The sequence below is a fragment of the Phascolarctos cinereus genome, unplaced genomic scaffold (assembly GCF_003287225.1).
Source record: "Phascolarctos cinereus isolate Bilbo 61053 unplaced genomic scaffold, phaCin_HiC Scaffold_2;HRSCAF=192, whole genome shotgun sequence".
Classification (NCBI taxonomy): domain Eukaryota; kingdom Metazoa; phylum Chordata; class Mammalia; order Diprotodontia; family Phascolarctidae; genus Phascolarctos; species Phascolarctos cinereus.
The window spans coordinates 12,379,561-12,451,649 of NW_027555625.1; the positions used below are offsets into that span (position 1 = coordinate 12,379,561).

The 72,089-nt window shown below is 38.2% G+C and overlaps 2 pseudogenes; one reads left to right on the plus strand and one right to left on the minus strand.

The window, feature by feature from the left end:
• Nucleotides 1-10,747: 10,747 nt before the first annotated feature.
• Nucleotides 10,748-12,589, plus strand: LOC110222659 (small ribosomal subunit protein uS10 pseudogene; annotated as a pseudogene).
• A 13,269-nt stretch (nucleotides 12,590-25,858) lies between these two features.
• On the minus strand, nucleotides 25,859-39,650 carry LOC110222658 (serine/threonine-protein phosphatase alpha-2 isoform pseudogene; annotated as a pseudogene).
• Nucleotides 39,651-72,089: the final 32,439 nt, after the last annotated feature.

Genomic DNA, 72,089 nt, shown 5'->3' on the forward strand with positions numbered 1-72,089 from the left:
ATGTTTGCATAACTTCCATTGTATCCAGGTATGTGAGCTGTGCACAATTACTTCGGCATTGCTCTCTCTCAGAAAGGACTATAGAGCCTGGGCATATCATTCTGCTCTAACACTCAGCTTCATTCCATTTTATTAAAACAGAATGACCAGTGCATAATTCATTGCTGGAATTATCCCTATTTCAAAAATTGAAATCCTTTGGTTAGCAAACAGCCATGTAGAAAGCTCATCAATATTAATGAAATGTTCTGAAATGTTTCATTTATTGTCCATGAATAGTCACAAGGGCTAGTAAAGGCATTTAATTGAAAATCAGCCTTAAAATCTTATGTAATAAATGCAAACTCTGCTGAAACTTTTCATACAACACTATGGACCCATCTTCCAGTATCCTTTTTCATCAGTGAAATACAACATGGTCATGAAGGCAAAAAATTAGTATAGTAGGAAACAAAAAATAAGAGAAGGAATGCAAAGCTCAATACATTGGAGGCATGAGGTCTACTTTGCCCATATATTAATCCACATTGGGCAAGTATTGGTTTCAGGATTGTAAATGCTCACAGAATTTCAAAATCCTAGAACTCTGAGAGACCTAGGTGTCATCTAACCTAACTCACACTTGAAGAGCAAGCCACTCTGAAATATGCCCAATATGTGGTCTCTTTGCCTGAAAATATCCAATAACGGAAAACCATACATGTCAAAGCAGTGAATTCTAATTTTGAATAACCATAACTATGTTTTTTTTTCCTCCCCTGACATAACCTCCAAACATCCTTCCTTACAACTTCCATTCTTCTTATTTCTGTTCTTTGGGGTCAAGCATAATAAGTGTAAGCTTTCTTACAGGTTATAGTTCTCTAAATATTTGAAGGCAGTTGTTATGACCATTGAACCATCTCTTCTCTAGACTAAACATTACCTCTTCCTTCAACCTACATTTAATCAATAAGCATTTATTAAGCACCTACTATGCCAGGCACTGAGCTAAGCCTGGAGGATACAAATAAAGATGACAGTCACTGTTTTCGAGAAGCTCACAATCTAATGAGATTAGGACTTTTACCATCCATTTCTTAGGCCAAACTCTCTTAATCTTTTATAGAGCTGAGTTAGAAGGCTCTGCAAAGGTATAAGGTTTTTTGTTTTGTTTTGTTTTGTTTTGTTTTTGGCTAGGCAGTGGGGTTAAGTGACTTGCCCAGGTCACACAGCTAGTAAGTGTTATGTGTCTGAGACCAGATTTGAACTCAGGTCCTCTTAAATCCAGGGCTGGTGCTCTATCCACTGCACCCTCTAGCTGCTCCAAAGGTATAAGGTTTGATGAGCAATAGCAATGTTATCCAAAAACATGAGTATCTGGAAGACTGTTCCATTTAGAGGGAATTACTCTTTACCTCAATGGATCTTTCTGATTTATGCCTCATTTGATTTTGGTGTGGCAAGTATGCAGAGGAAACACCTGATTGGAGGACAAGCTTTTAAGATTGTGCTTTACTCTACAAATTTTCCATGCTTACCAAATCATGAGCTTTCTCTATTATCAAGCTATAAGTAGAGTAGAATTGTGAAAAGTGCATTCTCTAATAATTTCAGTTACTCACTAAAGGCTTGTTGATTGAGGAACTTTTCTTTTTGTTGATCTTTCAGTCTTTTATATGATGGTAAAGATGCAATCTACTGTGGAATAACACTTGTGGAAAATGCTTGTTTCATTCCAATACCTTGCTATAAGAATGCTGTTGCTGTAAGAACCCTTCAAGATCTTACATATATGGGAATGCAGGCATATCAGTTGATGCTTTCTCAGTCATTTTTTAGATCACAATACTAAAGTTGGATTTTTCCAGGCCCTTATAATATTTCTGTACTTCAGATACATTAAAATTGATCTCTTAGTGTCTTCACAAGTGTGTACATCTATCATAGACATTCTCTGTGTGTATGTAATTCAGTCTAGCCATTTCCTCCATTCTTATTTTCTTCAGCGTCATTCCAACTTCTACAAGTACATCTTAGACTAGGATGTTAGAATGCAAGTTCGGTGTCTTCTTGACCTTTGAAGGTGAAAAGTGTTTATCATAGGTAAATAGATGGCATACTAGATAGAATGCTGGGTTCAGAGTCAGGAAGACTTGAACTCAAACCTAGCCTCAGACACTTCTTAGCTGTGTGACCTTAGCAAAGTCATTTAACTGTTGTTTATCCAAGCTTTCCTAATTATAAAATGAGTGATTATTATTGCATTTATCTCCCATGTTGACAGTGATAATCCAGTAGCTAATACTTAATGAATATTCAGCACAGTGCCTGGAGCATAGTATATGCTACAGAAATACTTGCTCTTATTATTAGGAAGAAGGGAATAAACATCATCACCACCACCCCACCACCACCATTGAAGATCTTTTCCATCCTTCATCTGTTTTTGGATTTATCCCAGTTTCCTACTCAAATGGTCTCAGGATGATTTTTTTTAAAATTTTGATCTGTTGCCAAGGACTTTTAAAAACTAATGTCACCCTTGACTGCTTTTTGCTGTTTTATTATTTATTTATTTTTAATTGGTGTCGTTGTCCCTTCTTATATTCCTTGTTCTCTCCTGTCCTGTTTCCTTCTTCACAGTCTCCTTATCAACATCTTTGATGCTCATTTCCAAACCTTCTACCCCAGGTCTTTGCTCTCCTGATTGCTAGCTCCTCCTGAATATTTTTTTTCAGGTATCTCCAGCTATGATTCACCTTCTTTTCTTCTCCACACTTCCCCATTACACCCTCCCAGATTTGTAACATAAAACAAGATCAAAACAACCTTTTCTATTCTTGCTGGAAAGGATGTTTCAATATGTACCCCTGTAGATAATTCATGATCATTATAACTTTCTGGACCAAAGTCCTTCTTCTTGGTCACTACTTCTCTGTGCATGTTTTCTTCCATAAGAGTTTAGAATCTTTGGGAATTGAAATTATGCATCCTTTTGTATTTTTACCCCAAAGCTTAGAATAGTAAAAGAAGCATAAAACTCCACTAAGGAGAAGAATTCCTTTAAAAAATAGAATAGGTCAAATGGAAAAGGAGGTATAGAAATCACTGGAGAAAAGCATTCCTTAAAAATAGAACTGACCAAATAGAAAAGGAAGCACAAAAGCTCACTGAAGAAAATAATTTATTAAAAAATAGAATAGAAGAAGTGGAGACTAATGACTCCATGAGGCATTAAGAAAAAAAAATATAACAAAAGAAAAAAAAAGAAAAAAAGAAAATGTGAAATATCGCATTAGAAAAATAACTGATCTGGAAAATAGATTGAGGAGAGATAATTTAATAATTATTGAACTACCTTAAATCCATGATGAATAAAAAGAACTTAAACTGTATTTTCAAGAAATTATCAAGAAAAACTTCTTTAATATCCTAGAACCAGAGAGTAAAGTAGAAACTGAAAAAGTCCACTTATCACCTTCTGAAAGAGATCCCTAGATGAAAACTCCAAGAAATGTTATAGCTAAAAATCAGGGCTCCCAGGTCAAAGAGAAAATATTTTAATGAGTCAGAAAAAAAAATTCAAATATCATGGAGCCACAAGATAACACAAGATTTAGCAGCTTCTATGTTAAAGAAGAGGAACACTTGGGATATGATATTCCAAAAGGCAACAAAAGTAGGATTACAAGCAAGAATCACCTACCCAGGGAATATATTGAGTAAAATCCCTCAAAGGAAAAAAAATACACTCTTAATGAAATTGAGGACTTTTAAACTTTCCTTATGAAAAGACCAGAGTTGAATAAAAATTTTAAAGATTTCATTCAAACACAAGACTCAAGAGAAGCATAAAAAGGAAAACAACAAAGAGAAATCATAAGGTACCTAATCAGGTTAAACTGTTTACTTCCTACATGCAAAGATGATATTTGTAACTCCTAAAATCTTTTCTTAACAAAGGCAGTTAGGAGTATACATAGACAGTGAGCATGGATGCGAGTTGACTATGATAGGATAATATCCAAAAATAAAATAAAGTGGCGAGAAAAAGGTATACACTGGGAGAAAGGGAAAGGGAGAAATAGACTGGACGGAATTATTTCACATAAAAAAGGCATAAAAGAGCGTTTACAGTGGAGGGGAAGATAGGGATGTAGAGGCAAATGCTTGAACTTTACTCTCATTGGAAGTGGCTCAAAAAGGGGATAACAGAAACACTCAATTAGGCATAGAAATCTATCTTACCCTACAAGGAAATAGGAGGGGAGAGGGGAAAGAAAAAGGGGAAGTGGCTGATAAAAGGGAGGCAGATTGGGGGAGATGCTAGTCAGAAGAAAACACTTTGGAGGAGGGACAGCATAAAAGGAGAGAGAAGGCCAAATAGGGGGAAAAAAGCAAGATGGAAGGAAATATGCAGTTAGTAATCACAACTGTGAATATGAATGGAATGAACTCACACATGTGAGACAAATAATTTGTCCTGCTGTCTCAAAGGGAATCATGGCATGAGGAAGGTGATGCCATTACTTGCAAGTAGATTGGAATTAAGTGAGGAAGAGTTTTGCAAAATCATCAGCGTCATTTTCTCCTCCAGATCCATCTGGGTCCAGAGGCAAGATATAAATTGGGACAACTGGAGATGGCCTGATACATTGGGAGACCTTGGCCTTTTTATGATAAGGTCTTTCCAAGGTCTCAGTTTGACTGAGGCAATGTCTATTCAGTGATTAAAGCTAGGTAAGAAATGAGACAAAGAATGGTCTCTTTTACCTACTCAAAAAAAAAAATCAATCTGGTGAGAAAGAACCTCTGGGTTGGTGGCTAAAACAGAAACAAATGCTATTTACATTCACTCTGAGCCATCCAGGCCCAAACAATGGGCTAAGTGAGGCTTGTGCTGGGCCTATTGTTGGCCAATCAATGAGAGCCAGAGTGAATTGGGTTTAAGTCCTCGTTCTTAAGAAAGAAATTTAGCCCATAAACCCCAAGATGTCTAGAGGTTTCAGATATCAAAATTTACATTACTTTGGGCAAAGCACCCGTAGGTAAGGGTATGATTCCGTATGTGGGCAGAACAAGGGGAAGGGGGAAAGAGAAGGAAAGGACTCATTCATAAAACAAAAGCAGATAACAGAGTGGATTAAAAAAACCAGAATCCTATGATATGTTTTTTTATAAGAAACATGCATAGAGAGACATACATAGTAAAGAGCTAGAAAATAATCTATTAAGCTTTGGCTGAGGTAAAACAAAAAAATAGGTGTAACAATCATGTTTTCAGGTAAAGCAAAAACAAAAATAGATCTAAGTAAACAGGATAAGCAGGGAAATTACATTTTTCTAAAAATACTATAGAAAATGAAATAATAGCAATACTGAGTATATTTGCTGAAACAGTATAGCATCCAAATTCTTAAAGGAAAAGTTAGATGAATGGCAGGAGGAAATGGACAGTAAAATCATATTTGTGGAAGACCTCAACTTTCTTCTTTCAGAACTACATAAATTTAATAAAAAATAAACAAGGAATAAATTGAGGAAATAATAGAATTGTGAAAAAGGTAGCTATGATTGTGAAAAATGATTTCTCTTGGTAATCTGTGTCTTGGAGACTTACACCTCGCAGCCCCTTGGCCTTCTGTCCAAAGTTCTTCAGATGGACATTACTGATAATGAGATAGCATTGAATCTTCTTATTCTGGTCAAACTCCAACACAGACCTGAATTGATTTTATCCTACTCAGTTTTGGGTGGATTCAGATTCCCAAGACTGGGGGTAGTATTTCCTCTGTCTGGATGGTGGTGATACTCAAGAACTCATTTTAATATAGCTCACCTCCCAGTATATTTTGACCAATCAGAGTTGATTGGCACCCCTTGGGAACACCTACTCTTTGAAGGACATATAACCCTGTACCCCCAAATCCCAAATCAAGCCATTTCTGAACTGCCTCCCTTAGGGGCCCAGTTTTGGGCTGAACTCCCATGCAATAAATGTCAAACTAACTTGAGAGAAATTAAACTATAGACCCCCCCCCCCCAATTTCATTGTCTCTTAAAACAGACTCTGTAATTTTTTGGTGTTCCACATAGTAGATCTCTGGAAAAAAAAAATGAATGGTGATAGAAAGGAATATACCTTTTTCTCAGTGACACATTACACCTACAAAAAAAATTGGTCACATATTGTGACATGAAAAGCTCAAAACCAAATGTAGAAAAGCAGAAATATTAAATGCATCCTTCTTAGATCACGATACAATAAAAATTATATTCAATAAAGGGCCACAGAAAGATAGATTAAAAATTAATTCAAAACTAAGCAATCTAATCCTAAATAATTAGTGGGTCAAAGAACAAATCATATTCATAATAAACAATTTCATTAAAGAGAATTTCCCAATGAGACAACATGCCAAAATTTATGAGATGCAGCCAAAGCCATACTTATGGAAAAATTTATATCTCTAAATGCTTATGTCAACAAAATAGAGAAAGAACAGATCAATGAATTGGGAATGCAACTAAAAGAAAACTAGCAAAAGAACAAATTAAAAATATCCAGGTAAACATCAAATTGGAAATCCTGAAAATCAAAGTACAGTTTAATAAAATTGAAAGCAAGAACACACGTAAACTAATAAATATAACTAAAAGCTGCTTTTGTGAAAAAAAACAATAAAATAGATAAAACATTGGTTAATGTGATCTAAAAAAAAAAGAAAGCCAAGTTAACCAGTATAAAAAATAAAAAGAATGAATTTACCTCCAATGAGGATGAAATGATAGCAAGTATTAACAGGTATTTGGCCCAATTACCTGCTGATATATCTGACGATCTAAATGAAATAGTTGAGTAGTTAAAAAATATAAATTATCCAGATTAACAGAAGAGGAAATAGAATACTCACATAATTCCATCTTAGAAAAAGACATTGGACAGGCCATCAATGAAATCCACAAGAAAACCTCCTGGGCCCGGTTGGATTCACAAGTGAATTCTACCAAACATTTAAAGAATAATTAATTATAATATTGTGTAAACTTTTTGGAAAAATAGTCGAAGTCCTATCAAATTCTTTTTATGGCATAAATACAGTGCTTGTGCCTAATTCAGGAAGAGCAAAAAGAAAGAAAACTATAGACCAATTTTCCTAATGAATAAAGATACAAAATTTTTTAAAAATAAAGCATTAGCAAGGGGATTACAGGAACATATCACAAAGGTCATACACTATGATCAAGTAAGATTTATACCGGGAATGCTGGGCTGGTTCAACATTAGGAAAATTATCAGCATAATTGGTGATATCAAGAAAAAAAACAAATCATATGATTATCTCAATAGACGCAGAAAAAGCTTTTGAAAAAAATACAATATCCATTCTCATTAAAAACACTAGAAAGCATAGGAATAAATGGAGTTTTCCTTAAAATGATAAGTAACATCTATCTAAAACCATTAGCAAGCATTATTTGTAATGGGGATAAGTTAGAAGCCTTCACAATAACATCAAGGATGAAGCAAGGATGCCATTATTATTCAATATTGTACTAGAAATGCTAACTATTGCAAGAAGACAAGAAAAAGAAATTGAAGAAATTAGAATGGGCAATGAGGAAACAAAAGTATCACTCTTTGCAAATGATATAATGCTATGCTTAAGGAATCCTAGACAATCAACTAAAACTAGTAGATGTAATTTTAGCAACTTTAGAAAAGTTGCAGAATATGAAATAAACATACATAAACCAACAGCATTTCTAAATATTACCCACAAAGTCCAGAAACAAGATACAGAAAGAGAAATTCCATTTAAAATAACTGTAGACACTACAAAATACTCAGGAGTCTAACTGCCAAGACAAACCCAGGAACTATATGTACATAATTACAAAATATTTTTTCACAAATAAAGTCAGATATGAACAATTGGAAAAATATTACTTGCTTATGGGTATATTGAGCTAATATAATAAAAATAGAAATTATACCTAAATTAATTTACTTAGTGCCATATCCATCAAACCACCAAAAATTATTTTATAGAACCAGAAATAAAATAAGAAAATTCATCTGGAAGAACAAAATGTCAAGAAGATCAAGAGAATTAATGAAAAGAAAAATATAAAAAAGGTGGCCTAGCCAGACTAGGTCTCAAACTGTATTGCAAAAGATTAATCATTAGAACAATCTGGGACTGGCTATGAAATAGAGTGGTGGATCAATGGAGTAGAATAGGTACACAATACACAGTAGTAAATGACCATAGTAATCTAGTGTATGAAAAAAAGCAATGACCCAGCAATACCACTACTAGGTCTGTTTCCCAAGATGATTAAGGAAAAAGGAAAAGAACTTATATGTTCTAAAATATTTATGGCAGCTCTCTTTGTAGTGGCAAAGAACTGAAAATTTTAGGCATGTCTATCGATTGTGGAATGACTGAACAAGTTGTGATACGTGATTGTGATGGATTACTAATGTGCTGTAAGAAATGATAAGCTTGATGATCTTAGAAAAAATGGATAAACTTGCATAAAATAAAGAGAACATTGTATATAGTGATAACAATATTAAGAACAACTTTTAGTAAGTAAGTCATTTTGACTAATAAAAATACCCCAATGAGCTACAAAGGACATATGATGGAAGATGCTATCTACATCCAGAGGAGAAACTGATAAATGAAAGTATGCATAGAATGGTATACACACACACACACACACACACACACACACACACACACACACACACTTACCTAACTGTAGCCATCTCTGAAGTGGGAGAGAGAAGAAAAAAAATGAAAATACTTACATGATAACTTTATTACATATTTTAAAAATGTAGCAAGTTGTACACAATTTTGCAATCATTTATGATCTTTTTTTCTATTCCACTGTTATGGAAATGACTTTTTATTTCTTAAGTTCAGAATAAAATAAATAAAATTTAAAAAAATCAAAAGATGCAAGCAAAGTTAAAAAAAAGAAAAAAAAACAATGATCCATGCTTTTGGGATAAGAACTATTCGACAAAAGCTCTGGGAAAACTGGAAAATAAATACATCAGAAACTTGGTATAGGTCAAAGACTCACTCCTTATAGAAAGATAAAGTCAAAATGTACATATGATTTAGACGTAAAGGATAAGACCATAAAAAAGTTAGCAGAGTATAAAATAGTTTACCTGTGAGATCTATAGATAAGGGAGAATTCATGACCAAACAAGAGAGAGAGAATGTTATGAGATATAAAATGGCGGGTTTTGATTACATCATATTAAAAAAGTTTTTGCACAATCAAAACCAATGCAGTCAAAATTAGAAGAAAAGCAGAAATCTAAGGGAAAATTTTTTTATAGCAAATGTCTCTGATGAAGCCCTCATTTTTCAAATATATAGAAAACTGAGTAAAATTTATAAAAAAAAATGTCATTCCTCAATTGATAAATGGTCAAAGGAAATGAACAGGCAGTTTTCAAATGAAGACATCAAAGCATCTACAGTCACATAAAAAACACTCTAAATCACTATTGATTAGAGAAATGAAAATTAAAGCAACTTTGAGGTACCACCTCACAGTTATCAGGTTGATTAATATGACAGAAAAGGAAAATGATAAATATTGGAGTAGGAGGTAGGAAATTGGGAAACTAATGTACTCTAAGTGGAATTGTGAACTGATCCAACCATTGTATAGAACAATTTGGAAATAAAAATGCGTGTATCCTGTGACCCAACAATATCACTTCTAGGTCTGTATCCTGAAGAAATTAAAGAAAACGGAAAAGACTTATGTGTATAAAAAATATTTATAGCAACTCTTTTTGTGATGGCAAGGGACTGGAAATTGAAGGGATTCCCTTTAATTGGGGAGTGGTTGAACGAGTTGTGGTATATGATTGTAATGGAATACTACTTTGCTATAAGAAATGATAAGCAGGTTACTTTTGGAAAAACCTGGAAAATTTTACATGAGCTAATGCAGAGTCAAGTCAGTAGAATGAGGAGAACATTGTACACAGTAACAGCGATATTGTATAGTGATCAAGTGTGAATGGCTTAGCTGTTCTCAGTGATATGATGATTCAAGCTAATTCCAAACGACTCATCATGGAAAATGTTATACACCTCTCAAGAAAGTACAGATGGAATCTCAATGAGGATCAAGGCCTATTATTTTTCACTTTTTTCATGGAGGGAGGGAAAGAATTTGGAACTCAAAATTTTAAAAAAGTCAAAAATTATTTTTAAATGTAATTGGAAAAATAAAACATTGTTTAAAAAATTCATGAGTGAGAGTATGAAAATAAGTGGTGATTATGTTTTCTAATTGCCTTCATAACTATATGGTATAATGATGGATTGGGTAAAAAAAAATTCCCCGAATAGGATGAAGGCACATTCTCCCCACTGCGCACACTCAATCCCTAATAAAAGTGGGCTCAAACTGCAAGGAGGTGGTTACACAAAACACTCTCCCACCCAATATGCAATACATTTTTCTTCTGTAGACACAGAAGATTTCTGGTGAAAATGGTCGAAAACGATGCATAACGATACGCAAACATGAGCTAGGTAATGAGAATGACTAAAAGATACTTCCGTGCTTGGCAATCCTTTTCTCTCTCTAACAAGTTCCTACCCCTCTTTGGAAGGTATTACAGCTGGAGCGTGCAGTCGCTGCCTCTCCTTCTCCTGACCCCGCCGCTGTTCCCTCTCACCTAGGAAGAAGTCGGTCAGGAAGTCGCTTCACTGCCATGACGTTCAAAGACACCGGCAAGACCCTTGTGGAGCCCGAAGTGGCCATTCACCGGGTCCGGATCAACTTTGCCAGCCGCAATGTGAAATCCCTCGAGAAAGTGTGTGCTGACCTAATTAGAAGAGCCAAAGAAAAGAACTTGAAAGTGAAGGAACCTGTTCAAATGCCCACTAAGACTCTTCGAGTCACAACGAGAAAACTTGCGGTGAAGGTTCAAAGACGTAGGATCAATTCCAGATGAGAATGCACAAACGCCTTATTGATTTGTGCAGTCCTTCTGATTGTTAAACAGTCACTTCCATCAGCATTGAACCAGGTATTGAACTTGAAGTTGAAGTCACCATTGCAGATGCCTCGCCAATCATCTCTTTTGATAAATTGATTGAAAAACAAACAAACAAAGAAACAAACCAAGTTCCTACCAAGTTTCCTTCTGGGTGGGGCACAGCCAATGGATGTCATCCCATGTTGGAAAGAAATGACGTCTCCCTTTTGCCTGGTTGATTCAGTGTTTCCCGGGGTCAAGCATGTAGCTCCTTAGGGCCAAATCATCTCTGCACTCAGCCATGGTAGCTATTGGTAGACTACTACAGACCAGGTAGTACCTGGCCTGGCAATAGGAAGATAAGTTCTAATCTGGCCTCTGATACTTACTATCTTTGAAACCTGGGCAAGTCACTTAACTGTGTTTGCCTCAGTTTCCTTATCTGTAAAATGAGTGGGAAAAGGATGTGGAAAATCACTCTAGTGTCTGTCAGAACTCCAGATGGGATCATGAAGAGTCAGACTGAACAATACCAAACTACAGACTTGGTTACTGTATCCATAACGGCTATTCTAATTTTTGAACCTCAAAAGATTGTAGCCTGATACAGACCAGCTGATGTTGCCTCTACCCATCTGAAAGCTCACACAGTTTACAATTTGCAATAGACACTCAGTCATGCATGTCTAAAAGAAGATGCACTAAGCCTCCAGGCATTTGATGAAAGTCAAGCAAAGACTGTTGTGCGTGGTAGATAGTAGGTGCTTAATAAATGTTTGTTGGCTGACTGACTGGTATGTGTAAGGCAAACCTGTGCATGATCTAAGAACAAGGCTCTCATTGGTCAATTCCCCATTATACTCCACCCACTCATGCCTTAACTTTTCTTACATTATTAACCCATTTTAATGGGTTAGTTATTTCATTTTCATTCTTTATCCTGGCTTTGTATTTAATTTTAGTCTTTGCTCTAACAAGTCATTGATCTGACTGTACAGAGACAGCCAGTTCAGAAATGACTTCCCAGTCACTAATGAGTCATTTCCTGCCGTTTAAAATATAATTACTTTTTTTATGATGTTATTCAGCACTTGTCATGTCCAGTGCTTTCAGATACTTTTTTTTCCCCCAGTGAAAGCACTCATGATGTATAGCATGAGGTTTCTGGGTAACCTATACACATTTGTCTTCTCTAATTCCTAATTCCCAAACTGTACTTTCCAACTTTTTTTGGTCATTCTTAACAAATTCCTCTTTGCATTTAAGTGATTGACTATCGGTACATGGTTTTCATTGCTTCATCCCACTCAAACAAAATCCTGCTACTTATTGTCTATAGACTTCGAGGACACTTCCTTTTACTCCTCTCCTAAATGAGTTCTGGAACTTTATCTCCTCTAGTCTTTATCTGCTCTTCAACTCCTCATTCTAGGGTATTTCCACATGTATATTGATACTAACTTCATTGTTAAGCCAAAACAAGAAAACACAGGTGCTCCACCAGCCAGCTCCACACCATCCATCTGTGGGACCATTGATTACAGTAAACGGCGAAGTTTTGAATACGGTGGATAAGTTCACTTACCTTGGTAGCGTACTTTCCATGGATGCACACGTTGATAATGAGGTTGATTCATGCATTCCCAGAGCTAGCTCAGTTTTGGGAGGCTCCATAGGAAAGTATGGGAGAGAAGAGGTATTAGACTGACTACCAAACTGAAGGTCTATAGAGCTGTTTTGCTGACCTCATTTTTGTATGCCTGTGAAACCTGGACAGTATACCAGCCCCATTCCAGGAAACTGAATCCCTTCCATTTGAATTGCTTTAGGAAGATTCTGAAGATCACCTGGCAGGATAAAATACCAGACACTGAAATCCTTTCTCGAACCAAACTGCCAAGCATTCGAACTGTATTGCAGAGGGTGCAACTGTGATGGCCTGGGCACATTGTTTAAATATAAAATGTACACTTGCCAAAAAAACTATTTTATGGATAATTCATACAGGGCAAGTGTTTGCATGATGGTCAGAAGAAGTGATATGAGAACGCTCTCAAGATCTCTCTTAAGAGATTTGGAACTGATTGGGTAACATGGGAGACACTGGCACAGGACTGCTCAGCATGGTGTGTCCAGATCAGAAAAGGTGCTGTGCTCTATGAGCAAAGCAGAATTGAAGCAGTTCTAAAGACAAGCAAGATGTGCAAATTTAGAGAATCCACCCCAAACATTCATGTGGAGTATTTGTGCCTGACCTGCGGTAGAACCTTCTGAGCTTGTATTGGTCTGATCAGCCATAGTTGGATACACTGAAACGTGACCCTAGCAGAGTGATGCCATTTTAGTCCTCTTGGAGAATGAAGGATAATGACCAACCTTCAATACCTTAATTGTTCAGTTCCTCAACCTCCTCACTTTCTGTGACTTCCTTTTCTACCCCACCTCACCACATACAAACATGGTCACGTTCGTCATCTCGTCATTACTCACAATAACTTCCTTAGTTTTATTCAGGTCCCAGATAAAATCCCACTTTCTACAGGAAGTCTTTCCCAAACTCTCTTGATTCTAGTGCCTTTCTTTCATTGTTTATTTTCCATTTATCCTATACATAGTTTATTTTTCTATATCTGCTTGCCTGTTGGCTTCACCATTAGACCGCAAGCTTCTGTCGTTTGCTTTTCTTTTTACCCCTAATCATAAGCCAGTGCCTGGTACATAGTAGGCACTTAGAAAATGCTTGTTTCATTCCATCACTTAAAACAGAACCTAGCAAGCGCAGAGGCAAAGGATGGAGGCTCATTTCACAAAGACACATAGAACGTCAACAAAGACATCCTGGGGAAATGTTTTTAAACAGCTCACATGTAATCCAGAACACACTCAAGTTTAATATGTAGCATGACCACTTTCTCCATCACATTCTTAAGTCTGATGTTGACATGGAAGTTTGGTTAAATGAGGCAAATAAGCTAGGTGGTATACATTTATATTGTTTGTTTCCTTAAACTAGCAGAATACATGTAATATATGAGAGCCAGAAGATAATTATGACTCACAGATAAGCAAATTGAAGAACTCATATCTTCTTAGAATAAAACATTATAGTGTCCATATGTTTTAACCATAGCATGAGAAAGGAATTTTCTTAATTGGATAGGTTGTAAATATAATAAGATAGGGGAATGTCAAGGTGTCAACTGAAAGTATAGATACAGGATGTCTGTGTTTCTTCTATTACTAACATAGCATAACATAGTATATGTTCATAAAATACTAAGTTAAGAAAAGTCCCATTATTTAAGATAGTGTCTGGGTCAAGACACCTTGTCCTTAAACAGAAGAATGCTCCTGGTCAGCTTCAGTTGCTGACACCGAAGGGGCATTTTGAGTTCACTCAGGGAGTAAATAAAGCATGTCTGTTATGCCAGAGCACACGAAGCAAGTCTATTAGGCAAGGGTGCTTCTTCTGGTTGATTAGTTCAGGCTTTGGCCCTTATTGGGGCTCAAATGATCTTAAATAATTATCATTAGAAAATTAGTAAAAACAATAATTGAAGCCCTTGTTAATAGTATTTGCTAACTTTTGGAGTGCAAATGATTTTTAATGGAAAATTTAGCAATTGGCTCTTGCAAGCCTGTACCAGCTGCCTTAATGACAACCCTAGGGGAAGTCCTGAGGGCTCCTCTCTTACAACATTGTCTCTTACTGTTGAGGTCTAGGGGTGCTGGGAACCCCAAAATTCAAGGGCAAGAAATGTAAGTTCTGCCTCAAATGAATTCATTCCATGTCTTCTTTCAGCCAAAGACAAGGTTTATTAGAATGCCAGATTTTAAGACTCTAAGCCTTTGTGATACCAATACAACCAGGCCGGACTCTTAAGGAGTCTGAGTGATTTAATGGGGGCAAGGTGGACACTTATATACAGGAAAACTATGGGAAGATCTGGATGATGTAAAAGTGGCCAAGTAGTCTGGGGTGACTGGGAGGTAACAGAGAAAGACCCAGAAGGGCTGGGTGCCCCAGGTGAATGCCAGAGACCTGGGCCACATGGAAGGGGTCTAGATGGAATCAAGGAGTGATGATCTAGGGTGGGGCCAAGTGCAAACTATGAGGGCCACAATGAAAGGACAGTTGAAAGGACTAACTAGGAGGGGCCAGGTGCCCCAAGCAAATGCCAGAGACCTGGGCCATGTGGGAAAGTCCGGGACATTTTGGGGATCCATCATTTGTACCCCATCATCACAAGATACCATCATTTCACTTGAATGAATCAAACCAAGAGAGAGAAGCCAAAGAAAATTGCTGAAGGTGACCAAAGCTTTTTGAAGACATCCTCAGTTCTAGCTACAAAGTCAGCTGGGAAAAAGAAAAGAAGACTTCTTCTAACCATGGGGTTAGTAGAACAGAAACAATTATAGCATATCTGGGTATGCCCCATGAACTCTTCAGAGCATATCTACTCAATTTTATCTCAGATCTTCTGAAGGAACTTCTCTAGCCTTCTTCACAAGGGCAGGTACCACCAGATGAGTTAAGTGCATTTGCTGGTTCCTGTTACATATGGATAATCCCCTTCCCTCCAAAGAAGTTTTATGTTCCTAAGTTTGAGTGACATAGGTTCTTTTAACCTTAAAAAATAAATTGAATTAAAGAGCAATTTGTATATATTTTTTTTCCATTTCAAAAACACTTGTCACTTCTTCTCTGGACTAGCTCTATATCAGTATAAAATTTTAATATTAACTTTGAGTCAACTTTATTATCCCTTTTATGCAACCTAACTTTTCTTTTTCTTCTCTGTCTCTGTGCTTTTCTGTCTGTCTGCCTCTCTCTCTCTCCTTAAAAAATGAATAATGAATGTAAGTTAATAATGCTCTCTGGGATAGAATGATTCTGTTATTTTACTTTCTTGGTTGAAACTTTTCTTTCTTTCTTTCCTTTTCTCCCCCAAACAGTCGCATTTCTTTTAGTGAAATGAACAGACTGTTATGCTCATTAGGAGCTCTTAATTAATTTGCTTTTCTTCAGGTGAAGTCCTTGAGCACTGATTTAGGACGTGGTATTAATGACAAAGGCCTCACTGAATCATTGGGAAGGTTATTTATTCAATGCTTAGCATAATAAAAGAATGAAAGACAATCTGAGGCACTGGGCTGGGTGGATTGCTTAAGCCACTTACTTCATTATTATTATTTTTTTAAATCAGGTGTAGAGGTGACTTTTTCTCTTTTTATGGGATGGAGGTAGGGAGGAAGTTCAAATTAAGCAGTCACCCAGAAATCCTAGTCTCTGGAATGTACTCAGTATAACACAGGGTAGATAAAACAACCTTTGCTTCCACTGGGGTAAAATTCTGGTCAGTTTTGTTTTTGTTTTTGAGCTAACTTTTATAAATGCTCATGGATTAAATACAACATTAAGCAAAGGGTAAGAGAGTGTTTTTTTTTTTTTATATCCAGGTGACCTCCAAAATTTACTAGTACAAGTCTCATACCATAAAAGAGAATATGGAGAAAAAATAAATAAATATGTAGATCATAATTGGAGGTCATTCCTGTTTATAAGATAATTGTGATCCTAAAGTGACAATTTCTAAAGACTAGAAACCCAAGGAATGAGAGTGGGACAGGGAGGAGTATATTGGGAAAAGCATGTTACATAAAACTAAAAATTCTGAATTGGCCTTGCAGTTGAATTGGTATAGTAAGCTCCCAGGTTAGGAAATCTCTACCAGTGCTAGCTGACACCTCAGAAACAGAATTGTGCATAGCATTTTGAGGTTAAATTTCTTGCTTGGGGTCACACAACCAGTACATTTCAGAAGTAATTCTTGAAACTGGATCAACCTAGCTTTGAAGTCAGCTTTCTGTTTAGTAAGCCACAAATACTTTTTTAAAGACAAAATATATTAATGTATTTATAAACGGTAGGCCTATTTTGTAACACCAATATTTTCTCACTTATGCTTCATAGTTAAGAATCATGGGTACTTATGTCTCTAAAAATATGAGGTTGCAAGCTACCCAACAGGCAAAGGAAAAATGCCTAGGATCACAGGAGCAGAGGTGGAAGGGACTTCTAAAAAGGTCATACAACCAAACCCTCTCATTTTACAAATGATGAACTGAGGCCAAGAGAGACTAATTGACTTATCAAAGCTCACACAGGTAGAAATTGGAAGAGCTGGGATTTGAACCTTTGTCTTCTGCTTTCCAATATCAAGGTTCTTTATGCATGAATGCACTGCAGCGCAATGATGAAATTCACACGAGACCCTTGAAGAAGGACATTAATAAGCCAGAGAAGGTCCAGAGAGCAGCCATAATGGTAAAAAGCTTACAATCCAGTTTTTAAAGCTAGGAATATGAGAGGTTTATGCAAGAAAGGTACATTTCCTCCACTTAGGGGAGGCAGCTAGGTGGTTCAGTGGATGGAGTGCTGGGTCTCAAGTCAGAAAGACCTGAGTTTAGATTTGGCCTCTGACACTTACTAGTTGTATGCCCCCAGGCAAGTCATTTAACCTGTTTGCCTTAATCCATTGGAGAAGGAAATGGTAAACTACTCCAATATCTTTAGAAGAAAACCCCACGGACAGTATGGTCCAGGGGTTCTTGAGCACAAGTGAACAACAAAAACAAAGCAAGAGAAGGGAAAACTCAGGGTCACATAGGAGCTATGTTCAAATGGTTGAAGAGCTGTCATTTAGAAGAGGAGTCAGATTTGCTCTATTTGGCACTAAAGGGAAGAAACAAAGGAATGATAAAAGTTAGAAAGAAGAAAATGTAGCCTTGATAAAGAAAATGTAGCCTTGAAAATGAAAAGTTCCAGGAATGAGAGAGGTCCCAAAGTGAAATGGATTACTTCTTAAAGGGCTTCAGGAAGATGCAAATGATCTCTTGCTGGATAGGCTATTCTGGGGAGTCCTTTCTGGCCCTGGGTTGTTCTAGATGGATTCTGAGGCCTCTTTTAACTAAAACTCTCAGATCTTTTGAAACAGCACACCCAAAAAATCTCAATGTAATGTTGTATATATGCCTGGCAAAGGATATAAACTGATTATATTAAAGGAACATGGGATACCTGATGGACAACCTAGTAGCATCTAATCAGTGTCCAGAAAGGTCTACAGCACATTGGTAGGCCCTAGTAGAGGAGAACTAATGAGAGGAGACAGACAAGAGTTGCCTAAGAGAATGCACAGGATTATAAATTTAGAACTAGAACAGGCAGTAGAAGTCATTTAGACCAATCCCATTCATTTTCTGTCAAGTGATTAGAATATGAGTTTTTCAGGGAGCACATGAATCCCTGGAAACTTAGATCTACTGAAATAGTGAAGGATATAATTCAAGGACAAAATTGTAACAGTTCCTAATATCATTATTATCCATTAATAGAGCATACATCATTGTAGCCATGCCATAACTATTAAAGCTATCCAAAAAACAGATTAGATCTCCTCAGGGGGTAGTGAGTTCCCCTTCATTGAAAGTGTTCAAGTAAAATCTGGATGACCCCTTTCCAAGTAGACTGCAGAAAGGATTTTTAATCAGCTATCATTCTTTGTTGACTGAGTTCCTTCCAACTTTAAGAGAATGTAATTTTGAGGTATACCTAGCCCTTTCTTTCTCCCATATGGATGTTAATGATAACTTTATTCACCTTTCTAATCTAGATCTTTCTTATTTCGTTGTTGGCCTTCTACCTATTATGTAACATTGCTTTTTTTCTTGCCCTTTGAAGGTTTTATGATTGCATTGGATTAGATTCAGGATTAGACTAGGTCAGGTTGGCTAAGAGAGGGACCGAGATGGTTAATCTTCTGGACAAGTCCATTCACTTCTCTTAAACTCAACTTTACAATGTATGAAATGAGAGTTACATTAGATCAGATTTTGTTGTTCAGTAGTTCAGTCATGTCCAATTATTTATGACTTTGTGGACCATACTGTCCTTAGAGTTTTCTTGGCAAAGACACTGGAGTGGTTTTCTATTTCCTTCTCCTTTGGATTAAAGCAAATAGAGGTGAAGTGACTTACCCAGGTAATAAGCTAGTAAGTGAGCTCAGGTTTTCCTGACTCCAGGCCCGGTGCTCTATCCACTGAGCCACATAGTTGCCTCCTTGATAACATCCAAAGACCCTTATATTTCTAAAATTCCCTTTTTTATTGTATTTGTGCCACAAAATCAGTGCTTTGAGTGGCTGAGAATACGGTATAATAAATATCATGTTTTGCATTTTCTTCTTTTCACTTGTCCAACTCCAGGATTCCATTTCTATCTTTAGCTGCCAACCATCCTACTCCTTGTCACTACATACTAAGAATGTTCTGTTAGAGGAGAAATAACCAATGGGCAATCACAGCTCCTAGGATGTTGATCATCACTGTCCATTTTTTTTCTGGGATTTATACTACTTAATAGTGATGCCAAATTATGACATGGTACTAGAATAGCTTGCTTTTTACTGCAAAACTGGTATAATCTATCCAGAACTTTATTTAAAGACTTTAGTTTATGTAAAATGAATGTGTCCTAGTTTATTATTGAGCTCTGTGTATGCAGAATATTTATGAATATGCATAGAATAGTAGATTATAACTTATGCAGTTTATATGTGATTTTGATGAAGAATATATGTATACATCTAGAATTCATAGTTGAATATTGCCTGGTATTCTGTGTCTGGAGAAGGAAGAGGAGGAAAAAGGCACTTAGATTCAGGTTGATATTAGGGGATTATAGAAATGACCCTGCACAGTTGGCTTCTTTTTGTGCTTCCATTCTACTGTAAGATCCATGTCAAATGTGTCCTTCATAATTAATTTTGCATTTTCTTAATGGAGACTGAGCCTGGGTCCCTAACAGAGAAATGTAAAGAAATGAGAAATGTTCATTTAATAATAGCCAATGACTAATGAATTTACTGGATGAAGCTCTTGGAGGGCAGAAACTCTCATTTTTTCTTTGTGCTCTGGGTGCCTGGCAACTACTATGTCCTTAATACATGCTTTCCTCTCCACCCCTTTTCATAAATTTATTGAATACAGAGCCTTTTATATAACATCTGGTGATACTTAACACTGGGAGCTTAAATAAGAACCTAATGCATAGTTTTGTTAATTAATTTTCCTCTGCTATATTAGACCTATGAATGGACCATAACTAAATTTGTTTAGGTGTGTGAAAGTAAACCCCAATATATATCTAAGCTCTAATTTGTGCTCTAGGGCCATGATGGAGCCACAGTGTCAGTGATAGGGTTACTCCCTCCAGTGGCACAGATCGCAATCTTTGTTTCTCTTTTCATCCCTTATTTCTCTTTCTCTTGCTTTCTCATCATATCTCCACACTGGATCTATCTGGTGTGCAGAAGGCCTTCCTCTAAATACTAAGACCTCTCATAAATGTACCATGATGACCACCATGTAGAAAATTGGAAAAAAAAATGTGTGTGTGTGTGTGTGTGTGTGTGCGTGTGTGTGTGTGTGCATGTGTATTTCAAACCAGGACTCTTGCTTCTAATTTTCTAAGTGCTCAGTAAAACTAAATTTCTTCCATCTCTTTCATTTTTCTTTCTAGGTAAAGTATGACACAATTTGCCAGGGTTCCCATTGGAATCATTTCCTCCAAAACTGCTCTGCTATAGACTCACTAACATTTCTCACTGTCCCTGCATGATGGAGATTAGACCACTGAATTATTCTTTCATCAAAAAGCTCATCACTTTTCTTTTGGCTATCTGCATGGAAAACACTGGGCTGTCACCTTTGAAATGTAAGGAATTTTGCTTTCAATGAGTTTTTTTTAAACTATGGTGGAACACTTTTTTTTTATGAAATCATAAGAACATGAGCTAGAATTTCCTTCTGCAGGTCTGGAACAAGGGGCCTTTAATAACCACAGTTTTTTATCCTTCTTAGAATGACACAGGTGGTGATGCTGAGATGTCAAACTTTTTATTTGAAGGACACTCTGACCGACAAAATGAATCACAGATCAAATATATCTCTCTTATCTTGCCTATGGTTTTTAGTTTCTGGTTTTGCTAAGGATACTTTGAGAATGTGTGGATAGCTCCTTATGAATCTGAATGATTTGTTCTCATCCAAACTTGACAAAAACCAGGAAGAAAGGACATGTTGAGCACAGGTCACTTCCCAGGGCACAGAAATGCTCACAACTGCCTTCAGTCACCCCATTTTTACTTAGCCTGCATATTTGGTATTGCATCTGGAGAGGCTCCATTTCTTCTTACTTTTTCCAGGCATTGTCTCATTGAGTGATGGCACAGAGCCCAGCAGCACTCTAAACTATGTCAATGCTGCTTTGATTTCTAGGAAAGAAATTTTGCAATTACAAGAGTGGGGGAGTCCACTGGGAATGGAAATGATGGTTTCTTTTCATGGGTCATTACTTTTCCTGACCGTTTACTTCAGACATATCCAATGTTCCAATTCAGTGAAGATGAATTTCAAAGAAACCTCATGAAAATGTCAGAAAAATCTAAGCATGACACTAGGTTTGGTATTTGGACATCAGAAATAGGAAGCCAGGAAGATAATGAGGGTTTTGTATGTCTTAGAAAACATTTTTTACAAACTATTTTTATTAATGTTTTTTTAAATATTCATCCTGAATACTTTCCTCTCCCTCCATTTCCTTCTATTCAGTGAGAATTTTCTTATAATAAAGGTTTTCAAAATCCTTTAAAAAACTGTTGAGGAAAACCAACCAACATACTGCCCACATCTGATAATATGTGCAATATTCCACAGTCATTTTCTTCTGCTATTTCACAGAAAGGAAGAAGGTGAATTTCCTTATCTCTTCTCTGGGACCACAGCCTCAAGTTTAGTTATGGTGGTCTTTCCATTTACAGTATTATTGTCAGTTTGTATATTGTCCCCCTTGTCTTAGAATCTAGATCCCGAAAATATAAACCTGCTTAATCTTATTCTTGATTTTTCTCTTAATAGGAGAGAACTTAATGGAGGATTAGAGATGAAATCAAATTTAGAGATCATAAAGTTCAACCCCTCATTTCCATAACAAAGTCAATCCAACAAGTATTTTTTTTTATTAAAAACGATATTTTATCTTTTGCTTTTATGTTGCTTACATCTCCCAGTGCGTACTTCCTCTCTCCCCTTTCCAACAAACAATTCTTATAAAATTATTTAAAAAGAAAGGAAAATTCTGTTTAATGACACTGACCAATATATCAGTAATCAGCTTCTACTGGTGGGAATACAGCCTTCCCCCAAGTAGGTATATGCATTACTATTTGATGATGAAAGAGTGAAGATAAGTAAGGGGTACAAGAAACTTTTCCTGTATGAGATGACACCTGGGCAGATCCTTATAGAAAATTAGCATTCTAGGAAGTAGAATTAGCAAGAAATATGTTACAGGCAATGATTTTTTGGGGGACAACATCTAGAAGGGTATAGGGGCAGGAAATGCAGTGCAGTGTTTGGGTAGCATCAAGTCAGCGAGTGTGGCTGGAACATGCAGTATATAAAGGGGAATAATAATCAATTGGACTTAGAAAACCAAATGGTTCTGGTTATGAAGGGCTCTAAATGCCCAACTAAAGAATTTATAATTTATTTTCTAGGCAATAGGAAACCATGGAAAAGTTTGCTCATGGAAGTGACATAGACAGACTTTTGCTTTAGGTTTTATGAAGAAACTGAGAGCCAGAATGTCTGAGAGACTTGCTCTAGTATACATTGCTGGTTAGTCGTCCAGCTTGGATTGTAAACCAAAGTCTCTTTGCTGCCCTTCAGCAAAACAGAAGTTAATTTTTTAAAACTTTCTTTAGCCCAGAAATGTGCATGGTAAGCATGCTTTTGTCTTGTGAATGATTTTCAGGTCATGGTTTGAAATAAACTGAACTTGGGAGAAAGTCACAGAATGAAGCCTCTACTTGGGAGCTATTGGCATAAAGAGTTCTCAAAATAGGTGGGCAGGACACACAGGCAGAGGTATGTGGGAGGAATCCTATTTCTATTCCCTTTAAGAAGAGTGGTTGCTAACTTCTGACTGAGGGGCACAGCGGCAGTCATATGTCAGGCTGTCTTCACTGCTTGGGGGCGTGCTGTCCTCCTGGAGTGTCTGCATGAGAGGCACCAGTGTGCCAGGCAAACCTTGTTCAACCCACCTACCACTACCCAGTTCTGCTGACTCATGTGAAAACAAGTGATATAGTCACAAAAAACCTGGGATATGTTTCTAGGGACTCTGACTTCCTGAGTGTGGAACTGGAGGACTTTTTTTTTTTTTTGCCAGAGGTTATGTTCCCTTTTTGAAGAGGAAAATCATGATTTTGAAAAAGAAAGGAAAATAAAGGGAGCAGAGAACCAAAGGAAAAGATAACATCCAGGGAGACTGGGATTCTGGGCCCATGGTTCAAAGCAATAACAATTAGTATTTGTATAATTCTTTTAAATATTATCTCTTTTCATCCTCACAGCAAGCCTGTATGGCAGGTACTCCTGGTATCATTGCCGAGGTTCTGAGGAGTTATGTGATTTTCCCATTGTTACACAGAAGAAGAAGGATTCAAACATAGTTCTTTCTGACTATCCACAATTCTAAATATGACACTATTCAACTTCTTAGATATCGATGATACCAGATGTACTCCATAAGGACTCAGAAGAAGGAATATGGCAGGGCACTTCCCAGCATGACCAAGAAGTTTGCAAACATCTGTGATAGAATTTAAAAAAATGATTGTATATAGTTATAAAACTGAATGGTGTAGAGAAAAACAGAAGTAATGTAAAAGTAGAAAGAGCAAAATGGATATGATTAGATAGAAAATAACATCCATGATAGGTGAGAAGATGAGACAACATGGATGCTGTAAATGAGCTCAGATTTCTAGAACCTACATGTTCTTCCCAATTTACCTTGGCCCAGGCCCTTCCCTCAATCTTGAACACTTACTTGCCTCTCAACGTCCCACCAGCACTTTAAAGCTTAGATCAAATATTGACTCCTACAGGAAAGCTTCTTTAATGGGCTAGCCAGATGTGATTTCCCTCTCCTCTCACACAGAGTTATTAGGTAACATTCTTATGATGTTAATTACATTTGGAGATACTGATGTACTTTTCTTGTGATAATAATGGCTAATGTTTATATAGCATTTTAAGGTTTGAAAAGTACTTTACATATATTATCATTTCATTTTTAATGTTACAACTACTCTGGAGAGTAGGTGCTATTATTATCCCTATTTTACTGATGAGGAAACAGGCTGAGATTAAGTGACTTGGCTAGGGTAATAAAACTGGAGGCTAAGGTAAGTTTTGAACGCTAGTCTTCCTGATTTCAAATTCAGTGCCCAAGATAAAGTATGTATTAAATATTTGAGGTTGTATTTGAACTCAGGTCTTCCTAACTCCAGATCCAGTGTTCTACCTACTGCACCACCTGAGTGACCAACTTTTTATTAAACAGCCAGCCTAGACTTCAAGAAGACCTGGGTCCAAGACCTGTATTGAATATATTCTGCCTCCATGACTCTGATCAAGTTTCTTCACTGCCCAGTGCTCTGAGAAATTCTCTTGACTATAATTTGCAGAGAAGATACTACCTTAGCTTAATTTAACGTCTTTCCTCACCAGAGAGTTCCCTGTGCCAGTGAAATTTGAGATTCAGTTCCTATTCCTATGCCCCTTTGCATGGAGCCCAGAGAGCATTAGCAATTTTGAATTCCACATCACAATCTTGACTCATAATGAACTTGTGATCCACTGAAACCCCCAGACCTTTTTCAGAAAATTAGATTTCAATGTTGTATATCCCTATTTTATTTTTTGGGGTTCATTTATTCAATATGCATTCACTAAATAACAACTATAGGCCAGATACTAAATATACAAAGATAAAAGTGAAAGTCTTCATTCTCAAATAAATTAGATTCTAATGAGGGTAAAAATAAACACAGAAAAGTGAATGCAACATATGGACTTAGCAGATATAAAGTCATTTTTACAGAGGCATGGCACTAGCAACTTAACCTAATCAGGACCTCCCTGTAGTTGGCAATGCTTGAGTCCAAGTTTGAAGGAAGGTAGGGATTCTGTGAAGTGAAGGTGAGAAAAGACAATGTTCTGGAAGTGACAACCAGACTACACAAACTCATAGAGACAGAAGGTGGAACGCCTTGTACGTGGAGTAGCAAGCAGTTCAGCTCTGTGGGAAGACATATATGAAGGAGAGAGATGTGCAAGCAGCTTGGCGAGGTAACTCAGAGTAAGATGGCAAAATGCTTGTTTTTTCCTCAAGCTTTGACATTGATTCAACAAACACCAGATGAGGGCACAGAGCCTGGAGTTCCTCGAAGCCCTGTGCCTGAGAGTCAGGGCAGCTGAGCCAAAGCAGGGCTCAAGCTTTCTTCCCTGCTCTAAGAAGCCCTTCCCATTCCTTTCTCTCTTCCCCTCGCTCAGAATCCAGCTCAGAGTGGAGAGAGATGGCAGGCTGGGGGTGGGGGTGGGGAAGAACAGGCCAGGCCTAGAGAGGATTAGACTCTGTTTGATTTTGTTTTGTAAAAGAAAATTACACTGGGGTTTGGATGCCCTCCTGGGTGTCTGAGACCCTAAGAGGAGCCAGGATTTCTGCACAATCAGTCATCCCTAGGGAAGCCCAGGGAGAACTATTTGTTGGCTTTGATGGGGTTGCAAGGTGAGGTGATGGGGTGGCCACCAGGATTCAGACTACTGAATTGCCCACATTTCACTTTGTTCTAGTCTGTATCTGCAGATGCCAATGAGGATCTGCAAAGAGGATGGGGCTAGTCAGAGGGTCACCCTTGGGGAGCCTCATCACTGAAATTTCAAATCCCATCCAGACCTGGGCTTACCCACCTGGAAAGAGCACGTGAGAGTTTTGTCCATACTCCTCATGGTACCTATATTGTCAAACTCACAGCAGTAGTTGGGGGCAGAGAAGAGGGTCGCGCTCTACTGCTTGAGCATAGCTGACTTCTACTCTCTGATGCCCTTGGCAGATGAAGTCCCAGTCAGGCTTGTGCAGGAACTTGTCCTTCACCTTGGCTCTAGAATTAAAGGAGACACTGTGCTCATGTCCCGTCAGCCTTGAACATCTTTTTCGGGGTCTAAGCACAGGAGGTCACACAGCAGTCCTTAGTCTGGCACACCTGTGGGTCTCATGATGCACCAAATCTGCTCTGTGAACTGCTAGTCTGGGTACAGTCCTCTGTGACAGCAGAAAATCTTCTTGTGTAAGATGGTTGTGCCAGGCAGGTAGTTGAAGCCATTCATGAAGGTTTTCCAGAGCTTTATGATGTAGTGTCTCTTGCATTCATCACAGAAACAGTTGATGCTGGCACACTCATGGTTGCCATAGAGGAGGATAAAGTTCTTTAGAGACTTGACCATGGAGGCCAGCAGCAGACAAATAGTTCCCCTGGACTGCATTACCTGGTCCACCTAGCCCCCCAGGAATAGTAGTCGCTGTCAGGGGGAAAGCCCCCAAACTCAAGCAATCTGAGCAGGTCATAGTACTGGTCATGGATGTCACCACAACTCTTGAGCAGAACCTCAAGGTGCAGGAGTATGGTCTGGCCCAGGAAAATCTCCCAGGACTTGAAGTAGTGCAGCCAACACATCTCATTCTCCATCAGCTTCATGTTCTTGCCAGGCTGGGAGCATTGTACTGGACACTGGCCTCAGAGCCCACCAAGCCCTGCCAGTGGGTACCTCCCACAAAGAGCTTTAAGTGCCAAAGAGGAGTGTGTAGTTTATTCTAGTGGCAAGAAGGATCCATTTGAGTTTCTTGAGGAGGGGAGTGACTTGATCAGACCTGTGCTTTAGAAATGTCAATTTTGCCACTATGTGGAAGATTGATATTGAATGAAGCACTTGACCACTCTTACTCTGAGTTTTCTTTGCTGCAACATGAAGGAGCAGAATTAGATAGTCAGAGAGGGTCCCTTCCACCTCTAAATCCTATGACTCCATGATTCTTTCAATCAATCTGTTCAATTTTCATTCAATTACATCAAGCAAGGCCTCCTGTAAAAAAAATAGCAATCATGCAGAGAGATCTCTGCCATCTATCTCCCCTTCTCCAAGCTGTAGACATGGGATCTAATTGGAAGGGCTGGGGTTTCAATTCTCCACCAAAATTAATGTAATCACAGAAGGCCCAGCATTGACTGAATCAATCAATCAAATATGTAAACAAGGTATGAACAAGTCTTTAATCAATTTGAGAGGAATAACATGTTTTGATTATTGGATAAATAGAAATGATGTTACACAGGGAAGAGTTTGTAATTGACTGAACAGACCAGACATATATCTGGGCCTATCTGTACGCCAACAAGTGAATTCAGAACTGAGCATTTCAGCAACAATTCTATAAAGTGGTAGTAGAATCAAGTTGAGAAGGAATTGCCCTTGAGGATGGGGCAGTGTTATTTTTTTTTTCCTTTTCCTTTCCGTTGAGAAGATGATAACCTTGAGAACTATGAAAGGTCAGAAGATCTGGAGTTTCCATTGTCTCCCAATATCTCCTCAGGAACAATTTGGATAGCTGCATCTGCATTGGGAGCAGAAAGAAAAACTGCGAATAAATCTAATAGAGTTTCAGTATTCTCCAAGCACACTTGACCCACAGAATTCCACAGAGAGCTACACCTAAGGGTAGCTTCATGAGGATTCCATGAAAGAAGAAAAACACTTCCAGTAATTATCACTTGTACATATACGCTTCCTGAATTTGAACCCATATTCAGTAGGTAAACTGTGTTCAAGGGAAGTGTGTCCCTGGTTTGGGGAAACATTTCTGAAACAATTGCATTTAAACATTTTAAACATCCTTTTCTAAAAGTTAATTAAATCTAGCTTATAATTAATCAGGAGCATCCCTAGTGGGTGCTTATGATAAATAGTAGTAGAAACTTCAAACCGTCTGGGTACCCTTGTAACCCTGAGGAGTACCTGCTTGGGAAAATGACCAGTTTCTTTAGGATTTGAAAAAAAAACCAACATTGCTCCAGAGGGTGTGTTACATAATTTATAGCCTTCTGGAAATCAATTAATCATAAAATAAAAATGACCCCAAAATTAACAGACAAAAATGAAAGCAATTCCTGTATGGAGATAGTTGAGGAAATGCAGTTTGCAAATAGGAATGGAATATAAGGGGGAAAAGAAGAAAACATCCTTGTCTGATAGCTCACTCCAATGACACACTCAATGAGAAATTCATCTCCCTGACTTAGTTTTCATAAGCACGTCTTTAATACCATTTCTGGTTCCCATGAAATCTCCATGTTGTTAATGAGCAAAACACATGTCTTTCTGATCCCAATTCATCTAAGTTGTTGGAAATACTATGGAACTGAAAACAAAAGTTTATTTCTTCTTGGGAAAACATATCACTTTTAAATTTTAGGGTTTTGTTTTGCTTTTTTTCTTTGATACCTGTGACTTTGTAAGTGTGAAACAATTCTGGTGTGGGAACTCTTTCCTTTGTTACATATCTCTTACATGCAATTGGCCTTGGGGTCCTGAGAGGTTAAGTGACTTACCTATGGTCACTCATCTAGAATTGACTCTGCGCCTAGCTACCACAATGGGCTGCTCTATGAAGTCTAATTTTCATGGCCTTGAAAAGGAAAGTGGACAGTAGATTTTAGGGCATATAATTAAGGTAAAAAAAAAAGACAAGTAACTGGATTGTAAACTCAGTAATATACTATGAAAAAGACATTGACATTGAGTTCAGTGGATCTAGGTTTGAATCTGTGACATTGGGGAGACCAATTCTTCTCTCTAAGTCTCAATAAAATGAGGGGTCAGATTAGATAGTCCCTGGTGAATCTTTTGTTTCTAGACCTATAGTCCTATGAAAAGAAATGAGGTTCTGGCAGAACTCCAAAATGAATGACCCATTAGGTCAGTGGGAATACATTCTGAAAGTCTGTTGGATTTCTGAGGACTGACTAGCTGTTTTTGATACCTGTAAGTGGATGACCTCCACTTTTGCCTATGGTAGGTTTGTTTTTGTGGGCACAACTGGCCATAAGACTAGACCTAAATCAGATGTGTGCTTTTTCCCCTTTATCCCTAAGATCTTCCCACTATTGGAAGGCAGGTTAACCTTGAGAATTTTGCTTTACTCATAGAAAAAAAATAAAATAAAATAAAAATGTGGCTTATTCAGAAAGTGGTAATTAATTTTCTGCAGAGACCAAAATCACTCTGCCTAAAGCAAAATCCTTCTGACATTATGAAATGTCACCATGCAGTTAAAGCACAATTAGAAAACCATTCTGAGAATAAATTTCATTAGTTTCCAAAGGCCTCATGAATAAAGGGAAAGGAAATGTTATCATGTTTGACTTTCATCCCTGTTTTCCCAAACACTTGTGTACTCAGGGAAACACACAAGCGTACCCTACCCTCGCCCCTCCCCCAATTTTAATAATGATGAATGATTAAAAATAAGTGTTTTTAGAACAGGAGAAGGATCTCAAAATATTTCTGTGTAGACTTTGTCCCTCACATGTCGACTTGTTTGTTTTCTAGACAGAAAGCAACAAATTGAATTAAAAAATCTGAGAATTTTTTAATTGAGATCTTGTATTTAATTGCGGATCATGAATCAGTGATTATTTCATTAGAAAGCCTTAAAAAACAGTCATGGGAAAAGATCAAAGATTTAGAACTGGGGGCCTTAGAGATCATTACCACCATCATTTCACAGATGAGGAAACTGAGACACAGAGTTTAAATGATTTTTCCCAGCATTGCACATTCAGTATGTGAGAGAGGTTAGATGTGAACCTTGCTTTTCCTGCCTCCAATTCCAGAATTTCTCAGTTCATTCACTTACTCATTCTTTGAAGCCCAACACAAAGGCACTCTTCCCAGGAAGTCTTCCCTGATGTTACTGGTTGGGAATGATCTTCCCCAAATGACTTCAAAGAGCATTTTGCTTGGTATCTCTTTGCTACACTCATCACTGTGAAATATGAGCTATTATTGCCCTGATTATATAAATGAGAAAACTCATCACAGAGAATTAAAGTGACATGCCCAAGGTCTTCCCGCTAGTAAATGCCTCATGCAATATTCTAAGTCAGGGCTTCCTGGTCCCAAGCCTTAAATTCTACCTGCTACACTGCTTAGGTACCCATGTGAACTTCTTGAGAACAGGAACTCTGCCTTTTTGCCTTTCTTTCCACAGTGTTTGACACATAATAATTACTTAATACATGTTTGTTGACTGACTAATTGATTCAATTTCTTTGCAAAACAATGTAATGGATGGTCTAAGTAGAAAGGTTATTATTAGGCAAGAAGAGTAGTAGAGGCTTCCTGGAGGTGATGTTGGAGGTAGATTTTATAGAATAGATATAAGGTCAAGAGTTAAAGAGATATAGGGAATGCAATCTTCCCATAATGAAAAAGAAGAGCAAAAGTGCCAAGGCACAAGAGCACAAAGGTGGATGGTTAATCAGAGGTCAAAGAGCAGTGTGAATTGGCTGAAGTTTGGAGTGCATGTAGATGAATAGCATGAGATCCAGCAGGGAAGGAAGGTTGTGCTGGGTTGAGAAGGGCCTGGAGAGGAGAGTAAAAGAGTTAAAATCAAACAGTACATGAAAATAGTTATATAGCTAGAAAAATAAATAATTATCAAAGAAAGATGATGCTGGATTATTTCTAGAAAAGTGGCACATCCTCTTTCTGGTAATGTATAGAATAGATCAGAGTATCAAACCTGCAATTGTCTTCATGCTGTGAATCTTGTCTCATTCCCCTGAACATGATTAGTGTGTTTCTGTGTCTGAGGGCCTGATCCATTTAGGCTTTTTTCCATTTGTTTGTTTTTCCAGATCCTCTGCTGAGCCAAATAGGAGGATATATTTCCTGTTTGCCACGTGTGGGAGTATTTGTTTCCAAACGTGTTGTCCAAAGAAAGGATTCAGTACAGCTCTGGCAGCCCCTGGAGCATCTACTTTGTTAAATATTGTCTCTGTTCCCAGCAAGTTCGGGTTTGCATTGTCAAACATCTATAAATATGAAAAATCTAAAGAAGAGGTCCTGCAGCATGGCAAAGAGGATAGTTGAATTAGTTTGTAACAGAACCCAGAGGGAATGCCCAACATTGGGAGAGAAATCAAAGCAGCAAGCAGAAACCAGCCCAGATCTCCCAAGACAAGGAGCAAGAGGAGAATCCCTGTTTTTCATTTTTAATTTTAATGATATGTCCAGTGTCATGAGCTCCATGTCATCTTTAATGTGCAAAAGGGGAAAAAATAAAGAGATTCAGCCAATCCCGACAGGCTCAGCACCACTGAGGTTGTGAAAGGGTAGTAAAGTTACATTGTTTGCCATGGAAAATCTTCTGGGCTTGAAGGAAGACATGGATACAACTTCCTGATTGATCACTCTGGGGCCTTAGGCAAATCATTACCTTTCATGATCTTCCATGTACTCATTCATAAAATGGGCTTAATAATATATACCCTACCTACAACACTAAGATCATTTATGGAATACTTGCCAAGTATCTAGGCTATGGCATACATATGGGGGCCTTTCTGAACTCCAAGTGTGAATCAGCAGCCCCCCAAAAAACATAGCTCAGGAATCTGTATTATGATTTTCTCTTAGAAAAGAAACAGAGGGTACCTTACTTTAAAACAAACAATATTTAATTAAACAATAAGATAGTTAGGGGAAAAAAAAAGATTTCTCTCATATCCACAAGAGAATATTTTCTATGTGGAGAATCCCAGAACAGGCCAGAATTACCCCTGATCTTCAAGAAATCATAGTGGTTTCCCTGGGCCAACTGAAACCAATATTGCTGTTTTTAAAATTTTTTAAGTATTTCAAACAATTCAAAACTTTAAAATTTAAATTTAATTTAAATTTTGAATTTTAAAAATTATTTTGAATTTTAAAAATTTGTTTCCTTCTCACCCAACAAAAAAAATTAAAAATGAAAAAAAAATGATCCCTGTTTTGGTTTTTCTTTCCTTGACTAATTTGCCCCACTCAATTGAAAAATACAATTTGATGGAATTTTAAAAAAAATCAAATAAAGATTTGTGGATCCTCACATACAAAAATATTTATAGCAGCTCTTTCTGTGGTAGCAAAGAATTGGAAATTCAGAGGATGCCCATCTATTGGGGAATGGCTGAACAAGTTGTGGTATATGAATGTAATGGAATACTATTGTGCTATAAGAAACGATGAGCAAGCAGACTTCAAAAAAACCTGGAAAGACTTGTATGGTCTGATTGTGAGTGAAATGAGTAGAACCAAGAGAATGTTGTACATAGTAACAGCCACAGTGTGCGATGACTAACTTTGATAGACTTAGCACTTCTCAGCAATGAAAACATCTAAGACATCTCCAAAAGTCTCACAATGGAAAGTGTTATCCACATCCAGAGAAAGTACTATGGAGTTTGAATGCAGATTGAAACATATTATTAACTCCTTTTTTTTTTCTGTTTTGTTTTGTTTCTTCTTTATTGTGGTTCCTCCTATTGGTTATAGTTCTTCTTTACAACATGATTAATGTGAAAATATGTTTAATAAGAATGTGTAGGTAGAGCCTATATCAAATTGCACACCATCTTGGGGAGGGAGGTGGGGAGGAAAGGAGAGAAAATGTAAAACTCAAAAGCTTATGAAAGTGAATGTCGAAAAGCAAACATAAATTAATTAGTGTAAATAAACCCCAACAACTTGTGGGTCCTCTTTGCAATTTAAGTTCTAGTTGTATAAATCACCTGAATATATTAGGCCACTTCCCTTCATAGCCCCAACCTGCTAGAGTGCCCTTTTTTTAGCTACTCTATGCCTAAAGTGTACTTTCTCTTTCTATTTGCCTGAAGAATTCCCACCAGTACCATCAAGCCAAATTCAAAGGAAGCCTTCCCTTGCCCTCCCCTCCCTTCTCAGTATTGTGACTTTTGTTGTCTTAGAACTCATCCTGTCCTTTCTATCCATACTTGCTTACTTTTCTGACAGCTAAACTTTCCCTCCAAACTTTGTACTTTTATATTCCCAATATTCTATTGACAATGCTTTCTTTGACTATGTAATGTGTCCCAAGAGGGTAATATGTGGTAACACCAGGTTCAAGGATATATGTAGTCTGTGGGTCTACAACTCTAAAATTATTTACCATGACTTCTGACTGATGAGCTTCCCTTTAATATTAAACCAGTAGATAGAATTGGGCAGTGAGGTGGCACAGTGGATAGAGTCCTGGGACTAGAGTCAGAAAGACTCAGCTCCTGAGTTCAAATCCTGCCTCAGACACTTTCCAACTGTGTGATCCTGGGCAAGTCATTTGACCCTGTTTAATTCAGTTTCCTCATCCATAAAATGGAGAAGGAAATGGCAAGAAACTTCAGTATCTTTGTCAAGAAAACTCTAAATGGGGTCAGGCACAACAGAACAAGAATATATCTTACAAACCATTTGATAAGATGATGTGGGTAAGAACAGTAGCTAGAATCCTTTTCTGCCCCGTCCCTATCATAAAGTTGACCTACATTCCTCTACAAATAAACAACTTTTTCAGGAAAAGTGTACACGATTTTAGAATAGAATAATGCTTGATCAACATTTAGGTGATACATGTGGTCAAAGTAACTCATGTCTCTGGTATTTCTGATCTGTTTCTTTTCTTGGAGAATCCTCATTTGTTTCTTCACCGAGCACAGTGTCTTTGATGAGATGGTTGGTTAGCTGAGCTCCTTCTGTAACTAGACTCTTGGCATCCCAGCCTTGAATCCTGAATCAGCATTCTTTGCTATCAGAGTTCTTGCCCCTAAAAGCCTTTTCCTGCTTTGAATGCTGTCTCTCAGTGCTTGTATATGTCTAGAGAGTATTAATCTTTATTTTTTCCTGGAACTGCCACTCTCTTCATTCTCCTCACCTCTTACTCACCCACTGGAACCTGGACTGGGGATTCTAATACTTTACCTATCATCTCATCTTCTTTTAATCATCATTTATTTTAAGTTTTCAATATTCACTTTGATAAGATTTTGATTTCCAAAATATTCCCCCCCTCCTTTCTCTCCCCTCTCCCCAAGATAGCATGCAATCTCATATAGGCTATACATGTACAATCATATTAAGCATATTTCCACATTAGTCATGTTGTGAAAGAAGAATTAGAACAAAGAGGAAAAACACAAGAAAGAAAAAAAAAAGAAAAAGGAGAGAAAATAGTATGCTTCTATCTACATTCAGACTCCATAGTTCTTTCTCTGGATGTGGATAGCATTTTCCATCATGAGTCTTTTGGAATTGTCTTAGATCATTTTATCACTGAGAAGAGCTGAGTCTATCAATGTAGGTCATCATACAATGTTGCTGTTACTGCCTATACCTTATCTTGACTAGCACCAAGACATCCCTGTAGTTCACAGCCCTTTCAAAACTGTATAACGACCTCTTCCCCAGTTTCCCTCCTTCCCATTACAATGTAAGGTCTTTGACAGCAGAGAACATCTTCCTTGATTTGTTTATTTCCATGGAGTTTAGCACATGACTGGCACATAGTAAGTGCTTAATAAATGCTTTTCATTCATTGCCTTCAGAGTAAATGATCTTTCTACTGGAATATCATTTCTGAAGGATAGCCCAAATATTAGTATAGTTAAATATACAGTAGAGGTAGGGTCATAAAATATATTCCAATTGGGACAGTGGATTGGGGACAGACTGTGAAGAGCTTTAGATGCAAAACATAGGAGCTTATAATTGATTCTAGAGACAGCAGGGAGCCACTGGACATTATAGAGTAGGGTCAAGGCATGATCACACATGTGCTTCAGGAAAAAGTACTTTGTCATGGAGTTAACACATGCCAGACACTGTGCCCTTAGGACAAGGGATACAGAAAATCCCTATCTGGGGAGAACTTACATTTTACTGTAATTCCCTGAAAAATCCTGGGCACATATTTCTCTTTTTCTTCCTTTTCCCTTTTCTACATTGAGTTTCATCATCTTTGCCTCTTGACTATTGCACATATGTTCAAATTACTAGCATTTAGTAAGAGAAACCCAGTGTCAACATTACCTATACTAGTCATATTCCTTGAAATAGAGGCTTTTCTTGGACAATCTCAACAAATATAAGTTCCATGAGCATTAAGGCATTTTCAGGCAGTGCATTCAGAGTTCCAGGCTATTTGTCATAGATTATAATGATCAGAGTTTAACTGGGACTGGGCAACTGGGACTGTGCACAAGGGCAGAGGAATTTAAAGAGAATTGACAATGCTCATAATCCTTCAGTAAGTAGAAATAAGTGAATTTATTAAGTGGTTGATTTAAAATGGGAAGCTAACTGTTGGCCTCCTTCCTTCTCCTATTTTCTGTCTTTTAGTTAAGATCCTCTTCAATCACAACCTGCTTCTCACCCCATCTAAAGTAGAGATCTCCCCCAATCACAATCTCATAGTGTTCTGAGCTCTCTGTTTCCCCTTGCCTCTGAGAAATGACTTGTGTACCCTATTTTCCCTTTGTCATTGATTAAAGAGCTATAACTAGGTCATGACAACTGGGACTTTCCTTCAGATTGTTGAAATTACAAAAAGAAAACAAAACAAAACACTAACAGCATTTGAACTCCCTCAATAGCTGCAAGTGACTGAACTCATAACTTAATTGGCAAGATAAAGGATGGGGACATTCTTTTTTAAAAGCAGTTCCATATTTTATTTTAAACATGTTACTTATGGTACTTTCGAAGTTTTGCCCTTCAATGTTTTTTTTTAAGATTCATTAATTTATTTATTTTTAGTTTTCAACATTCACTTCCACAAGATTTTGAGTTCCAAGATTTCTCCCCATCTCATCCCTCCCCCCACCCCAAGACAGCATGCATTCTGAATACCCCTTCCTCTAATCTTTCCTCCCTTCTATCTCTCTCCCCTTCTCTTATCTCCTTCCCTTTCTATTTTCCTGTAGGGCAGGATAGATTTCTATACCCCTATTTCCTGTATTTCTTATTTCCCAGTTGCATGTGAAAACAATTTTTAACATATATTTTCAAAACTTTGAGTTCCAAATTTTCTCCCTTCCTCCCCCCTTCCCCCACAATCATTAAGATGGCAAGCAACTCGATACAGGTTATGCTTGTGTAGTCATGCAAAACACTTCCATAGTAATCATGTTGTAAAAAACTAAGTATATTTCCCTTAAACATATCCTGTCCCTCATTTATTCTATTCTCTCTTTTGACCTTTTCCTTCCTCAGAATTGTTTGCTTCTGATTACCCCCTCCCCAATTTGCTCTCCCCTTTATCATCCCCCACTCTCTTATCCCTTCCCCCCCCTCCATTTTTCTGTAGGGTAAGTTAGATTCCATACCCAAATTAGTGTGTATGTTATTCTCTCCTTAAGCCAAATCTGATGAGAATAAGGTTCACTCATTCCTTTTCAATTTTCCCCACCTTTTCTTGTCTGTTTTATGTGAGATAGGATGGGGACACTCTTGATGAGGAAAATTTTCCTACTTATGTAGGATGCTGTTTTCTGGGACTTTGACTTTTGGAACTTCAAGAGATTAAATGAATCACCCAGGATTTTATATGGCCAGTATGTATCAGAGGCAAGACTTGAACCCAGATCTTCTTAGCTCCAAGGACAGCTCTCTAACCATAATAGTATGCTGATTTTTAGAAGTCATCAAGAATGAGTCAAAAAAGGAAACTTCTAGGTGTTATGCTTCTTTCACCCCTAGTGAGCTCCTTCCCCTCTTGCTCCCCTTCCCCAGTGATAGTCATACTGGCAAATAGGCTTCTAATGTCTTGGAGTCTCTTCCCCATGGAATCTTGATCTTGGGGTTCTTCTACCTCTCCCTATTAAATTTGTCTTTAAGCAATCATTGAGGGCACATTTCCTGCTGCATTCTCCAAGAATATTTCACAGTCCTATCCTAGGCATGTCTCTGAAAAATCTTTTCACATCTTAAAGAAAACATGGATGTGTTCTTAGGTCCATTCCTTTAATTGTGTCTTTCATCTCTCTTTTTGAAAGGTAACACCATGCCCACACTTACCTTTTTTTTTCCCTAAAAGGAGAGCTAATATTCCTTCCAGATTTGACTGGCAAGGTTGGTATTTGTGACTTTGCAGTGGCAGACAATGAAATGATTATGATGTCACAAAGGGAGGCTGGGTGATTTCAAGTGAACAAGCAGCAGCTGGAACAGATGTACTCATAAGAGAAAAGACATCCTCTAGTTAAAAAATAGCCCCCCAAAGGATATCACCATAAAAACAAAATAAGAGGGACAAGAGGGGGTGACAAAATATGAGCTTGTTGAAGATATGTTGGAAATACTGAACTGTATTATTGTTTTCCTCCTGTAGAATTGAGTTTCAAAATAGAAGATAATGATGAATTTGTTCTTGTACTTGAGAAACAGCATGGTGCGCTGCTTAGGGATGTGTACTTAGGGACAAGAAGCATTAAAGGGTTAAAATGCTGCCTTAGATACTTATTAGTTGTGTGATATTGTCCAAGTCATTTAACCTCTCTTTGCCTCAATTTCCTCGTCTGTAGAAATGAACAGATTCAATGACTTCTGAGGTCCCTTAGAACTCTAGAACCTTACTCCATATTGTAATACGTTTTAAACATTCCCTGATAAACCATTCTTTGAAAACACCTGCTAGTAGAGGCCACTGAGCATTTACTAAGTGTGTGGGGAAACAAAGGCAAAATAAATCTTGACCTTAAGGAACTCTTATTCTTATGGAGGAAAGCAAACCACAATTAGGTATTTACAAGATATACACAGAATAGAAGGAAGGTCATGTAATGGAGGAAGACCAGGGAGATGAGGATAGGCCTTCCTCCTAAAGATGGTGAGTTTGGAGCTAAGAGTTAGAGAAATCCAGAGGCAGTAAGAGGCAGAGATAAAGGAGGAGAATATTCCCGGAGTGGGGTCAATAAGCACAAAGGCCAGGAGAGGGGACATGGGGTGTTATATAAAAGGAAAAAACAAGAAGACCACATAGTCAGATCACAGGGCGCATGAACGGGAGTGAATTGTAAGAAATGGAAAGGTAGGGATATTATAAAAAGTCACAAAGGACAATCAGAAGAATTAATTTTTGATTGTGGAAGTAAAAGGGAACAACAAGAATTTACAGAGTATGGAGGTAACATGGGCTGAACTATATTTTAGGACAGCTCAGTAGAGAATGCTTTGGAGTGGGGAGCAACTTGAGAAGGGAGACCAGCCAACAGGCTGTTGCCATAGTCTGGGTGAGAAGAGATGAGGGCCTGAACTAGGGTGTGTGAGTGAAGATGAGAGGGGTATACATGAGAGATGAAGGACCTCTTGCAGTAGGCAGATAGATCATTCCTGTTGAATGGCTCTCTTTGTTATATTCTTCTTCTTCCTACTGTACTGCAATCTCCACCACCTTCTCCTTATTCTGAATTCTTTCCATATCTTAAAAGTACAACAAATATGACCCCCTTTCTGCAAGACAGAGCCTCACCTGTTCCATAATGGTTAGCTTTTTACCCTCCCCCAGGTCTTCTTTTCAGTTTGGGTAAATCTAAGATGATAGAATCTCGAGTTAGAAGGGGCACATGAGGCTACATCGAATGACCCCTTCATGTTAAAGATGAAGAATCACCCAGAGGGCCTTTGGACTTCTTCATGTGATCTGGCTTTGAGTGGCTTCTTCATCCTGGTCACCCTTTCTGGGGATACTCTGTGCTTCTGATGTCCCTGTGTCCATATGTCAACATGATATATGAGATATGGCCAGACCAGCACAGAGTACAACACTTTGGATTTCCTTGCTTTGGATGCTGTACTGTCCCTGAAGGCAGCGAGGCACTTTAGTGAATGGAACATTTGACCTAGGCTCAGGAAGAGTTGAGTTCAAATTCACCTCAGACACTTATATCATAGCTTTGTGATCTTGGGCAAATACTTAACTTACCTCAGCTTCTGTTTCTTCATCTATAAAAATGGGATGATAATAGAACCTATCTCTTAGGATTGGGGTGGTGATAAGATAATAGCTGTAAAGTGCTTTGTGAACCAGAAAGTGTTATACTAATGTTAGCTGTCATCATCACTATCATCATGGCTGATGTCATCATCATAAGGTGCTGTATATGGAATAAAAAATCACAGCTTAAGGTCGCAGATCTTTAACCTACTGCCTGGGAGATCTAGGTATCACTTCATCTCTGCAAATCACTTATACTCTGTAGGCCTCAATTTCCTTCTTTGTTTAAAAAATGGAGCTGGATTAAATGATTGCTGAGTTTTATCTTTGATTTTATCCTGTGTCTCAGAACTTACCAATAGAGAAGTCTTCTCTGTTACTTCTCTTTTGTTTATTTATTTTAGCTACTGTCTGGCCATGCCTATCCTGTACTTCTATGCTCTACCTAGAGGACATTACCTTAATCACTACTCTATTTCATCTGTTACAGTCAACCCATCAATCTAGACCATTAGGATCATTTTAAATCACCATTTTGGCATCGTGTTTATTGGAAAACTTCCCCAGCTCTGTGTCATCTGCGAATTTGCTAAGTCTGCCATTTGTATCTGCATCCATTTTATTGATGGAAATGCTAAAAGAAGGTTCCCCAAACACTGGCCCAAATATTTTATCTGTGTGATCTTATGCAAGTCATATAAGGTCTCTGAACCCCAGTCTTTGGCTGTCAAAATTGAGATTTGGATTGAAATGGCCCCCTGAGTGGTGGCTTTAAGCTCTAAATCTATGACCCTAGAACTCCATCGAACAGCAAGCTACCACAGCACAGTTATTAGAATATAAACTCTTTGAGGAAAAGCGTTTTTACTTTTGTATTGGATTCTAAGTCTAGTACAATATCTGAAATGTAGGCTTCTTGAAATGAGTTGAGTTGAATTACATTTATAATGAAACCCAACTTAGATTCAGTATTGCTTTTCATGAAACCTGTGATGGAGTTAAGGTCAACTTAATCCCTGAGCAGTTTGAAAACTAACTTAATCCCTGAGCAGTTTGAAAACTAAACTATGTTGTGCAGGGTATAGTTTCTAATATAGATAAAGAATTGAGCATCTCCTCACTTCAGACATTATGTAGAGATAAATACCACTGAAGTCAAGGAAAATGGACTCATTGCAAAGGACACAAAATTGGCTCCAGAGGCTTCAGTTTTACTAATACCTTCAGGAAGGAAATTTGCCAGCTTGAATCCCATATCTTTTAAAGATGAATGTAACCTACATACAAATGTTTAAAAATATAGATATTTAACTTTATTTCTAGGCCGTACTCAGGCACAGGGCAGCCAAAGAGTTCCAGGAACCACCTGTGATGTCTAAGCTCCAAATAGACAAAACAAGGGTAAAGACCTAACTGAAAGATGGAAGTCTTGTTGATAGTGCTTCGGTTGCAGGTAAGTTGGGGAGGATGGTGGAAAACTTGGCCTCTATCTTATGTCAGGTCAGGGCAAGGCTGAGGTCATTGCTGACATATGCTGAGACAAAAAAAAAGAAAGAAAACATCAGCTTTCTGATAACTCCTGTAGCCTGCTTCTCAATCTCTTACTGACTACCTTGGCCTGTAATTTTGCTTCTTTCGCTGACTTCCCACTCATTTTAGAATTGGGGATGTCTACATTCTAGAGAAATCAAGTTTATAAACTGGGCTCAGCCCTTTGGATTATATTCACTTGGATCCTAATTGGGACTCAAGTTAATGAAGTAAAGAAGCATTAATGAAGGGTCTCCTATGTGCCAAGCACTGAAGCCAGTTCTGGGGATACAAAGAAAGGTAAAAAAAACCTGTCTCTGCCCTCAGGGAGCTCACATTCTAAGGAGAGAGACCATATCCCCCAAAACTCTTTACATAGGAATTAACTGCCTCTCTACCAGCCCAGTATATTGGCCTAATCAATAGCATCTGCCAGTTCCTAGGTGGACTATTAGACATTTATTTTGAATGTATCATAATCAGTATGAATAATACTGATGTAACTGAAAAGTTCAGCAATCACTTATCATGCTGGAATCTTGAATGCTGAAGAGACAATATGGAAAGACAAGATCAGGAAAGTTAAGGCTGCTGATTAGGAAGAGAAGGCAGAAGCCAAGCACAGAAGTAGACTAGACCTGGTGTTTTCTGGAAGACATTTGTCCAGAAGAAATCCTCGGGCAGCAATAAGTAATCAAGGGTGATGATGATGATGATGGTGATGATGATGATGATGATAATGTGTGTGTATACATTTGTAATTAGTATTATACATTTTAAAATAAAAATGGATGTTCTAGATTCATTCAGAATTCTTTGGAATAATCTAGACCAAATTTATTATTTTGTAGCTGAAGCAACTTTGGTCCATAGGGACTGATCAATTGCGTCAAGGTCACAACATAGTTATTCAAGGTCATACTCATCGAACCCATGTGCTCTAGCTTCAATATCTGCATGATTTCCCCTGCACCAAATTGATATGCACTTGAAGTAGGACATAGGAAAAAAACAATGAGCATTTTTCTGCTCCTCTTCCCTCACACTCCCCCCTCCCCCAGTCTGGAAAACAGCATCAGGTTATTTCACAGACGGAACATCTGGAGATTCAGTCTTCTTCAGAGAATAGATTTCCTTCCTCTATCAGTTCAACAAAGCCTGATTTATTTTCCCAGAAAATTATTCCCTACTGACACCAATAAGCAACCAATTGCCCGTGCTTTATATCTCCTTTAAGACTGAAAAAGTTAAATTGAGCATAGTCCTAGGGCTACAAAAGTTTTATCATGTATGCAATTTCACTCAGTTCAGCAAACATTGATTAAGCAACTGGTATAACCAAAGTACTTTGCTTAGATCTGGGGACCCAATAAAGAAAATCGATGAAATGCTTTCCCTCATGGAACTTACATTCTACTGAAAGGATGAACACTGTATAGTCATACTAATGACTGACATCTATTTACGCCACACGTTATGATTTTAATGCCATTGGAAATTTCCAGTGAGGAAACTTTCTCTAACAATGCAGATTAGTACTAGATCTATTTTTAGGGTATGGTGTTAGAGATGAGCCAATTTACAGAATTTGACAATGAAGAATAAATGAGAGGTTCAGAGTTGCCCATGGGCCTTGGAGCTTGGCTCTCTAGCAAAGTGCTTTAAAGTTTCTAAGAGTTTGGTATTATTTCATTTTAACCCTAAGACAACCCTGTGGGGTGGACACTTTGGGGATCAACATCAAAATTTTGGAGATGGGGAAACAAAGTTTGAAGAGGATAAGTGACAGATCCAGGGTCACACAACCCAAAAGTGTCCAAGGTAGAGTACCCTGCTATTACAGTAAAGCACTTTTGTCCCTATGTCATGCTGCTTTTAAAGTTGATAAAACAATAATGTGTTAAATGCATAGGAAAGATACAAAGGTCTAGGGCATTGAGGTCACTATCTGATGCCAGCAGGGAAGATGAATGTTATGGACAACTAGGAAAGTTTCCTGGAGAAAGTATTATCTGAGTCTCACACTAAAGGAAGGGAAGAATTTGAGCAATATGTATACATATACATATATGTGTATACCTACATACATATACACATATTCTATCTACACATGTGTGTGTATGCACACATACATATGTATTAACACATGTACACACATGTGTATACACTATGGGAATTGAGTGAAACACACTGATTAAACCTTGTTACTCAATTCTGGGTCTAGCTCAGTTAGCTTTCTACTCAATTACGGGTCTACTTCAATTTATATCATGTAAAAATGTTACTCAATTATGGGATTTGTGAGAAAACTCTTTGAAGTTACCCTTGTGCAGTTGGGAGGTTAGACCCAACTCCACCTGCTGTTTAAAGACCCTTAATTAAGAGTCTAACCTAGGTTATACTGACCAGAAACCCAGAAGATTGATGCAAGGAGTTTTCTCACAATTATGCATCTCAGGCAACCCATGTGTCCTATCTGAAACCTGAGCCATACTGGTCAGTCAATCACTGCGTCCACATTCCTTTGATTAAATACAAATACGTGGGAGGAGTGGGACATCCTATTTTTTCTGACTTCAAGGAGTTGCATTTGTTCACTCTCTCCCCTCCCAATTCTCAAAAGTCACTAACCCCACCTCACCCCAACTCAGAAAGCCCCCAATCTTTCCTCCAATTAGACCTCAGATTACCTGGTATTGTAGCCTGGTCTATATCTTATTAACTGCTTTCTTTTAATGCATAAAATATATCTCCCCCTGTGTTAAGGGTCCAGTGCCAACCTGAGGAGGCCTGGTTCTAATTTGTTATGCAATTGGCATGCATTACTTAATAAATTGTTATCCTTAGAAGCTTGAACCTTTGTTTCCTCTGTTATTACAGATTTCACCTGTCATAACTCTCTGTCTGTCTCTCTTTCCTTCTCTCTTAATACACACACACACACACACACACACACACACACACACACACACACACTAGCTATTATGCACACAGACATAAAATCCAATACAATAAACATTTTTAAGTGCCTGCTATGTGCCAGACACTGTGCTAAGTGCTAGGGATATAATCAATAGAAATAACTATAGTTACTGCCCTCAAGGAGCTTCTAATAGAAAAGGGGAGCCATTATATACAAAGAGGCAGGAAAGGTAGCAGTGACAAGGATGACAAGGGGTACCAGGCCCATCTTCTTCCATGGATTTAAAACCAGGCAAAGTAGCAGATGCAAACTGGAGTGAGCTGAGAGTTCAGTATCTGCTCTTTATAAAGAAAGGCATTGGGAAGAGTTTGGCATCCTGCCCTTCAGCCCTCCATAGGAGACAGGAGGCCAAGGGAGGTAGAATTAACTCTAGGCTTAAGTTAGCTGTGTGTTGGTGAATTTGGAGGTGATGAGCTTATTCTGGAAGGGACATTTTGTTCCTTAGAATTGAAACCAAGCAGAGAAGCACATGCAAAGTAGAGCATACGCACACACACACACACACACACACACACACACACATATACGCACTTATAAACATACATATGTAATTTGTATATCAGCATTTATATAGCACTTTAAGGTTTTCGTTATGCTTTATAAATGTCATTTCATTTGATTTTCATAGGAACCCTGGAGAGTATGTGTTATCATTATACTGATATCATAGTTGAGGAAATTGAGGCAGAAGTTAAGTGATTTTCCCAAGGCAACATAACTAGTATCTGAGAACAGATTTGAACTCATGTCTTCCTGATTCCAGGTTAGTCTCCATTCATCATGCCACCCAGAGGCAAGGTGCACTAGATGAAGAGCAAGAAGCCAAAGTTCAATCAGTCAGCACTTAATATTAAGTTCCTACTGTGGGCCAGGCCATGTACTAGGCAATGGAGATACAAAGGTAGCAGTGAAATAATTCCTTCCCTCAAGTGTTAGTGCTCTATGGGGAGATGATGTGGACATTTGCAGGCATTCACAAAGCAGAAACAAAAATAGAAACAGATAATTTGAGGTTAGAATAAAACCCTGTCAAGATGGAAGGAAGAAAGGAAGGAAAGAAGAAAGAAAGAAAGAAAGGAAGGAAGGAAGGAAGGAAGGAAGGAAGGACAGAAGGAAGGAAGGAAGGAAGATAAGAAGGATTTAAAAAGGAAGGAAGGAAACTAGGAAGGAAGGAAGGAAGGAAAAAGGAAGGAATGAAGGAAAAAAGAAAGAAGGATGGAAAATAGGAAAGAAGGAAGGAAGGAAGGAAGGAAGGAAGGAGACTTTATTAAATTCTTAACATGTGCCAATCATACTAAACATTAGAGATCCAGATAGAAGTCTTTCTTGATTCACCTCAGAAAGCCCCCAATCTTTCCTTCAATTAGAAATCAACTTATCTAGTCTTGTACCCTGGTTTACATCCTGTTAATTGTTTCTTTTAATATACAAAAATATGTCTTCCTCTGTATTAAGGGGTCCACTGCCAAGCTGAGGAGGCATGGTTCCAATTTGTTATGTAATTGGCATGCATTACTTAATAAGTTCTTATACTTAGAACCTTGAACCTTTGTTCTAGGTTCTGGAACCTATAGTTATCCCTTCCACATTGTGACTTTCCCCATCGTGTTTTGTGATATATTGCCAATTGGCATGAGAAATTGAATGGAAATTTTTTGGGAGTTTTGTGGAAGCCAAATGATATGTGAAGGCCATCAGACAATGTAGAGCTTATGACCATATACTTAACTCAAATTTTACAGTAAGGTATTGTAAAAATCCCATAGAAGAAAACAAATTCAGTCTTCTCAGGGAAGGCCAAAATATTTATGGAACATTTTGTGCTAGGATTTTCCTCCTTCAGAATACCAGGTATTCTTTTTTTTTTATGTGTTCTAATACACACACATGTATACATGCATTCTTTATTAAAAAGTCTAAGTTGAAATCCAGCCTCAGATACTTACTACCTGTGTGATCATGGGAGATCTACTTAACTTTTGCTTGCCTCAGTTTCATCAAATATAAAATGGGGCTAATAATAGTATCTCCTTTGCAGGGTTGTTGTGAAGACAGGTGACATAACAGTTGTAAAGCACTTAGCACAGTGCCTGGCAAATAGTAGGTGCTATAGGAATGCTTAGTCCCTTCCTCCTGTATACATATCAATATGTGTGTGCATGCATGTGTGTGTGTGTGTGTGTGTGTGTGTGCATCTTCTTGTGCATATGTGCATGTATGTATGTGTGCTAGAGGAGACATAGGTATGGGTATGTTTGTAAGCAACAGAGAAGAGCCACCATATATTGGGAAATAAAAAAAATAGAGAGAGTGGGGAAAATCAATTGGAGAAAATGATGAAGGAGTAGAGGGCTTGAAATTGACAAGCAGAATGGTCATTTCTTCATGTAAGGTTAGACAGAATTGGGAGATTGTTGGCATCCTTTCCAAATTGTGATGTTTAGTCTGAAAACAACCCAGACTTGGTCTAATTAAGCAGACTTGCCTAACACATCTTTCTGGACACTACACCTCCATGTCATATGGGCAACCATGAAAGCTAACTCCATTTTAATCTGCATTAAGAAAGAATCAGTATGTAGGACTATGGTGGTGTTATTCCTGTTATACTCTGATTGGGTCAGATTGTATCAAGGGCAATGTGTTCAGTTCTTGGCATCTTACTTTAAAAAGCACATTAATAAAAAGAGGCCAATCAGGATGATGAGTGTAGTGAAATTCCTCTAGTCTATGCCTTAAATTTGATTGAAGGAATTGATGATTCCTAAAGAATTGAGCCTGAACAAAAGAAGTCTTAAGAGCATCATGCCATTGAGCTTTAAAAATCTGAAGAGCATTTATGTAGAAGAGTGATTCAAAGTCTTATACTTAGCCCTGCAGGCAGAACCAGTAGTAATGCATGTGTGTTAATAAGGTACATTTAGATTGGTTATTAGGAAAAACTTCCTAACAATTATAGCTGTCCCCAAATGGAATAGGTTCCTTTTGGAAGTTCTGGGTTCCCTCTCTCAATGTCTTTAAGCAAAAGCTATATGGTCGTTTTTTGAATGCCTTAGAGGGGATTCCTTTTTGGCTAAGTTTTGGATTACTTAGTTACAAAGGCCCCTCTTACTCTTACATTCTCCGATTTACAATGAGGCCTAATTCTGCATTGATTTTTTGAGATCATTTTCTCATTACTAATTCATATTGGGGTTTCTTTCAACATAAACTGTTGCCTAGTCATGACTCTCTTATCCTATATTTGTGAAGTTAACTTTCTAATGCAAATATGGAACTTTATATTTGCTCAATTAAATTTTATTTTATTACATTTGCACCAATGTTTCAGGCTGTCTGGACCCCATCCCCTTTTTTGCATTCAATATGTTAATGATTCCTCCAGCATTTATAATATTCCCAAAGTTGGTGAGCATGCCATCTCTGTCACTATTCTGTTACCAATAAGAGTATTAAATATCGATTTGCACACAGATAAATCACCTTGTTCCACACTTTTCTTGTACCTTGTTCTTGACTCAGAGCTCAGTCATTGGGACCAAGCATAAAAATTGCTCACTTGTACAAGAAAGTATAAAACCTTGTGTCTGGATGAGTCATGGTGAGCACATTTATGAGACTGTTCAATATGAAGGGGACATAAGTAACCAAAAAAATGGAAGGCTCATAAAGAATAATCAGCCCTATTTACAGGGCTTGTTTTTGGCCATTCAGTGATATGTGCAGATGAATTTGGCCCATAATGAAGTTAAGCCATTTTTTCCTCCCCACTCTTTGCCCCATTCCATGCATTTATATTTTGCAAAATGAGAGGGGATTGTGCTGCAATCTACTTTCTTGAGGAGTGCCATTTCCTTTCCATTTCCTGGCTCTAGGATGGAATCAGTGTAACCTTGGGGGCACACAGTCTCTTTGAGCCTTTCTTCTTGCATTACATCAATGAGTCTGAGCATTTTACCTACTAATTTAAAAGTAATTTCTTTTCTTTTAATGAAGAATTCCAAAGGGCTGTATGATTGGGTTTGATTTCATATATCTTAATAAGTTTTTTTGTATATTCAGGCAATCATACAATTACAGATGTAGATCTTAAAGGCATCTCATTATGACCAGATTAAGAACTCCCTCATTTTAGAGGTTAAAAAACTGAGGCTAGGTGGTTGGAATAGATCATAAAAAATAAGCCTATTGCCCTGGACGTGCAAAAGCAAATAGCTAAGTTGTGTGGTGGCTGGAACACTGGGCTTGGAGTCCAGATCCTGCCTCAGATTGGAAGCTATATGATGCAGGCCACATTACTTACCCTCTGTTGGCCTCAGTTTCTCATATATAAAACTTACCATGCAAAGTTGTTGTAAGAACCAAATGAGATACCTATGTAAAGCCCTTTGTAAATTGTAAAGCTTTCTAACAATGCCAACTACAATGATTAAGCAGAAAACATAGACTGAAAGAGACTGAATAGAGTGAAACTGGAAACACTGGACCTGAAATCAGGATGCCCTTGTTGAGGTCCTGACTGTGGCACTTACTGGTGAAAATGGACATGCCACTTAGCCTCAGATAGTTTCTTATTCTTTGAAAAGAGGATGTTAGCACTCATGTTCCTTTCCCCAAGGTACTTGTGAGAAGAGTGCTGTAAAGTGTTTTAAAGTGGTTATTCCTTTCTCCACATGCTTTATTCTAGGGACTCCCCCTGTCCCTAGTTCTTCTGGGTTCTTCAGTTCATAAGATTTCAAACTAGAAGTGACCTTAGAGATTACTAGACCCAGAGGCTTCAAGTGACTTGCCCAATGTCATACAACCACTAAGTATCAGACGGTGGTGCAGTAGAAAGAGAGGTAGTCTTTGAGTCAAGAACTGTTCTGATTCCTGACTCTGATATATATTGGTTGTGTGACCCTGGCTAAGTCACTTTGCCTCTACTGTCCCAGAAAGATCTCAAAGACTATAAGTTGCAGAGCAGGTACCATCTGTCAAGGTATTTTCCTCACTGAGAGGATGTAGTACATTGAGTCACACACAAAAAAGGAGGAGATGTTGGAAATGTGTTCATGTCTTGTCACTACAAGTTCAATCGTTTTCTAAAGACCAGGGATTCTTAATCTTATTTGTGTGTCCTGGACCCATTCGGTAGCCTGCTGAAGTCTTATGGACCCCTTCTTCAAATGGCATTTTTAAATGTATAGAATTAAATACATAGCATAACAAAGAAAACCAAGTGTTGATGAAAATAAAGGCAGTGGCTTCCAGAAGGCAAAACCCTTTTATACAGGTATTACCTGTGCCTACCTTAGTGTCTAGGATACAGTAGATACTTAACAGGGGCTTGTAGATTGATTATTTGGGTGAAAGAGGGCAGAAGGAGACCAGGCAAGGGAGCTGTCAATTAGCCTGGTACTGGTTGTTCTGTTCAGTCATTTTGGTCATGTCTGACTCTTCATGAACTTATTTGAGATTTTCTTAGCAAAGATTCTGGAGTAGTTTGTCATTTCCTTCTCCAGCTCATTTTTAGAGATAAGGAAACTGAGGCAAATAAGGTTAAGTGATTTGCCCAGGGTAAGTGTCTGAGGTTGGGTTTGAACTCAGGTCTTCCTGACTCTAGGCCCGGACTTTATCCACTGCCTCACCTGGCTGCTCCCAAATAGGCTGGATTATAGAGTGATTGGAGAGAAACAAAGGGAATAGTATCAAGAAAGAAGAGGAGGGGAAGCTACCAGTGTCCAAGGCTGCTCCGGAATCACTGAAGCATCATTTCTGATCCAGTAGCCTTCAATTACTAGCGTTGAAGAGAATATAAATGGGCCATTATCTTCCTGGCAACAAAAATCATTACTGACATTATATAGAGATTTAACATTTGTGAATAGATTTACATGGATTATCTCTTTGGACCTCCCTAGTGCTGAGAGGTTGGGATGGTTATCTTCTATTGGCAGATGAGCAAAATGAGGCTCAGAGAGAATGGGTCTTGCTCTAGCCTAAAGGTGTACTCTCCCTCTTACACCATCTCCAGCACATGATGATGAGGAGAGAGGAAGAACACATGATCTTAGCCTGGAGATGGGGTGTGCTCAAAGCCAGATTCTTCCGTTGCTCTCTGTGTGCTTTAGATAATTCACTTTTCCCTGTGCCTCCATCTCCATGCTTCTAAAATGAAGTGCTAGGACAAGATAGATTCTGAGGGTCCTTCCAGATCACCATCTATGATCCTATGAGCTTTCAGTTCCTTTAATACCACCTATCTTTCCCCTCCTAAATTTCCCTGATTGTTTTTTTAATCTTTTTTTCTTTGCCTCTCTCCCTTCCTTTTTTTCCTTCCTTCCCTTACTCTTTTCCTTCTTCCCTTACTCTTTTCCTTCCTTCCTTCCTTCCTTCCTTCCTTCCTTCCTTCCTTCCTTCCTTCCTTCCTTCCTTCCTTCCTTCCTTCCTTCCTTCCTTCCTTCCTTCCTTCCTTTTCTCTCTTCTCTCTCTCTCTCTCTCTCTCTCTCTCTCTCTCTCTCTCTCTCTCTCTGCCTCTCTCTCTCTCTCTTTGCCTCTCTGTCTGTCTGTCTGTCTGTCTGTCTGTCTGTCTCTCCCTCTCTATTCCTGTCTCTCTGCCTCTCTCTCTGTCTCTCTTTCAGAGGACCCAGCTTGGAATCTTAATTCTGCTGTGACCTTAGGTAAATCCAATAACATATCAGGAGTGGAGTTTCTTTTTTTGTTAGATGAGAGGGCTGCCCTAGAGGCTATCTTCAGTCCCTTCCAGCTCTAAGTCCAGTGCTTGACACAAAGCAAGTTTATAATGAATGTTTTGTGGCTCAGAGACTTTCTTTTTCTTGTATTTTCTCTCCCCACTCTTCTTTCCCTGATATCATGCTTTCTGCTTTTTTCCTTTTCCTTCTGTTTCTTTTTCTCCTACTTTCCCCCCGCCCCATGTTTTACCTTTGTTCTACATCCCTAACAGCCTTGCCTATACTATTTCCTCTCCCCATCCTCCTTCAGCAGAAGAGGCTGCTGACACATAGAGAGGTGTCACTTACCGTCCCTGGATTTAGTGTGAAAAATTAAAAAAAAAAGTTAACTTTCTGCCTCAAAGCCCTTTCATGAACAGTGTAGGTTCCTTTTAACACCCTCTAGCTCAAGGAACACTGGGTGGAGATAACTGGGTAACATACACCAAAGGTAACAACACAAAGGCAGAAGGGTCAGAATCATTAAGTCAAGCTTGTTTTATGCTGTTCCTCTGTGTGTGTGTGTGTGTGTGTGTGTGTTTTTTGAGATGTGAGAAGGAAAACAAAACAGCACAGCTGGCTCCCCTCATGCAGAAGCAAATGGCTGAAAATAAGTGATCTTGGTGTCAATGAGTGAAAAGATGGATGCCCCTGCCAGAAAGAACATTAGGAAATATTTTCTGGAACTTCCTTTCCTCTTGAGTTAGCAGATTCATTTTTTTAAAGTATAATTCTTTCTTTTAAATTTCAGCTTCATTATTTGTTGTAGTCATTAGATAAGATAATCTTTTAAATTTTATTTTATGATTTTAAATAAGGCTTGCTTCCAAGATGCTTGCAATTCAATGTCACATATTTGTTGAAATTTTCACAATGAGTACCAAGGCTTGTGCATCTCTCAGTGTTTCTTTCCAAATACTAGGCTGTCATGATATTTAAATACTCTACTTCTAACAAAGAAATCAAACACAATTGCAAACACAAACACCACCACCCACAAATTAAAAAAATATCATAACTCCATCTCATAACAAGAAAAAAAGTAAAAAGAAAGCAAGAAAGGAAAAATGAAGGGGAGAAAAAGAGGAAGAGAAAGAAAGAAAGAAAGGAAGAAAGAAAGAAAGAAAGAAAGAAAGAAAGAAGGAAGGAAGGAAGGAAGGAAGGAAGGAAGGAAGGAAGGAAGGAAGGAAGGAAGGAAGGAAGGAAGGAAAGAAGGAAGGAAGGAAGGAAGAAAGGAAGAAAGAAGGAAAGAAAGAAAAGAGAAGGAAAGAAAGGAACAAAGGAAGTAAAATAAGAAAGGAAGGAAAGAGGGGAGGGAGGAAGGAAGGAAGACACCAGAAGAAAGAAGGAAGTAAAAGCTCTTTATACTTTGCTCCAAATAATCTCAGTCAGATATAGTTGGAATGATCCTTTTTAACTCTGAGCTTCTATGATCTAGGTACTGGGCTTTTACTATCCCCTCAGCTATCTTCTGTATGTTTCAGCAACATGATAGGAGTACACAGGGACTCAGGACACAGATGCAATATAGGATCATAGGATGCAAGGCTAGAAGGAAAGTTCAGGGGCATTTAATCTTCCCTCCTTATTACATATTTGAGGAAAGTGAGGCCCAGAGAAGGGAAGATGCTTGCAAAATGTCACACAATTAATACAGGATTATTTTTACTTATAAATACTTTTTAGGTTTTGGATATTTAAAGTACTGGAGTAGTTTTAATAGTAGCAACGGCAAACATTTATGTCGGGCTTTGATTTTTGCAAAGTGCTTTATAAATGTTATTTGAACCTCACAATCCTAGAAGGAAGGTGTTTATTACGTTCATTTTATGGCTAACGAAACTGAGGCTAGTAGAGCTTCAGTGACTTAAAGTAATGAACAGAAATGGCTTTGAACTTCAACCTTTTAAGGATATCTCTAATAAATGCTTTTGGGCTTCGAAGGCAGGTCTGTTTATTACACACACACACACACACACACACACATACACATGCCCACACACCCACGCACCCACATGCTGATTCAATTTGATTCATAGGAACACTGCTCCAGAGTAAGGAAGGGACCTTAAAAGAGGCTGTCCAATCCAACCCCCTAGTTTTACAGATAAGAAAACTGAGTCTGAAAGATGTTAAATGATTTGCCCGAGGCCACACTGGTAGTAAGTGTCTGTGGCATAATTTGAACCTGTGGTTTGAACTTCCTATTGACTATCCCACCTTACTTCTCATTTCAATTTAGCATATTTAACAAACAACCACTGTATACTTGGCAATGGGATAGGTGCTCAGTTATTAATGGAAAGAACAAAACTGAACCTGCCCTTCAAGAAGCTCCTGCTCTAATGATCAATTCTAAGGGAGCTTTATCCTCTTTATAAGAAATGACACAAACTTGTCTACAAGGTCTGCTATGTGGAAGTTCTGGAGGCACCTTTTATATTGTAGCACTTCACAGGCAGATGCTATCAGCAAGGTGCATATTTCTAGAAGAAAGCTCATTTCTTTTTGTTTTTTGTTTGAAGGCAGTGTGGTATAATGGGAAGACCATTGGGCTTGAGATTCTGACTCTGAATAATGTCTCTGCCATTTATTAAATGATTTATTGATTCTATGTGGCAAAATTCAGAAAAGGACAAGTTGACATCTGAATTATGTCTTGAAGAAGCCAAAGATTTTAAGAAGTAGTTTTGAGGAGGGGGACCGTGACCTTTTTGGGGACCAGCTGGTACAAATTCAAAGTGCAGGATATGGAATGCTAAGTTCAGGAAGCAGTGAAGCAGCCACTTCCACTGGGCAACGGAGGACATGGTGAGCCTTGCTCTTCCAGCATCATAATTACCCTCACCTGTTAGAATCATTATTCCCACTTCTCTTCAACAGAGATGTTCCACAGACCCCCCCTGCTTTCTTGGTAACTTGGCCCCTACTGGACACAGAAGATACAGGCATTTTATGAGCACCATCATAACATAGCAATCTAAATTAAAATTACAAGCCATTGCTCCAGACTAGTGACTAGTTATGAACTTCAGTTAACATTCTCAATAGAGATCTTTTCACCTCTGACATTCTAGGAGACATCAGAAGACCATGAAATTAATTTCTTCAGTGCACTTTGGAAAAACTTCCCTAACACCTTTTATAGCCCTATTATTTTTCCTTTGGTTTGGGCAGCATTTCTCATTTCTGGTGATGAAGAAGATGATTTGAGTAGCGCTCTCTGAATAGCAGTGATCACGAGCAGAAACTGATTTAAATTGGAATGCTGCCTGTGTACTAATATCATACAGTGAGGGAAGGAAAATGAGTATCACTTATTCCTGATCTAGCCCCAACCTTTCATTGCAAGACTGATGTCACTTTTGAAATAAGGTCACTGTGGCATTTAGTAAAGAGGCTTCCCTTTTTCTTGATTGGGACCTTAGAGCTATTGAGCTGAAAAACAAATCATGATTATATGTGAATTTCAATGATGATGGGGCCTTTTTTCTTCGGCAGCCTCTTCTGGTATCTGATCATACATCCTACCTGGTCTGCTTCTGAGGAGGCTGTGTCAGCGGTGCCTGAGTCCTGGCAGCGTTCTCCAAGCTGAAAAGAATACTTTTAGAATGGGCTGGGTGATGAATAGTAGGTTCGTAGTATGGGAACCAGCTGGCTTAAATCATCTACCAGATTTGGAACTGTGAGTGCACAGGGAGGGTACAGACTGCTTCACTAATACAACAACAACAACAACAGCTAGTATTACTACTACGATGTTGACGATGACTACTACTACTACTAGCTATAATTAATATAGTGCTTTAACATTTACAAAGGAATTTATAAGTGTCTCATTGGATTTTTCTCTTTGTATCCTTAGCACAGGACCTCAATAAATACAAGCTGAATTAAATCAAATAAGTAGAGGGAGATCACTTGTGTATGCACAGGTCCAAGTATGTCACTTACATGGTCCTTTAATCCTCATTGCTCCCTATCACCTCTAGGATAGAGTGTATGAGTATTCAAGGAGGTGTAACACCTCTTGTGTGAAGGCTTGTTGAACCATTTTCAGGGCTACTCATCTACCTTGCACTCAACTCTCACCTGTGGCTTCAAGAAGATAAAGCATGCACAGCGGCCACACCCTGGTAAACCACCTCAGCAGATGGGTAAACCAGGTTGAGGGTAACCAACAGGCCACAAAACCATCGGTGAGTTGGGTGGGGATATCTACTCCAAGCATGTGAAGACTCCTGCTACATGTGATCCAGCAGAACGGGCAGATGAGAACAATTTGTTCCAATGGTCACGCAGGGAGCTGAAGCAGGTACTGTGGAGAGCTTAGGGCTTGGTCAGACATCAAAGATGCCAAGGTCATCTTCTGCATCATAGTTGTCATGAGTTCTGTCATGCCACTGGATTTCAATGAGTCTGGAAGACAGGGTGAGTCTGATGACTGTGCAACTCTGCCTCACTTAAATCCAATTCATACTGGAGTTAAGACATCACCTTGTGATATTATTGGCCTTTTTGAAATTGAAGGGATGTGAAAGAAAAGAGAATGCCTCTAGGATCAAATACAAATTCCTCTGTTTAGCATTTAATACTCTTTACACGTTGGATTCCTTCCTACTTTTCTAGCCTCATTATGTATTAGTCCTCTCAAGGAGCTCTTTAGCCCAGACAAATTGGCCTTCCAGTTCCTCACAGGTGGAACCCCATCTTCTGTCTCTTTACTTACAGTGAACTCCACCTTCACCTCAAATCTTTTGAACTCCAAGTCACTATACGTGACTTGCCAGGATTTTTGTAACTACTCCTCCCTCATTTCCCAAAATGACCTATTTTCATCGTGTATAGGTAGATCTCATTTTATTTCTGTCAATACAGGGATAGTGTCCTTCTATCCCCAATACTTATCACAAAGATAGAAGATGGAATGTAATGTGTAAGGAATAGCATGAAGTCCACATTAAAATCAAGATCTTTCCTAAAATACTAAACATCTTCTGTGTTAAAAAGTAAGGCCATGAGCTAAAGACAGACTGTCAATTGCATGAAATCCTTTCATAACTTCAGGTTATTAACTCTGTCCCCAAGGTATCTTTTTTTTTCCTTTCTTTTCCTGATATACTCATCTTTTCTTAATGCATCATTAAAACTCCAATCACAGAAAGGTCTTGGAGCTGATAGTCTGAGGGTCAGCTCAGTCATAGCATTACACTTAGTGGACCATGAAACTGACATTGTAGGTGCTGTGGGAAGTAATTGCATTTGTCCAGAGGGGTCAGGGAAAAAATAAAACACTTTCCTGAGGATGTGAGAATGAGGTGGAGATTCCTTGATAGAGACTCAGTGACACTCTTCCCTCCTTTTGCAAAGCTGAGAAAAAGGGCTTTAGCTTCTAATTTTTTAGTATATGTCTCTGAAGTTTTTTTTTTCATCCAATGAGAAAATTAGGTAAGAATGTGATGGAATTTTTTAGATTTTAAAAACAAGCAGAAATGTAAATAACAACTGAGAATAAAGCAAATATGTTAAGTGAAGTCTTTTTAAAGGCCAGGAGACATGTTGGCCAAATCTAAACAATTTATTAAAAGTGCAGCTCTTTTTATTGAGGTCCCCAAAGAGAATGATCCAGCTACCATCTCACTGAATGGAAAATGAAAATTCCAGCTAACTAAAATCCTATTTTCTCAAAAATCTTAAATCCTGGAATCCCAGAATACCAGAGACCTAGTGAAAAAAAAATAACTGCAGCTGGACCCAGCTCTGTTCCTTCTCCCTTTCAGATAAAGGAACCTTCTTCTCTAGACTCACATTTGATGACTAATTGTGGAACCGGGACCGGTGATCTTCTAATGAGAAAAGTTAACCCCTTTTTCTCAAATGTATTGGCTTTTTTTTAACCCCCACTTTGTATGCCTTGCTAAAATTCCTTAAATCTAGGTTTAAATCTAGAGTAGAGAAGGAATGTACTCATTGTGCAATATAAATCAGGTATAGGATAGCTATTTACTATCTCCACACGAAAAAAAAAAGTGTGAAAAAAGGGAACGCAAGCATGCACGTTAGCATGAACTTAAAACAGTGTATACTAACTTGTACTTTCTATTCTATTTTTTCCCTTGAACTTGATATTTAAACACCAAAACATGAAGCCGTTTTCAGGGCTGCTAAATCAGCCTTACACTGCTCACCTTGGCTTTCGACTATGTAAACAACTCCTTCCAGGTTCAGTTGTCCCAGCAAAGCATGCCAAGAATTTAGTTCTTACTCTCTCTGATGCACAAACTCCCCTTGTAGCCATTCAGATCTGACAGAAGGATCCAGTATCCCTCATCTTGGGGAGTTCCCAAGGTTGCCTCCAAGCCCGGACACAGCCATCTCAGTACTGCTCTCTGGTGACTGAAGAGCAGAACAGCAATAAAGCAGAAAAAGAATTCAGGGTTCCCAAATCCTGCCTCAGGCAAACAGAAATCCAAAATTGGCTGTCACATGCTCCAAGTCTGCCATTTTACCTGGGGGTTGGTTGGGCCAAATGTCTTTCCCCTCCCCTTTCTCAGCTAGACCTGACTATCCCTGATGAAATCTGCAGATTGGAAGAGAAGAGCAAACAAATTGAGGGTCACTCCTCTTTAAAGTTCCTCTGAGTCATCAAGACATATTGTTTGCCAGCCAGTGGGCATTTTTTCATCATCTCAAAGCACAAGGCCTTTCAGTATTGAGTCATACATGTATTTAGAACTTTTCAGGTTATCTCTGGTTTCTGCTTTGTGGGACAGCCCCTAGAGGCTGATTCCTATACCTGTTCCAACCCCACTACACTTAAATCTCAGCATCCCAGAATCTCAGAAATGTAGAATCTTAGAATCAGTTAAATTAAGTTCATTTTAAGCCAAGCCAATTGAGCAAACATGTAATAGGTAACAAATAATAATGTCTGATATCTATAGAAGAATTTAAGGTTCATTTTTACATACATTACCTTAAAAAGGTGTCACATATAAAGTACTTTGCAAAAAAGTGCATATGATCCTAACTATTATTATGTTTATTGTCATTATCAGCATTACCTCATGTGATCCTCAATACCAATGGTATTATGAAAATAGTAATTACCTTGATTATGCAGATTAAAAATGTAGACTCTGAGAAGTTAAAAAGCTTTGAAGCTAAAGTTACCCTTCATTAAAACAAACATAATGTGAGAACACCAAGATGTGAAGTCATGGAAGGGAAAAAACGGTTCGTTTGAGAATGATCTGGAAGTTTCATTAGACTATAAGCTCAAAATAATTACACACTGGGAAATAGAGATGAGGAAAAACAATATAATATTAGAGCATATTATGGGAAACAATTATCATAGATGCAGAGATGGAAGGGATCTAAAAGGCCCCTTTAGTCCCAACCTCTATTTTGCTTTTGACTTCATCTTTAATAGCTTCTCCCATTGGACACTATTATTAGATTATTAAAAGAGAAACAATCTGGAGACAATCTTGGCTGGCTTCTCTCTGGCTGAGTCAAAGTACTCACTCCTCCAGACTAATGAGTGTTGTCCTTACTTGACTCAGCTATTGCTGCCACAGAATCCAAGGGTCTCATCATCAGGAGGAGTTCTGATAGCTTTGATGCTTACCCTCATCTCACCGATCACCTGAGTGTTTCCCTCGATGGATCTACTTGTCTTTTTGGTTGTTCCCATACAAAAATAAGTTTCGCCTGAGTTAAGGAAAAAGCAACACACAAAGAATAGAGCCACTAAGTATTCATTGGCATGTGACTGCTGAGTGAGACGACAAAGTAACCAAAGCCACTGCCTCTCTCTATTCCTGGTGGCTTGTACAAGTTCTTCTTTGAAAGTTGATGGGGAGAGAGACACACACACACACACAGAGACAGAGAGAGAAAGACAGAAAGACAGAAAGAGACAGAGAGACAGAGAGAGAGACAGAAAAACAGAGAGACAGAGAGATAGAGAGATAGAGAGATGAAGACAGAGAGACAGAAAGAGACAGAGAGACAGAGAGAGAGACAGAAAAACAGAGAGACAGAGAGATAGAGAGATGAAGACAGAGAGACAGACAGAGAGACAGAGAGAGAGAGAAACTGAGATAGTGTCAGGGAGACAGAGATGGAAACAAAAAGACATAGAGACAGAGCTAGAGACAGATGATGTCTTTTTGTATGCACATTCAGCTGCAGTTCATCAGCCAATTAAAAGACGTTTTGTCACCAGACAATAAGCCAATAGGAATCAGCAAGAGAATAGCTCTAATTTTACTGGAGTGGAGAACAGTGTCCCTCCATTTCAAATAGCTGGAAATGGTCTCAACAAGCATCCAGATGGATTTGAACCAATCAGGAAATATTGTACGTGTGCTGAAGACTGAGTCCTAATTGGCTAGTCTCCTGCCCATCCCCTCTTCCATTTGAACAGGATGGTATAATGTTAGAAGGAATTGGCATTTTTAATGGAGAAATAAATCCTTATGCAAGTGTAATTGCTGTCTCCAAGTATTTGAGGGGCTGACGTGCAGAAGGTCAATTAAATGATACTTATCTGCTCAGTCCCAGAAGACAAAAATAGGCTTACTGGGTAGAACTTGCAGAAGGCAGATTTAAGTCTGATGTAAGGGAAACCATTGTAATAATTAGTTCTATATTTGAACGGAATAGACAACCTTGGAGCAAAAGAGCAGCTTCCCTCTTACTGAAAGTCTTCAAGCAATGCCTGGATGGCCATTTACTGGGATATATTGGAGAAGGGAATCTTAGTCAGTTATGTTTTGGGCAATGTAGGTTTTATGATGCCTTTTAGATCTGAGATAAAACACTTGACTGGTCAACCTCCTTCTCCATAAGGGAAGGCTCCTCATTCTTTCTCTGAATGGATTTTGTGTGTGTGTGTGTGTGTGTGTATGTGTGTGAGTAATATGATTTGACCCAATATAATTTCTATTCTGTATAAAAGCAAAATGTATTAAAGTTCAACCATATCTGGATGTGCCCCAAAAGGTTTAATTGTTAACTACTTTTCTTGAATTCATTGCTCCTTTTTGCTCAATTAACAATCCGCATTAAAGCAATTGACTCATATGTCTGCAGGAATCTAATGCAGGTTTGCCAAGTGTAAAGGCTTGCTGAATGACTCACAAACCAACTAAGTTAAGGATGAAGTAGTTCATTCTGATCGATTTCATTGCCATTATGTTAATTCCTTGCTGTTGAGTGAGTGTGTAGAATTTGTTGATTGGATTTCTGATCTATTATGCTCTGGGTAAAGGAAAAAAAGGGAAAATTCTCTTAAAAGGATTTCCAAATAGAGATACAAACTAATATGAGACATCTTTTCTCTCCTCTTCTTTCTCCCTCATCTTTGTCTCTGAATCTCTTCATTCTTCCTTTATCTTTCCTTTCCTTTCCTTCCTACTGCATTAGATATCTTTAATAAGGCTGTGATATTCAACACACACACATATGAAATGATTTCAAATATACATATATATACACATATACATTATATAGTCAATATGTTTACATTATATATAATGTGGGTGTATAGATATATATGCACTCACTTTTTGTTGTTCTCAAAAAGTACCAAAATGACATCACTATGTTAGGGTCAAGTAATAGTTTGTTTGACTGTGGCCAATCAGACCAATATGAACTCAGAATGCTCTACCACAGATAAGGCACAAATAGTCCATGTGAATATTTGGGGTGGATTCTCTAAATGTGCGCATCTCGTTTCTTTTGAACTACTTCAATTCTGCTTTGCTCATCGAGCACAGCACCTTCTCTGATGAGGGCACACAATGCCGGGCAGTCCTATACCAGTGTCTCCCATGTCACACAATTAATTCCAGAGTCCTTAGAGAGATCTTAAAAGTATCCTTATATCACCTTTTCTGACCATCATGTGAGTGCTTGCCCTGCACGGGTGCTCCATAAAATAGTCTTTTTGGTAAGTGTATATTTGGCATTTAAACAACATATCCAGCCCACTGGATTTGTACTCTGTGCAGTAAAATGGGAATGCATACATACATATGTCCATCTATATATACATATAGATAAGTATGAAGGCAGGTAGATACATAGATATCCATCTATCTATATTGAATAAACATGACTTCATAATACTAAGAGTCTGCCAATTAACAAACATTTGTTATACAACTACAATGTACCAAGCACTATTCTAAGTACTGGGGAAGGGAAGGGAGGGAAGGAAGGGAAGGGAAGGGAAGGGAAGCGAAGGGAAGGGAAGGGAAGGAAAAAATATCAACCAAGAATGAAGACAGAGTACCAGCACTCAAGTAGCATAATTTCAACAAGGGTAAGCAAAAGGCAGATAATTAGGTACATACAAGATACGTAAACAGTAGATAGATACCTGAAGAACATTACAAACAAGTCTTAATTTAACAACTGGAAATTATTACATTTAATAGGTTGTCCCATTTATTAATAAAATAAGCACAAATTAAAACATCTCAGAGGTTTCCACTCACCGTTGTCTGAAAGGTGGCAATGATAACAAACAGTCCAAAACATATACTCACATAGAGGGATAGTTTTGGAGGGGCAATGAAGAGACAGGGATGTTAATACATTGTTGGTGGACTTGTGAAATGTTTCAGCTGTAGATTTATTCATGAAATGTAACTAAATTGCCTATACTGTTTGACCAGGTGATCTATTTTTTTAAACATATACCCTGAGGAAGTCAAAGATAGAGACAGAGGTCTAATAAATATCAAACTACTTATATCAATTTTGTTATATTGAAGAACTAGAAATAAAGTGGTTGCCTATCGACTGGAGAGTGGCTAAAAATTATGGTAAATAAAAGTAGTATAATATTTTTGAATCTCAAGGAAGACAAGAGTATTTTGTACAAAAAAGAGAAGAATTAAATGAAATGATGTGTATTAAAGTAAATAGAAGCAGGCAAACAATATGAACAATAACCCTATTTAAAACAATGAATAAGTAAAATGAAAAGGAATAAATAAATAAAACAATAGAAATGAAGTTGCCAACTTTAACAGTAAAACTTCACCCCAGAAATAAGATGATGAAATACATTTCCTTTCTTTTATTAGAGAGGTGGTAAACAATGGATGTGTAATGTTGAACATTAGGTTAATACAATAAGTAAATTGGTTTTGCTTAACATTTTTCTCTTTTGTCAAAATGGATGGTTCACTAGAGAGGAAAGGGAACAGAAAAGGAGAGTGAAGGGAAAATTGGTAGATGTTGTAGTTGTTAATACTATTATTCCTAATAATATTTGCTTATATGCTTGTACAACATGAATACAATGCAATCCAGTTGGGGGCATTGTCTGGATTTTAATTTGTAAGGTAACGTGATGCAGTAGCAACACAACTGAGTTTGGAGATGGATGACTTGGCTTAGTTTCCTGGCTTTGCCACGTATTACCTATGTGATCCTGGGCAAGCCACTTATGCCTTCTGTGCCTATTTGTCTTCCTCTGTAAAATGAGGCAGTTGGACTAAATAAGTTTTAACATTTCTTCCAAATCAAAATCTATGATCCTATCATCCTATTCTCTTGGATTAGCCCTGGTTGTCTGTGTGTCTTTGGAAAAGTCACTTAATTCTCTGGTTCCTCTATTTCCTCACCCCTCTTAAATAAAGAGGCAAGAGTTGGAACAACTCATTTTGAATGCTACATCCAGCTCTAACCTTCAATGATTCTCAGTCCTTTAATTCAATGTATTTCTTTTATAAATAAGACATCTTAATGCCCAGAGACCTTAGGTGAATTTCCCAAGGTCACAGAGTTAATTTAGGGTCAGAGACAGAATGAGAAGTCCAGCCCTTTGACTCCTCCAGTACTCCTTCTACGTGATAACCTGGGGTTGGCAGTGATATGGATTAAAACATTTCCACCAGCATTAGCTAGTTTCTCATTAGCATAATGAGATGCAAACAGCAGAGCTAAGGAATCCACTCTTCCTTTATGTTGGTTCAATATCTCCAGTTGCCTTCAGCAAGGACTAAAGAAGTCTAGATGCTGTATTTGAAAAAAGTCAGCACAGACTGAGTTCTGAAATGAATGTTTTAAGAAAAGACAAATCCAGGGACTTCTACTGTCAAGCACACTTTCCTAGTCACTGAGTGCATAGTAATCAGCTGCCACTCAATCGGAGGCATTAGAATTCTGTTTCAGAAGCATAATCTATGTCAAAATTAGTTAGGTATATGATCGATGCCAAAAATAATGGCACACAAAGGTGATAAAAATATATTTGTGTGCATAGGAGGGCTTAAAATATATAGGATGGGAGTTTGGGAAAAGAAACCAGAAATCACAGAATTTCAGTTTTGAAGAATTTCAGTGGCCATTAAGATCAAGGCATACTTTCAAAGAATCGGTTCTGTAGCTAGCCTAAAAAAGTGGTCCTTTAAACTTAGTTTGGGGACCTCCAAGGAGAGTAAACACATTGCTTTTCTAGGCAAGCCATTGTAATCTTTGAATTAGGTGGTTTTTTTTTCTGATAAGTCATATACTATAACCAAATTTATAACCATTTGAAAACAAGCTAGTAGAAAGCCTGAAGCTGAATCATTGGAAGAATGGAGTTAGTTTTGACAAACCAGATACTTTCAAATTTTTCTGAATGACTGTACATTAGAAGCAGTATGATAGAACAAGATATTAACTGTGTAGGAACCTAGTGGTCTAGGAGGAGAGAGTGGACAGTCATCAGGTAAAAGATATTTACCCTAGCCTCCCTGTATATAAAGCACTTGAAAAGATCAGTACATAGAGGATATTTATTAGGGAGATTAGTTTTTTATTGGGCTCGTGGCAAAGCCTGTGTTGTTCATGGTACAAGAATCATGGGTTAGATCTCTGCTGTCCTTAACTATCAATATGACATCTGATAGTTGAAGGTGCAAGGTGGGGTGGTTGACGTTTAAACTCAGCAGTCCATCCATAGGAATGATGGCCCAGAATAAGTGACTTATAAATCAAGGAGCATCTCCTAAGCATAGTGTGGGGATTCTGTGGGACAGCAATATAAATATGGGAAAAAGAATGGAGGAGAACATCATTATGATTATTATTATTCAGTCACTGGGTGTTAGAGTTTGAGCAGAAGGATGGAAAGGGAAAGACTGGGAGGAGTCCCACCATCTTTCTCCTAGGTATATTGTTTGGACACCATAGTAGATTCTCAAAGAGTAGACTGCCAGAAATAAATTTGTAAAAACTTTATTTTGACACACTCTACCATAATGCATTCTGATATTTTCGAATAAAGATATTAACACATAACAGATGATGATCAGGAGTGAAAATGTGAGGAAGGTGTTTTTTCTTTTTTGGTCTCTTTTCCCTTGCCATCAAGCCTAAATTTGACTCTGCAAATTCCACCCACTTTTCCTGGTTTTGCCTTCTGAAGCCCAGTAGACCAAGTTCCCCCCCCTCAACATAACAGGCCTTCAAATGCTTGGAGGTTGCTATAATGAGTGCAATGAACTTTCTCTTCTCTAGATAAACATGTTTTTCTTTCTTGTGATTTTTACCTTTTGTTCTGATTCTTCTTTCACAACAGGACTAATGTGGATAGAGCCTATATTGGGTTGCTTGCTGTCTTGGGAAGGAGGGAGAGGAGGGAGAAAAAAAAATTAGAACTCAAAAAAAAAGTGAATATTGAAAACTATATTTACATGTAACTGGGAAAAAATAAAATACTATAAAGTGGAAAACAAAAAGTTAAAAATATAAACAGAAAGAGTTCTTTCAACCAAAATGCACATGAAATGGACTCAAGACCTTACCAACAGGGTTGGTTTCCTTCAGATGCTCCAACTTATATAAAGAAGAGAAGAGAATAAGCATTTATTACACACCTACTATGTGCCAGGTAATGTGCTAAATGCTTTCCCACAAATATCTCATTTGATCCTCTGAACAACTGTGGGAGATAGATGCTATTAGTATTCCCATTTTATAGTTGAAGAAACTGGGTCAGACAGAGGCTAAGAGATTTACCAGTGTCATATAGCTAATAAATATCTGAGGATGGATTGGAACTTAGATCTTCCTGACTCTGGGCTTCATGGTCTGTATATTAATCTAATTCTATATACTTGAAGAAGGTATATTAATAATATAATCCTACTTATGGAACTGAGATACCTTCTTAAAATATGGCATTCCAAATTTAATCCAACACTTCCCACATGAATGCTGCAGGGTATAGTGGGATTCTCACTTCCCTACTACTAGATTTTTGATGAGGGTGAAAAGGTAGAGTGTAAAAGCTGGCTTGAAGTTGAACAGCAAAATCCAACCCAACCCAACCTAAAATCTTGACAACTTGTTCCATCACTTCCTGGCAAATAAAGGGAGAAGAAATGGAAGCAGTGTCAGATTTTATATTTTTGGGCTCAGATCATTGTGGATAGTTAGTGCTGTCATGGAATTAAAAGAAGTTTACTCCTTGTAAGAAGAAAAAAACTGTGGTAAATCTGGACAGCATACTGAAAAGACATCACTTTGCCAATAAAAGTGTGTATTGTCAAAATGATGGTTTTCTCAATAGCAATATATGGCTCTGAGAGTCAAACTATAAGAAAAGTTGAGCATCAAAGAATTAAAGTTTTCAAACTGTAGAGGCAGAGAAGACTTCTGAGAGTCCCTTGGAGAGCAAGGAGATCAAATCAATTAATACTTGAAAATAATACAGATTATTCACTGGAAAGTCAAATCCTGAAGGTGAAGCTTAAATACTTTGGCCACATAATGAGAAGATGTGACTCATTACAAAGGACTGGTATGTTGGGAAAGATGGAAGGCAAAAGGGAAAGGGGACAGCAAAGTATGAGAGGGATAGAAAGTGTCATGGAAACAATGAACATGAACCTGGACTGACTTTGAGAAATGGTGAAGGGTAGAAGGGCCTGGCTTGCTATGGTCCATGGAGTCATGAAGAGTCAAACATGACTGAAAAGCTGAACAAAGGGGGCAGCTAGGTGGCACCATGGATAGAGTACCAGTCCTGGATTCAGGAGGACCTGAGTTCCAATTTGGCCTCAGACACATAGCACTTACTAGCTGTGTGACCCTGGGCAACTCACTTAACCCCGTTGCCTAGCCAAAAAAAAAAGCTGAATAAAACACTAGACATTATAAATCTTAATGCAGGCTGAGATGAAATTAGCTTCTTTAATTTTTTTTGGGGGGGAGGGAAGGGGCTGCTATATCAAACTCTTAACATATATTGACCTTGAAGGCCTGTGTAATCAGTAAGTCAGAAAGCATTTCCTAAGGATTTACATACTGTGTGCCAGGCAAAGCGTTGAACCCTGGGAATAGAAATACAAGCAGAAAGTCAGTACCTCCCCTCACAAAGCTTCCTTCTAATGGGGGAAGAAAATGATGTAAAGTGTCACGTTGTGAAAGAAGAATCAGAACAAAAAGTAAAAACCACAAGAAAGAAAAAAAAAACATGTTTATCTAGAGAAGAGAAAATTTAATGCACCCATGATACCTACCGTTAAGCATTTGAAGGCCTGTTATGTTGAGAGGAAAAAAAAAAGAGAAAACTTGGTCTACTGGGACCCAGAAGTGTAAAGTGCAAAGTGTAAAGTGCAGCTGTAAAGTGTGGGACAGAAATAGCAGATGATGAGGGTCTCATCTGGAGACACAGTAGAGAACATCCAGAGTGCAGCCTAGAAAGGAATGACAGGCTTCTGGTCTGGATACTCTCCTTTAATGGAGGTTCTGGGGGGAACCAGTTAATCTATGAGGAAGCTGAAAGGCCTCAGGCTACTTACAATGCATGAATTCCGGGGGGGGGGTGCTTTGCATTGAGGGCTACACCGTGTAAAGGAGAACCAGAGTAGAGCCTGAATAGAGTGTTTTCAGATTTTTGTTTTTCTCTTGTTCTCATTCTTTGACCTTCATAGAGGCAGCTAGATGATTCAGTGGATAGTGCACTGGGCTTGGAGTCAGTAAGACCTGCATTCAGATATGGCCTCAGACACTCACTTACCTTTGCTGAGGCATTTAACCTCTGTTTGCCTTAATTCACTGGAGAAAGAAATGGCAAACCATGCAATTATCTTTGCCAGTTAAAATGAGGTCATGAATGATCACATGGGACTTTTTTCAACTAATGGATCAATGGATTGATGAACCACCAAGGTCTTTCACAAAAATTAAGATTTAGAACAAAACCAATGTTGTTGATGAATTTATTAATAATAAACACATAACTATAGTTTTAATATAATAATAATATTAATAATAATCCAAATAGGGCTGGGCAATTAGATGACACAGTGGAAAGATGGCTGACTTTGGAGTGAAGAAGATCTGAGTTCAAATCTTGCTGCAGACACTTATTAATTGTGTAAACCTGAGTAATTTACTTCACTTTTGTCTCATTTTTCTGATCTGTAAAATAGGAATAATAATACTACTTACCTCCCAGGGATGTTGGGAGGATAAAATAAAGGAATGAATCTCTAATATGTCCTGTCTATATCTTGTTTGCACATAATTGTTACATGCCATCTTCTCCATTAGACTGTGAGTGTCTTGAGGGCAGGGGATCTTTTTTTTTCTTTTGTTTATCCTCAGTGCTCAGAGCATTGCCTGGTACATAGTATGTGCTTAATAAATACTAATTGACTGACTAAGTGCAAAATGTTATGCAAATGTTTAAGTCCTCTATAAATGCTAGCTATTTGTGACTAAATCTTAAGCCTTTCATTTCAGTTCCATATACCATTTTGAGATCAATTTCACAGGTCACAAATCCTGCCCCAACCATCTTCTAGGGCCACTACTGAAAAGGTACTCCTAAGAAGCATAGACCAAGGAGATAATCTAGTATCTCCTCATCAATATACCTAACTTTCATGTTGGAGTGCATCAGTGAGGTAAAAAGGGTAGAGGGCCCCTGTAAAGGATGGCCACACAAAAGCCATAAAACCTCTGTATATGTCTAAAGGATATCAGCACCAGTTAAGGGAAGGTCATATATGTGTATGAAAAAAAATGTTTCTGGGAAACATCTTAAACTGGATAAAATGGAGGTTCCAAGTTCTCATATACTGTGTTTCTACAGGATTGATTGCCACTGGCATTATTAAAAGGAATACCAAAATCAACAAGACCATAGATACATATGATTCTAATTTTCAAAAGATACCTCCATCTTTAATTTCTCTGAATGTTTTTTTCTTCCCCACTTCTATCCTTCAAATCATGGTGCCCAGCAGATAGTCTGGTCATAAGACCATGGCACTTTTTCCGTTTCATGCACAATTGCTTTTTGCACATCTTATCACCTTCTTTCTCCCATTAGAACGACATCTTGTAACCTTCTCTCTCTTTATTGGAATCCAATCTCCTGGAAGGTCAGAACTATACAGTCTTTCGTGGCACAGTGAATAGACTTCTAAACATAGATGCAAGAAGACCTAGGTTCAAATTCTGTCTCAGACACTTCCTGGCTGTGTGAGTCTGGACAAGTTCTTTTCCTTCTATGACCTGGTAAACTGAGAAAAATAATAGCTCTATCTTCTCCAGAAGCTGCAAGGCTCAGTCGAGATGCTGTGTGTAAAGTGCCTTGCAAAAGTTTAATTTCTCTATATGTTTTTGAATTGTTGTTATTATTATGCTCTTCATGGAAAAAAAAAATCTTGCACTAAGGAGACATTCAGTAAATTCTCACTGAAACAAACTGGACTCGTACTTTGTATTGTTTAAGAACCAATCACGAAAAGGTTTGGAAGATGTAAATCGATCAATTTGTCAGTCAGTAATTATTCTTTTAGGGACAAGCGTGGTGGAGATACTGGGCACACAGAGACAAACATAAACCTGTCCCTGCCTCAAGGAGCTTCAATTCTACTGGGAGAAACAGCACATTCATAATCATTAATACTCAGAATATGAGGAAAAACCTGGGTCTTGGAATTTCAAGATATCTGGAACTCTTAGATAAGTATATCCTCTACTCAGGAAGGTTGGGATGCCCTCCATGACTAGCAGCCTTAGAAATTCACCTAGAGCACTGCCATCTTAAGGGAGTTGGCCAGAATTACATATCTGGAGGATGCCTGAGCAGGATTTGAATCCAGGGCTTCCTAATTTTGAGGTCAATTCTTGTTGCCTTTCTATATTGAGTATTTAAAATATATTGACTTGTAGCCAATATACAAATAACTAAAAGATAATTTAGTCACTAGAAACTGGGAGGGCCAGGAATGGCTTCATGTAGAAGGAAGAGTTTGAGGTGAGCAAAAAAAAAAATATACATATATGTGTGTGTGTGTGTGTGTGTGTGTGTGTGGGTGTGGGTGTGTATCTATATAGATTCTAAGAGGCAGAGGTGAGAAGAGAGTCCATGTTAGACATGGGAGACTGTCAGAGCAAAGACAATGGAGTTGGGGAATGAAAGATCATTTATGAAGAATAATATGAAGGCCACTCTGCCTTGACTATGGAGTCAATGAACAGAACTAATGCATAATAATTCTGGAAAGGTAGGGTGGGGAAAGGCTTTGAAACGCTAGGGAAAAGTAACAAGTAAGATAATTTTTCATTTCTTATCAAAATGATTGTTTGCCAATAGGCCTGATCCATATTTAGAATATGAAGAGTGGGTGTTTTCCTGATCCAGGGATGGGTAACCTGTGGCGTTGAGGCCACATATAGCCTTCTAGGTTCTTGGGTATGACCTTTTGATTGAGCCCAAGTTTTACAGAACAAATCCTTTTTACTAAGGTCATGCCTGATCCTTGAAATGTGAAGATTTCCCCAAAGTAGGATAATGAAGCACTGGGAGGGGGAAGAGGATGTGGAGGGAATAACACTGGAGAATCTTTGTGGGGGCCTCTGGACCCAGAGAGGTGATAAATGATCTGGCTACTAGGTTTTTGGGATACAGTGGAATTTGGGGACAGGTAGACTTGTTAGAAAAGGCATTTAAAGGTTAGCCACAGGGGTTGGGCTATTCTATGCATAGACATAGACTGTGAAAAATGTAGCAGATGATATTTCAGAGATGTAGCCTTCTCTGCATGGCTGTTCCAAGACTGTACATGTACCTGGGCTCTGAGCAGAGGGGTCTCAGGAGAGTTGCCTTACTTGTTCCTGGCCCTTGATTTCTTTTTTTCTTTTTCCCCCTGTGTGCCTATAGAGGACCCAGATAAGGACCAAAATGCATTCTTTTATTCACTGAATTTGAGCCTCCTTCCTTCCTTCCTTCCTTCCTTCTCCTTCCTTCCTTCCTTCCTTCCTTCCTTTAAAAAATGACTTTAAAAGACAAACTAAATTAGCAAAATCACAGTCCATTACAAGATTATTGGCATTTATTAAGCACCTACTATGCTCCCTGTATCTGTGTTAGATAATGGAGATGCAGAGACAAAAAAAAACTCTTCAAGGAATGATCAATTATTAAAAGCCTACTGTATGCCAGAATTACATAAGGTGTAAGGGGTTTAAAGAACGACTTTTGCCATCCAGAAGCTTATGTTCTATTGGAGGAATAAGGCAGAGGAATAAGAAATAAATAAATAAATGCTAAGGATAAACAGAGTAAATACAAAATATTGTGGGTTTTTTTTGAGAGGGGGAAGAGAAAACTTACAAGTTGGTGTGGTGTGTGTGTGTGTGTGTGTGTGTAAGGGTGCAACTCAATTTTATAAGTTAAAAGATATAGTTCTTATCTCATCCCTGATACCACCTACATAATATTACACATTATTTAATACCTCTGGGACTCTGAATCCTCTTTTCTCCCTTGGATTTCTTCATCTAGCCCCTAGAAACCACATCATCTGGCAAAGTTACATCAGCCATGTTATTCCCACCACATCAGTCCTTTCAGTCCTGGGACCTCCTCTGATTAGAAGATAGGGTAGAAAGGTCCTCCCAAAAGCTTCATTTAAGTAAAGCCCCCAGGCTAGCCATTTCTTCATTTCCCACCTGCCTGCACATCTTGAGACTTCTCCATCTGTTTCCATGCTGGGTATCTTCTCTTCCCTATCCCCACTCCCTTTACAGCTTCCTTTTGTGTGTTCTTTTCGCAGCTTAGATTAACAATTCCTTGGGGGCAAGGGCCAATGCCTAGCAATAGGAGGCATTTAATAAATATTTATTAGCTGAATTACTGTAAAATGAAAGGATTGGACTAGATGTCTTGGAAGTTCCCTTCCAGCTCCATATCTCTGAAAACATGATTTTCACTGTTAATTAGCTTTGGAGACTCTTGTTTATAAGCCCTGCCCCTACAATTTCATAAGTACAAAGCCCTCGAGAATTTAGAACTGAAGTGAGCCATGGAGACCTAGTGAGAAGCTGGAGACACATTATATCTCCAAGATTCAGAATCATAAGCAAACTGCCTAAAGTCTTCACATGAAGGAAAAAAGGAGCAGAGGTCATTATATTTATAATATTTTGTACACATAATGATTCTCTGATCACTCACATTCAGTAAGTTTCCAAACCTCATACATTTTATCTCCATAATGTCTTTTACATTCCTCTCACTATCACAACCATCATCATTATATTTTCTTGGTTTATTGCCGAAGCCTCTATATTGTTTTGAGTGATCTAATGGCAGTTATGACAAGCAAATAAATGTGTACAAACAACCTAAATACAGGATAAATAGGAGATAATGAAAGAGGGAAAGCAATAGAATTAAGAAGGATTGGGAGAGGTATCCTGTAGATTATAGGATTTTGGATGGGGCTTAAAGGAAGCCAAGAAGCCAATAGACAGAATTCAATCAATGAATTCATCAATATTTATTAAGTACCTACTATATGGTAGCATTGTGCTAAGTGATGAATGAGAATAATGAGCATTCCAGATGTGACAGAAAATGCTCAGAGCCTGGAGGTGGAAGGTCTTATTAATATAATAGCTAGGAAGGAAGTGTTATTGGATCAAAAAGTATATGGTGGGGACTAAGGTTTAAGAAGACTAGAAACATAAGAGGGGGCTATATTATGATGGGTTTTGGCCACCAAAGGATTTTGTATTTTATTCTGAGATAATAGGGAGCTAATGGAGTTTATTGGCTCTGTGTGTGTGTGTGTGTGTGTGTGTGTGTGTGTGTGTGTATATGTGTGTGTGATGTGATCTGATATGCATATTAGGAAGGCCACTTTGTCAGCTGAATGAAGGATAGACTGGAGGGGGAGACACTTGGAACAAGCAGACCCACCAGCAGGTATTGCAATACTGCAGCCCTGGGGTGATTAGATCTTGGCCCAGATTGGTAGCAGTGTCAGAAGAGAGAAGGGGACATATCTTGAGTGATGCTCCAAAGGTAAGTTTGACAGGCTTTGGTGACAGCTTGGATATGGGGAGGAGGGTGTAAGAAATAGTAAGGAGCTGAGGATGACACCTAGGATGTAAGCCTAGAGGACTGGATGGATGGTGGTATCCTTGAAATTGAAAATGAAAGAAGGGAGGATGTTTAGGGAGAAATTAATGAGTTCATTTTTTGGAAATATTGAGTTGGAGATATGTAGTGGGCATCCAGTTTAAGATGTCTAAAAGGCAGTTGAATATGCAAGATTGGAGGTTAGGAGAGAACTTAGAATGGGATAGGTAAATAGCGTAGAGGGAAAAGAGAAGACAGCCTGGGACAGACCCCTGAAGGACACCTATGCTTACAGAGTATGATGTGCAGATGGATCCAGCAAATGAGATAGAGAATGAGCAGTCAGAGAGGTAGGAGGAGAACCGGGGGAGAGTGGCATCCCAAGAACCTAGAAAGAAGAGACCATCAAAGAAGTGAGTGATTAATAG